Consider the following 72,089-nt stretch of genomic DNA (forward strand, 5'->3'; position numbering starts at 1 on the left):
TGGTCCAGAGCCTCATTGTTGCCATCAACCAGACCTTTAGCATCAAGGACACATCCAGAGCCCACAGATCAGGCGGTTTCATTCAGACGGTCCAAGCCATCTTCCAAGGTCTTTGCTCCTCAGACAGAATTCGCGTAGCAACTTGCCAGGGAAAGGGAGATTCCGACCAGACGCTTTCAGAGAGGGAAGCGCCTCAGCGTCCTATATCCCTTTTCTCCTGAGCTCACCGCCAACTGGACAGCTCCAACCGTGGACCCACCAGTTTCTAGACTGTCTACCAACATGGTCCTCCCGCTTACTAGTGGAGCTTCTCTTAAGGATTCTAATGACAGGATTATAGAATCCTTTGCAAAGTCTGCATTCGAAGCAGCCGCTTCTGCCTTTTGTCTGGCCTTTGCTTCCACTTGGGTTTCAAAGTCTGTAGCCAAATGGGCCAAACAACTCCATTTAGGCATTCTGGCTGGAGCTCAACCAGAGCAGTTGGCGGATCTCGCAGACCAGATTTCTCTTGCAGGGAAGTATTTGGTCTCCGTCTCCCTGGATGCCGCATCTTGCGCAGCTCAGGCGACCAGCAATGTCATGGCTATCCGACGGACTATCTGGCTTAAGGCCTGGCAGGCAGACTTTTCATCAAAGAAGTCCCTTACTAAGCCTGCCTTTTCACAGATCACGTCTTTTTTGGCTCCATGTTGGACCAAATTATTAAGGATGCCACAGGGGCACAAGTTCCCTTCTTCCCCAGGCCAAACCTCACCGGCCTCCTCCAAAGCAGCAGTTTCTGTTTTCTCATCCCTTTCGTCGTTTCGCAGCAACAGAGACATTTTCCCACCAACAGAGGCCGCAGGCTCGCCAGGATAGGAAGAAGGTTTCCTTTAAGCCCACCCCTTCCTGGCATTCCCACCACATCCAACGTAGATCCTCCAGCCCTAGACCTGGCAGGTCTTCCTCGGCATGAGTCTTTCTGAGACTCCGGCATATCTCCCAAGCTGGGCAGTTGTCTCCTTTTCTTCAGAGATGTTTGGTTCGACGCGGTGGAGGACGCTTGGGTCAGGGAGGTTGTATCCTCAGGATACAAAATAGAATTTGTTTTGCGGCCCCGAGATCGATTCTTCGAATCCCGCCCTCCAAGAGATCCTTCTCTGGTCACAGGATTCTTTCCATCCATTGCCTCTCTTCTCAGTTCAGGGGTAATCTGTCCCAGACTGAGAACAATTCACAGGTTTCTACTCAAACCTGTTTGTGATTCTGAAGAAAGACGGCACGGTTCGACCAATCCTGGATCTCAAGTTGCTTAACAAAAGGGTCTGCCTGCGACATTTCAGGATGGAGTTCCTTTGGGCAGTAGTCACTTCCATGGAGGCACAGGAATTCCTGTGTTCCATAGACATTCAAGACGCCTATCTTCATGTCCCTATTTTCCCAAGGCATCAGAGATTTCTAATTTTTGCGGTGCATCAGGACCATTTCCAGTTTGTTGCCCTGCCATTTGGCCTCGCAACTGCTCCCAGGGTTTTCACACAAATCATTGCAGCATTGATGGCTATTTTGAGGATCAGAGGTCTAGTGCTCATCCCGATCCTCGACGACATACTCATCAAAGCTCCATCCTTTTCTCAGGCCCAAGAAAGCCTGGCCATCGTTATCGACACCCTCTCCCGTTTCGAGTGACTTGTCAACAGGAAGAAGTCCTGCCTTGTTCCGACTCAGCGCCTCATTTTTCTAAACATGCTGTTCGACACCCGTCAGACAAGGGTTTTTCTCCCCAAAGAGAAAAAAAACAATCCTTCAGCGGGGAGTTCGTTTTCTGCAAGGCCCTTGGCTTCCGTCCTTTCGTTTAGCCATGTAGGTCCTAGGGAGGATGGTGGCAGCATCAGAGGCGATTCCTTTTGCCCAATTTCATTCAAGACAACTTCAACAGGCCATCCTCACAGTGGAACAGGTCTGTTCTCTCACTGGATCGTCTGTTTCGGCTCTCCTTCCGAGTCAAACGGTTCCTCAATTGGTGGTTGACATCCCCCTTCATTTTCCAGGGCCGGTCCTTCCTGCCCGTCCACTGGCATGTGGGAATGACGGATGCCAGGCTTCTCGGCTGGGGTGCGGTATTTTGCCATCTGACTGTCCAGGGACGTTGGTCGGCGCAGGAACCTTCACTGACGATCAACGTCTTTGAGATAAGGGCCATCCTTCTGTCCCCCCTTCACTGGGAGATGCTTCTCAGGGGTCTGCCAATCTGGGTTCAGAGGGACGCCGCCACGGCAGTGGCATATTTCAACCACCAGGGAGGGACTCTGAGTTCCTTGGTGATGGCCGAGGTATCCAAGATCCTGCTTTGGGCAGAGGTGACTGTTCCGGCAATATCCGCAGTCCATATTCCTGGCGTGGACTACTGGGCCGCTGATTTTCTCAGCCGCAAGGGTCTCGTGGCAGGAGAGTGGTCCCTACATCAGGAGGTCTTCCATCAGATTGGTCTTCGATGGGGGACTCTGGATGTGGACCTCATGGCGTCCCGCCTGCACAGGAAGGTTCATCTCCAAGTCCCATGATGCTTTCGCGGTGGGTGCCGATGCTCTGTCCATTCCTTGGTCACAGTTCGTGCTTCCCTATCTGTTCCCTCCCCTTCCTCTTAAGATCAAGATGGCGGGAGTGCTAGTCATTGTGATTGCACCAGATTGGCCCAGAAGGTCTTGGTTCATGGAGATCGTCAATCTTCTAGTGGACACTCCCAGACAGATCGGATCTGCTTTCTCAAGGTCTGATCTACCACCAGAATTCTCTTAACTAAGCCCCGAAAGTATTTTGCTGTGTTCCGGGGCCTAGTTAACCGGCGCATGCGCAGTAAGGCTTTTCGGCTTTGCCCGCAGTTGGGCAAAGCATGCTGCACGTGCACGAGCCAAGAATGCTTAGCGCACGCGCGAAAGATGGCGGACACCTACTCCTATTCATGAAAAAACTGCGGACGGCAGCCAAGATCCAAAACACCGCCCATCGGACCGGACAGACCTCATCTAAATAGCACGCCAAAAGTAGGTGACAGATTCCCTTTAAGCGATTTCTTGATTGAGAACAGGTGTGGCAGGAATCAGGCCTGCGTATGGCTAGCGTATTTGAACTCTGCTTCCCAAAGATGTGCTAAACAATCGATAATTTATTTTAAGAGGGAGTGGGTGTGCAATCACTTTTTCACACAGGGCCCTGTAGGTTTTGATTTCTTTTTCCCTTAATAAAGACCTTCATTTTAAAAACTGTATTTAGTGTTTACTTGTTATCTTTGTCAAATGTTTCAGATCAAAAAACATTTAAATATTAAAGTGTGACAAACATGCAAAAGAATAGGAAATCAGGAATGGGGCAAACACTATCACAACTATAGATTAGGAAATTTTCAAATTACGTGACATTTTACATCTAGGAATTGTGCTCGCCAAAGATTCTACACCAAACCGTGAACAAATTCACTTTTCAAAATGCTCTGTGGGGTTATTTCCTTCAGTTTTCTCAGGAATGCCCATCACCCTTATGTTGTTTCTCTTGACCCCATTCTCCAAATCATCCACTTTGGCCTATAAAGCTGATATTTGTTGAGCATGTCTGTGTGAGCCTTGTTCTATTTGGTGCATTTTATCATCCTTTAGGTAACTGATTCTTCTCTCCACTGCAGTAGTACATTCAGAAACTTTTTGCAGACCTTGCAGCATATAGGAAAATTCATCCTGCAGTAGACCCATCTCAATGTTATTTGAAGATATAAGAGCTGCAGCGTGTTACAGCGATGAATACATCTTGTAGGCTCAGTCACCTGCTGTTCTGGGCTGTTGTCAAACATCTCCTGCTTGAGCTTGTAAGGCTGGGTTCACACGTAGCGGAACTCTCGCGGAAATTACCGCAAGAATTCTGGAATTCCATTCCGCGGGAAAATCGCATTTTAAATTCCCGCGGAAAAACTAGCATTTTGCAAGCGTAATTAGCTTGCAGAATTGCTAGCGTTTTCCAAGCGATCTGGAACATCGCTTGGAGAACTGACAGGTTGGTCACACTCCTCAGTGTTTGACGAGTGTCACCAACTTTTTACTATTGAGGCCGCCTATGCGGCCTCAATAGTAAAAGATAGAATGTAAAAATAATAAAAAAAAAAAAAAATATTGTTATTCTCACCTTCCGACGTCCCACGCAGCCTTCCCGCCTCTCTCCACGCTCCCGGTCCCATCCTTTGCGACAATTACCGCGATGACGTCTCGTGGTCATTCGCGATGACGTCACGCAAATGACCGGGAGACTTCGCGATCCCGCGAGAATGGACGTCATCGCTCGCAAAGGCTTACTGGGACCGGGAGTGTGGAGAGAGGCGGGAAGACTGCGCGGGACGTCGGAAGGTGAGAATAACAATATTTTTTATTTTAAATTCTATTTTTTACAGGGATATGGTACCCAAAGCACGGAGGACAGTCGCCTCTCCTCCGGACCGTGAGTACCATCCGCAAATGTTCTGCTTACTTTTCGCATGGTGTGCACAGCCACATGCGGAAAGTAAGCAGAACAATGCATTCCTATGGGTGCGGGATGAGCATGCTGCGTTTTTTACTGCGAAGCAATTCCACCGCGGTAAAAACTGCAGCATTAGCACAGCATTGCGGAATCCCAAAGGAATGCATGGGATGCTTATTTTTCGCGGCAGAAACGCGAAAAAAAAAACGCCACGTGTGAACCCAGCCTAAGGCCGGGAGAACTTCTGGATCATGTTCATCAAACTTCCTTGATTCCCCTATGGGCATTGCAGGCTGTCCATTCTTCCCATCAAATGATTGTAAAAGCACTGTGGCCTTGCAGCACCAGAGTCCTGGGTTCAAATTAACGGCGGTATAAAAAAAAAAAAACAAGTGACATGAATAATCTGGACAGGTGTTTCATTAAAACAAGACATTTAGAGGTCATGTACCCTTTGCCAGCAGTTGCCCTAAAAACAGGGTTTTTCTTTGCTGGTTGTAGACACACAACTGGTGAAATATTATCCATGACAGCTACAGTGTCCTTCTTGAATCTGTGAGATTGATGGAAGATGTGACAAATTAATCAACATCTCAAATCTGTAAATTCAGCACCAAGGCTGTTTGCTAGTGGGTTAGTAAGGCTACTTGGGTCAAACCACTACAGGATGGCATTCTGTCTGTCTGTTACTTTACTTGAGGCTTTAGCAGACCTGTACATATGTGCAAGGTCACACTTGAGGTTTCCATGCTCATCATCCACTCCTAGGGTTTCTCTTAACAGCCATCTGCTGCACCTGATGGCTCGAAAAAAAGGCTGATGGCCCACCCCGTTTTGGTAAATGACTGAATGTAATTATCACAAAAGGCATACTTACTTTCACTGGAACAAGAACATTCATTTGGTTTTTAGAGGAGATCCAGAACCCATGTCCTTTGTTTACGCCTTCTCCAGCTTGTGTACTTATAAGAAACAGGGAGCCCAGGATCCTTTAGACCATCCACATCATAGCATCACTGTCAACAGACTGCAACACTCACCACTGCATGAAGCGAGGGCCAAAACTGACCAGTTCATCTGCAGTTAAATAAAATAGGGCTCTCTCATGTGAAAGCGGCATGGATATGCAAAGAAGTTTCAACAAGATACAAAAATTGAATTCTCTTCCATGTCACCAATTTTTTTTTTTATTTCCCCTCCATAATACTTCCAATCCAGACCCTGTCCAATTAAGGGGTGGTAGTGCCATGCCTCGGTCAGAACACTGTCACAGATTTTATTCAAATCTTTTCGTTGTTACCAAAAAAGATGGCTCCATACACCATGTAATAAATCTTACAAAATTCAACCAATATGTGAGGGGTTCAACAGATGAAATCTCTCAGGACAATGACATTGATGGAACAGGGAGAATGTATGAAACCTATAGACAGCAAGGATGCATAGCTTTACATCTTGATCGCACAGCTTTTTCTTTACTTCATAGTCAGAGGCCCTTGCTACCAATTGGCGAGCCTTGCCTTCAGTTTCCTGAAGTGTTTTGTAAATACAGAAAACTAAACTGTACCTAAGCAAATAATTCAACAGCCCAGAGACAAATCTTTTATTATGAGTCCTCCAGGAAGGGCAGTTTCATTTAAAAAGAAAGAAAAGTCCTGCTACAAAATCCCAAACACTACATAAAAAAGCATTGCTCTCAATATCAGTGTGATATGAGACAGTGCTAAGCTAAAAGGAATGATGTATGTAACCGATAACCAGCGGATCTATGTTACGTTCTCAGGGTCATTGCTCAAGTTTTCTGCCAGGTCAGTCAGCTGAGCTTGATTCAAAGCAGCTATCAGATTCTCAACTGTGGCATGGGCTCCCTCCCGATCCTGCCAAGCCACCAGCAGCAGCCTGGCCCTCATCTTCACATCCTCACTGTCAGATTCAATGTCCCAAATATCTGACTCTTTCATTTCTAAGTGAGGTGCCAACACCTTCCACTGATGTCTGAGCTTATTAGCAAGTGACTCGATGAGCTCGCCAGTGACTGCCTTCTGCAGCTGGACTTCTGGACCTGGAACAGCAATAAAAGGATTCATGATAAGTTTACTATAAATGTTAATATAAAATATCTGAAATGCAAGACATTATCTTGGCAATACTGTTAAAAACTGCTTGGATTTCTACAAGCGACTATCTATACCAGAGAATTAGTTTAAGAGGACCTGTCATGAACTCAAAAGTGCTTGGTTTTTGTATTCATTAAATTATCCAATTCCTCATTAACATTAAGTTTTTATTAAATCCAACCTAGAGTAGCAGAAATATTGTGCTTTTTATGTAGAGGGCTCTAAAAGCAAATTTTGCAATCTCTGCATTGGGACAGTTGAACTTTTCTGTAGGCGTCTCTTTAGACTGCCCTGTGACGCTGCATAATTATTCAACTCAGTCACAGTACGGTCTGGTGAGAACAGACAACTTATGTCCAGAAGATCACACTGCGCCGAGGGAAGCGTTGCATCACCGACACCTTCAGAGTCAAGCAGGAGAGGAGCTGCATTGAGTATACGAGTATGCCTAGTCCCATTCACAATGAGGTTGGGCAGGGTTTTTTTTTTTTTTTAAATCAGATAAATTTTTATTTAACCAAATTCAGGTACAAAACAATAGAACAAAAATCGCAATGAAAACATTAACAATGGTCATTAGTTTCAGAAATTCCCTCCCTCCCTTCCCCTCTCCCCATTACATACAAGAGCAGCAAATAATGCATGGTGTAACCTAAGTTCAGGGTCATCTTCTCTCCACCCAAGGTGTCCACAGTGTCTCAAATGTTCTTATGTTTTTCCTCTTAACGTAAATATCTTTTTCCATATTCACAATATAGTCAGACTGTCTGAAAAATTCCCTCAATGTCGGCGAATCTTCATTTATCCAGTATCTGGCGATCAGTTTTCGTGCAATATATACACTCACTGGCCACTTTATTAGGTACACCATGCTAGTAACGGGTTGGACCCCCTTTTGCCTTCAGAACTGCCTCAATTCTTCGTGGCAGAGATTCAACAAGGTGCTGGAAGCATTCCTCAGAGATTTTGGACCATATTGACATGATGGCATCACACAGTTGGCGCAGATTTGTCGGCTGCACATCCCTGATGCGAATCTCCCGTTCCACCACATCCCAAAGATGCTCTATTGGATTGAGATCTGGTGACTGAGGAGGCCATTTGAGTACAGTGAACTCATTGTCATGTTCAAGAAACCAATCTGAGATGATTCGAGCTTTATGACATGGCGCATTATCCTGCTGAAAGTAGCCATCAGATGCCTGTTCTTAGCTGAGAGGAGTGGTACCCAGTGTGGTCTTCTGCTGCTGTAGCCCATCTGCCTCAAAGTTCGACGCACTGTGCATTCAGAGATGCTCTTCTGCCTACCTTGGTTGTAACGGGTGGCAATTTGAGTCACTGTTGCCTTTCTATCAGCTCGAACCAGTATGCCCATTCTCCTCTGACCTCTGGCATCAACAAGGCATTTCCGACCACAGAACTGCCGCTCACTGGAGTTTTTTTCTTTTTCGGACCATTCTCTGTAAACCCTAGAGATGGTTGTGTGTGAAAATCCCAGTAGATCAGCAGTTTCTGAAATACTCAGACCAGCCCTTCTGGCACCAACAATCATGCCACGTTCAAAGGCACTCAAATCACCTTTCTTCCCCATACTGATGCTCGGTTTGAACTGCAGGAGATTGTCTTGACCATGTCTACATGCCTAAATGCACTGAGTTGCCGCCATGTGATTGGCTGATTAGAAATTAAGTCTTAACACACAGTTGGACAGGTGTACCTAATAAAGTGGCCAGTGAGTGTAATAATCTAGCTATATCCACTTTTTATTTATTATGCACCTGGAGCTCCTCCACATATCCCAGTATACACACACCACAGGGTCCCTCTCAATCCTACAACCATACGCGCCTCCTATGGCATTAAGCACCGCCGTCCAATATAGGTTCAGATTTGGACACTGCCATAACATATGGAGAATTCCAGCCCCCCTCCATTCAGCACCGAGGACACTCAGAAGTCTGTCTCAGACCCGCTCTATACAGTCGTTCAGGAGTCCTATAAACTCTATGGAGTACATATATCTGCAAGAGTCTGCCCGGTTCACTCAGCGATAATTGGGGTATATATTCCATAATCACTTCCCATTTATCTTGCTCTATCCTACCCAACTCCTCCTCCCATTTTCCCTGTGCTCTAATAGGGTAATTATTTAAAAAAGTATGCATTAGATCTTTATAAATGCTCGACACTACCCCTTTTGTTCCCCCCTCTGTACAGACATAATCAATATATCCTTGTGAATCTCCATATTCATTGTCCTACTCTGCGTAACATAAGCATGCCTAAACTGCCCATATTGAAATCTGCAGACCTCCGGTAGCCCATGAGGTGGGGCAGGGTTTATCTAACTTGCAAGCAAACATCCCCTGCAAACCCAGGGACTGTCAGTGTGACCGTCCGTCTGCTACATGTGTATGACCACCAGTCACTAATCCAACTCTCCTCCTTGTACGAGTACACCAATCAACTGTTACTGGCACACAGTCTAGGGCTAGCAGGCGATGTGTGCTTGACAAGTGACACGCTGCCAACGCTCGTTATGAAAGGGATCAAACATACTCGTGTAGCGATCCTGTGCTCCCCCCTCCTGCCCCAGTGATTGTCAGTGATGTGACATGCCCCTCACACAGCACTGTGACCGAGTGGAATAATCATGCAATGTCACAGAGCTGTCTAAGGAGACAAGCATAGAAAGTTGTGTGAACCTCATTGTTGGTAGAGTCGGCAACATTTTATTTTAGCGCCTGTAAACAATAATCACAATATCTCCACAACCATAAGTCTGATTTAAGAAAAACACAAAAATTGAAATGATCAGGGTTAAAGTGACAATTTAATACAAAAAGCAGGCACTTTAAGTTTTTACAATTTTGCCTAGTGTCAGTCTCCTAGCGACAGCAGCATACACCCATGATTACCTGTGTCCCCCAATGAAGAAAAAAAAAACTGCCATTTTGTCACTCAATATACAAAATGTCACGAGAGGAAAGAAAACCTTCTGAAATATCTGAACAGAGCTACACATTTATCACTAGAAAAAAACAGATAAATTTGCCCATATCAAGGCACCAGGCATGTAAGGGACACTTCCTGATAAATATCTCTATTATAGGTTCTGTGCAGATTAACCAAAATGTCTAGAGCCATTTAATCATTTTGGTGCCTGGCAATGGCTTGAGAACTGCGGCTCTTAGGCTAATTTCACACTAGCGTTCGGCAGAGCTGCGGAGGGCTGCGTAGTTCCTCCGAGAAGCTCCGCCCACTGCCGCACCTCCTCCGGTCAGCTCCGCCTACGTCTGCATGAGGCCTGCGTACCCATCTTTAACATTGGGTACGCAGGGCCGTGCGGATGTATGCGGATGCGTCCACATACATCGTTTTGACGATGCGGCGACCCAGGTCAAACGCAACGTGTTGCAATTTGTTGCGGTCGCCGCATCATCAAAACAACGCATGCGGACGCATCCGCATACATCCGCACGGCCTGCGTACCCAATGTTAAAGACAGGCCGCATGCAGACGTAGGCGAAGTTGACCGGAGGAGGTGCGGCAGTGGGCGGAGCTTCACGGAGGAACTACGCAGCCCTCCGCAGCTCTCCCGAATGTGAAACTAGCCTTAGAGACCAGCGCAAGCTCTCCATTATCTTATTACATTGCCGATTGCTTGGACATTCCTGGAGTGAATATTAAATACATAGCCAGGTCTACAAATACTTACTTTCATTGTTTTCCTTCAATAAGGATTCATTATCTTCATCATCCTCATCTTCTCCCGTTTTTATTTCCTCTGAAGGGGGCTAAGAATATTAGTGTTAGAATTTGTCAGCTGTTGACATGCATAAGTGACCATTAAGGAGTTTATTATCAACCCATTTGTGCTACTTTTGTGGTGTCAAGAAGTTCAACATTTTTTAAATGCCATAATTAAGAAATATCTTAAGTATCTTCATTAATCTCACCTGTTATGTACTTACCGGCAATTCTTTTGCTATCTTGATCACCATGTTCTCTAAATATTCAGGCAAACTCTTAAATTGTTGGTTAGTAGGTTGGAAAAAGTGTGGGCTTCTCCGGGCCAATAATCTTAGGGCTCTCCAGCCATAATTAGAGTTGTTTACTACTCTGTGTATAAGAAAATATACATATTCAGACCATGGTAATAGAGGTGCAGCCAGAACTAATTCTTCCTAATATTACAAGTTAGGTGAAAAAAAAAAAAAACAGACTTAACTGTAATGTCACTATTTTGTTAGTGTATAGAAAGATTTTCTCCACCTCACATCTCCATTACTTCCTAATGCTATTCACCTCTTCCATTAATGTGACATATTACATATGTCGTGTCCCGGTCTATGATGCAGGGACACTATACACATTATTGAATGGGACACTATAGAATATCTTGAAGACCACTATAGCAGCTGCTCTTTTCAGAGGCTCTTTATTCTGGTTAATGGAGTGAGGGATCCTTACAGAGACTATGGCCATGAGTTGGGCGATATGTACATTACATAAACATACTTGTATTCATCTTCCACCATGTTTTCTGGATCGGCTTGTTCCATTGCCTCTTCAAAGAACTGTTCCAGAGATGGCATATACTCCCTACATCATAAAAGAGAACAGAACATTTAGAAGTTGTGTTAGCACCAGCTTAACCCCTTAACGACCGCTGATACGCCTTCTAACGGTGGCAGTTAAAGGGAATCTGTCACCCCATTTTAGCCCTATCAGCTGCCAACACAGCCATCAGGGGCTTATCTACAGCATTCTGTAATGCTGTAGATAAGCCCCCGATGTAACCTGAAAGATAAGAAAAACAAGTTAGATTATACTCACCGGGGGGGTGGGGGGTGGTGAGGTGGGTGTTGCGGTCTGGTCCGGCGCCTCCCATCTTCATACGATGCTGTCCACCTTCTTACTTCTGCCGCGGCTCCTGCGCAGGTGCACTGTATCTGCCCTGTTGAGGGCAGAGTAAAGTACTGCAGTGCACAGGCGCCGGGAAAGGTCAGAGAGGTCCGGCGCCTGTGCACTGCAGTTTCTTACTCTGCCCTCAACAGGGCAGATAAAGTGCGCCTGCGCAGGAGCCGCGGCAGAAGAAGGAAGACGGCATCGTATGAAGATGGGAGGCGCCGGACCGCAACACCCAGCGGACCGGACGCCAGGGCGAGTATAATCTAACTCGTTTTTCTTATCATTCAGGTTACATTGGGGGCTTATCTACAGTATTACAGAATGCTGTAGATAAGCCCCTGATGGCGGTACCGGCAGCTGATAGGGCTAAAATAGGGTGACAGATTCCCTTTAAGGGTACTTATTCCTCAGCGCTGCTTTTTAACGGTGCTGAGGAATAAGTGGATAGCGCCCCCCCCCAAGAGTTGAAATTTCTCCGGGGACTCGGCTATAGACAGTGAGCTGCTTATCAGAGGAGACGGAGTTGGACTAGGTAGCACAAATTGCTGAAGCTGTCGTAGTCTACGCAAAGATCATCACCAGGTTATAAAACATAGATTTTTGTGATAAACTCACTGTAAAATCCTTTTCTCCGAGACGCTCATTGGGGGGACACAGGTACTGTGGGTGTATGCTACTGCCGCCTGGAGGCTGACACTAAGTGAAAAAAAGAGGATAGCTCTTCCTCCGCCGTATACACCCTCGCCCCGATTGCGGGCGGAATCAGTTTGGTGCAAAAGCAGTAGGAGATCAAACAAAAATCAGACAACATCAACCTTAATGCAGGTAACAACATGTCTAGAAAAAACACCACCCAAATATCATTCAAAAAGGTATATTAATTAAACAAAACAGAAGCAAACTTGGCTATCAGGGTGGGTGCTGTGTCCCCCAATGAGCATCTCGAGAAAAGGATTTTACGGTGAGTTTATCACAAAAATCCATGTTTTTCTCCTTCACCTCATTGGGGGACACAGGTACTGTGGGACGTCCTAAAGCAGTCCCTGGGTGGGATGTTGACACACCGATCCAAGCTACATGCACCTCCTGTGTAAAGGTGGGCCACCGCTGCTTGGAGAATCCTTCTACCCAGGCTCACATCCACTGAAGCCTGAGTATGGATATTGTAGTGCTTTGCGAATGTGTGCAAGCTGGACCAGGTTGCAGCCTTGCAAACCTGTTCCGCCGATGCCTGGTGCCGAAGCGCCCAAGAGGCGCCCACTGCCCAAGTAGAGTGTGCTCTGATCCGTGCTGGAACTGGTGTGCCTCTGATGCGGTAAGACTCCTGAATAGTCAAACGAATCCATTTGGCTAGGGTCGATTTTGAGGCAGCGAGTCCCTTCCTGCGTCCCACGGGAAGCACGAACAGCGTGTCCGTCTGACGAATGGGTGCCGTCCACGACACGTACCTCTTGAGAGCTCTCACCAGGTCTAACGTATGAAGAGTCTTTTCCACACGGTGTACCGGTGCTGGACAAAAAGAGGGCAAGACAATATCCTCATTAATGTGAAACGAAGAAACAACCTTCAGCAGAAAAGGAGGGGCTGGTCTGAGAACCACCTTATCTTTGTGGAAGACCAGAAACGGAGCTCGGCAGGATAGAGCTGCCAGCTCTGAGACCCGCCTGATTGACGTTATTGCCACAAGAAATACTACCTTCCAAGAAACGTAGGTTAAAGAGACCTCCTGTAATGGTTCAAATGGAGCCTCCTGTAGAACACTTAGGACCAGGTTAAGGTCCCAAGGGTCCAGGGGCACCCTATAAGGTGGTACTAAGTGGGAGACTCCCTAAATGAAAGTCTTCACCTGCAGATTGGTAGCAATCCTGCGCTGGAACAGAACGGATAAGGCCGATATTTGTCTCCTGAGGGAACTTGGGGCCAAGCCTGAGTCTAGGCCAGACTGGAGAAAAGCTAAGATGTTGGGAATAGAAAATCTCAGTGGAGAACAACCATGGTTCCGACACCATGTGAAGAAAACCTTCCAGGTGTGGTGATAAATACGTGCTGAGGCTGGCTTCCGGGCGCTAACCATTGTAGCGACCACATTGCGGCCGAACCCAGCCTGGGTTAGAATCCAGGATTCAACGGCCAAGCCGTCAAACACAGGGCCCGAGTTCGGGTGGTAGATTGGGCCCTGGGACAGTAGGTCTGGGCGCTCTGGCAGGCGCCAAGGAACGTCGGCGAGTAGCTGTACTAGGTCTGCGTACCATGCCCGACGGGGCCAATCTGGGGCCAGCAGAATCACTGGATCCCCTTCCGCCTTGATCTTCTTGATGACCCTCGGAAGTAGTGGCAACGGGGGAATAGGTATGGGAGGCAAAACTGGTTCCATGGCAGAACCAGCGCATCCACGGCAATTGCCTGCTGATGCCGGGATCGAGCGACAAACGCTGGTACCTTGGCGTTCACTCTGGAGGCCATTAGGTCCTCATCCGGCGTCCCCCATCATTGGCAAATCTGCTGGAAGATCTCGGGGTGAAGTGACCATTCCCCGGATGCGAGACCCTGCCCGCTGAGGAAGTCTGCCGCCCAGTTCTCCACGCCCGGGATGTGGACTGCCGATATCGCCGAGTGGTTTCTCTCGGCCCAATGAAGCACATGCCCTAACTCGAGCATGGCTGCCCTGCTGCGGGTGCCCCCCTGATGATTTATGTAAGCCACAGCCGTGGCGTTGTCTGACTGAATCCGAACGGGCCAGCCTGCTAGAAGGGGATGAAACTGTCGCAGAGCTAGCCGGATTGCCCGTATTTCCAACAAGTTGATTGGGAGGCGTGCCTCCTGCGACGACCACCGTCCCTGGGTCGTGTGGTGGCGAAAACACGCTCCCCAGCCGAGGAGGCTGGCGTTGGTTGTCACCACCAGCCAATGGTCTCGGGGAAAAGGCTTGCCCTGGAGAAGTGAGGCACTGTCTGTCCACCACCCGAGTGTCTGCGTGACCCGCGTGGGCAACCGGCACCGGCGATCGAGAGACAATAGGTTTTTTGTCCCAGCCTGATAAAAGGGTGTGCTGCAGGGGCGAAGATGGAGCTGGGCAAACGGAATTGCCTGCATTGCTGCCACCATCTTTCCTAGGATCCTCATGCAGAAGCGGATGGTATGAGGGACCGGTTGGCGCAGCTTCCGGACTCCCTGCCGGAGAGCTAAGGCCTTGTCCCGAGGGAGAATTACCAACCCTTGGGAAGTGTCGAAAGTCAATCCTAAGAAGGAGATCCTCTGACCTGGCACAGGGGATGACTTTTTCAGATTGACCAACCATCCTAAGCGGGAAAGAGTATCTAGCGTGATGCTGACACTCTCCTCGCATGCCCGAAAAGAAGGGCCCTTGATCAAGAGGTCGTCTAAATAAGGAAAGACAACTATGCCCCGGGAGTGCAGGGTGGCCATGACGACTGCCATGACTCTTGTGAATACCCTGGGAGCGGTGGCCAACCCGAAGGGCAGTGCTGCGAACTGAAAGTGTAGGCCGTTGATGGCGAAGCGCAGGAACCTTTGGTGCGGGGGGAAAAATGGGGATTTGTAAGTAGGCGTCTTAGATGTCAATAGAGGCCAAGTATTCTCCATGGCTGATATGAATAAATGGAGAGACTCCATCCGGAAATGTCTGATCCTGATAAACTTGTTCAGGAGCTTTAGGTCCAGAATGGGCCTGACGGCCCCATCCTTTGAGAGCACCGTGAACAGGTTGGAGTAGAACACCTGATATTTTTCGTTCTCCGGTACGGGAACACTGACTCCGTTGTGCTGGAGTAATTTTATGGCCTTGAGTAAAGCCCTTGCTCGGGCGATAACTTTTGGAGGACGGGAAAGAAAAAACCGTCTTGGGGGGTATTTGATGAATTCTATCTTGTACCCCGAGGACACCAGCTCTGTTACCCATGTGTCGTATGAGACGGAGAGCCAGGCGTGGCGAAACCAAAACAGGCCGCGGCCGCCTACCTTGCCGAAGTCGCCTTGAGATTGCTCCGAGTCATTTGGCTGCAGATCTCTAGGACCTAGGTCCTCTTCATCTGGGCTGGTGGGTACGCATTCTCCCCAACGGGTTGGATCTATATGAGACCTGTTCGATCCCGGTCCTGGCTGGGACGACCTGAATCGGCGGGATTGGTCGCTGCAGCTCACCTGGGGTTGCGAAAGGACCGAAACCGCATCTGAGGTTGGTGGCGAAACGACTGTTTAACCCTTTGTTGAGGGCGGAAACTGCTCTTTCCACCTGTGGAATCAGAGATGAGCTGATCCAACTTCACCCCGAACAGACGACCGCTCTGACAGGGCATGGAAGTCAGGCATTTCTTTGAAGTTGTGTCTGCCTGCCATGTCCTCAACCATAAAGCCCTCCTAATGGAGATTGTATTTGCCACAGCGAGAGCCGCGCAGTTAGCCGCATCCAAAGATGCATTAATTAGGTAGTCCCCAGCCAAAGTGATCTGATTTGCGATCTCTGATACCTCTGCTGGTAGGTTCATACCCTGCAGGGTTCTGTTCAATGATTCTGACCAAGCCATCATGGCCTTTGCTACCCAGGTTGCCGCAAATGAGGGGGAGTGCTGAACCTGATGCCTCAAAATACTGAGCGAGCTAGGCTCTCTATGAGACGGTCAGTGGGATCCTTGATAGAGGACCCACTAGATATGGATAACTGGGTCTTAGAGGCCAAGCGTGACACAGGTGGATCTACCGTTGGGGACTCTGCCCATTTCTTACAGAGATCAGGGGCGAACGGATACCTCGCCTCGAGTGCCTTTTGCCCTGAGAACCGTTTGTCGGGCCGCTCTCTGTGTTGTTGTACTATGTCTTCAAACTCTGGGTGAGAACTAAACACTCTATGCGGCCGCTTTGCTCGCTTAAATGAGACCTTGTGACCTGAGGCCAAGGTTGAATCATCTTCGATCCCAAGGGTCTGGTTGACGGCCTCAATGAGACTGTCAATTGTTTCCTGGTATTCTGGAGTACACGAATCAAGCGGCTCATCCGAGTCGTAATCTGAGTTCTCGTTAATGACCCTTGGTGAAGGTGAGCGAGAAGCCGAACTTATGGAAGCCGAAGCACCAGATGGACCGGGAGACGCTGTGTGGGTTCGTTTCCCCCGCGTCTGCCTGGAATGAGAGCGGCCCCTGCAGGCCGGAGGCTCCTGTGAGGTGGAGGACCCCTCCAACACAGGCGAGACGCTATCCCTGCCCCTATCTGGAGTCCGAAGGGACTCGATTGCTCTCGTAAGCGATGCCATGGACTGCGACAGAGACAGAGCCCATTCCGGGGGGCTCGGTACACTGGGGTCGGTCGCAGGGGAGGGCTCCTGGGCACGTTCGGAATTGCAGGCTTCGCAAATCTGCTTGGTCTGCGCCCGTGGGAAGGCGGACTGACAGGAGGTGCACGCAACATATAAGAAGGTGTGTGCCTTAGCTTTTCTGGACATGATGGCTGCTAAGTGATATACCAAGGACCAAAAACTGCTTAGCCTTTGGAAAACACACAGAGGGTGGCCTTCCTCCAGGGGTAGCACTTGCCCCAGTCGTGTGTCCCCCGTCCTGGACCTGTCAGACGTCCAGCCCGCCGAACAGCTGTTCATTCTTTAAAAAACAGCGCGCTCCGGCGTGTGAGCGGGCCTCCGGACGAAGAGGTGGCCCCGGGGTGTCATGGGGCGGAACTTCCGTCCGTGGCCTAGTCCCTGGCAGAAGCTGGGGACTAAATTTCTGCCGCGCGCCCGAGGCCCTGAGGGGCAGGTCCACCAGAAGTGGCCGCATCACAGGGGGCGGGACTTCCGCCAGCGGCCTAGCTCCGGGAAAAGACGGGGACTAAATTTCCGGTGTGCGTCCTGACTTGGGGGCGGAACCACCAGACACCGGGCCTGGCCCGAGGAAGCCTGCGCCGCCGGCTGCCACGCTATGTGGCGCACCCAGGGAGCCCGGGAATGCCCAAAAACGGCACCAGGATTGCAGACCACGGGGGTCCACAGGAGCCCTCCCAGCCCTCCTCCTTCCATACCTCACCCCTCGACATCCATGTTGATCCTCAGGTTGGGGGGGGAAGGTGGGCTGAAAAAAAAGTTTAAGGACGGTGCAGGCACCCTAACTCCATCTTCCCTATAGGGGATGAGGAGAGGGACCGTCCGCCACCTTCCATCACCGTTGTCTGGCATTGGTGATGCAGTGGGGGCCGCACGGACTGTTCGCTGGCCTCTGTACAGCCTAGGATTTCACTACCTTACGGTGGTCAGGGCTCAGTCCGGCATCATGTCCCACGTAGCGGGAAAGGATACGTGGAGGCGACACTCGCACGTGCTCGCCCGTTGTTGGTTTGGGGAAATCGGACCCTTTCAATAGGATCCGTTGCCCCTGTCTTATCGTCATGGAAAAAAAATGACAAGAGTCTGGAAAAAAAGACCAGATGTGTGCCTCCAATGGACACTAGGCAAAAACTGATTCCGCCCGCAATCGGGGCGAGGGTGTATACGGCGGCGGAGGAGCTAACCTCTTTTTTTCACTTAGTGTCAGCCTCCAGGCGCCAGTAGAATACACCCACAGTACCTGTGTCCCCCAATGAGGCGAAGGAGAAACCTTCATTGTAAGTAAACAATGGTACACAGCTCGACATGACAAATAGTTGCAATATGAGTTTTAACCATTAACTCATGCTGTCTTCAGATCACATAGCAAAAACCTGCTGACCAATTCCCTTTAAGAGGCTTGTGCCTCATAATGAATCGGGAGCATTGTAAAAATTTGTGAATTAAGATATGCCACAACTCGTCATGAATAAGACGAGTGGTCATCCATGCCCTGTTCTGACCACTTTGACAGAGCTGGCTAAAATGGACATAAAAACTCCAAAACCTTTGGAAGTCTTTTTCTGGGGGAAACACTCAGATACATATAGGTCCCAATTGATCAATCTGGCCAACAGCCTCCATACAATTCTCAAGTAACATCAGCAGGTCTGTGGATGACAGTCTATGTGCTACCTTACCTGGTCTCTGACTTGCAAGCTTCTATGTTGTCAGGACACAGATTCCAGAGCCTTGTTAACTCTTCGCTGAAAAGAAAGATTCTAGTTATAATGGCAAGCTAAAACCTCATTCACTTTGTCTACAGCATTTTAGCTCAAAAAATATTATTAGGAGAAAAGATAAGTCAAAAAGTCACTGAAAAGGATACCAAGTAATTTGTCTAAAAACAGACATCTTAAGAAGCAGAAATATGTAGAATCTTACTTTCCCATTAGGATTTTTTTGCTTGAACCTTTGCCTAGAAAGTCCTCAGGGGCCGGTCGTTTCCTTGCCATTTTTAATGGTTTACTGTCTTGTGGTCTGATTTAAAAGAGAACAAAAACATAAAACAAAATTGTTGAATTAAATGTTAAAGACTTTATGATACTGCGTTACCAAAAAATATAATGTAAAATTGCTTGTGATATGACATTACAAATTGCCATACCTTTCTTTCACAAAACTGGGGCATCCTTCATTCTTCCAAGAGTTCCAGTTTTCTTCTGTGTTGAGTATGTGCTAAAAATGAGATTGAAGTCATCAAGTTCCACAATGTGACTTGCCAGCTTGCATGGCTATTGTATTGGCTATAACTTACCTCCACCATTTTAGAAAATTTGTCTCCAGCAGGATGGATTTCACCAAGTAACTGTGATAAAGGAGGTGCAGGCCATTAGCTATGGTCTCAGAGTTTAGTCTAGCTAACTAGAATATAATAGACATCACAAACCTGGTGAACAAGTTTGGTAGTTTCTTCAATCCAGAGCGACTGCTCCTCCAGTAAAACGTAATTTGAGCTGGAAAATAAAGTTATTTTTGTTTAGGTTTACGGATGTTCATAATTGGATACTCTAGGTAGAGAATACGCAGTGTACAGCCGTAGCAGCATTGCAGAGTTTTCTTTCCAAATCTCATCCATTTAGATGGTCACCTGCAGCCGGTATATCCTAAAGCGGTCTGGTGAATTGCACAAAAGGTCCTGATCCATCAATACTGGTGATTTTCTCACCGGTCTTGAAGAGGGGGGGGAGTGTTGGAGTCAGATACTCCAGATTCATTAAGAGGTGCATTCCTCTTAATCAGTCAAGGGCGTCTGACAAGTAGAATGCACCTATGTGAGCCTCACCAGAAATTTTACTCCAGTCCCTGACTGGAGTAAGATTTATGACATAGGGAACTCCACCAGTTCATCCATTTTGGCAGAGCTGGAAGAAACTGGCTTGAAAATGACAAAGTAGCAAAATTTTTGCGCAACTCTAAGTTGCGACTTATCAAAACAATTTACACCAGAACTCTGCCAAAACTGCTGTAATGGATCAAGCACAACGTACTCAGCTCAATTTACAAGACACGGGATTTATTTGTGAACCGACACATACAAGCCTTTGCAAAGCACCGATACAAGGTTTTGTCGCAATAAGTGCAGTTTCAAACGACTGCTAATGTCCACGTTTTGCAGGTAAGGCCTCTTTCACACATCAGGTTTTCGCCGTCAGGCGCGATCCGGCGCTTTTGACAGAAACCGGATCCGGCGAAATGCAATGCCGGATCCGGTTTCCCCCCCATTGACTTGCATTTGCGCCGGATGGCCATGCGTTTCATCCGGTTTTCGCCGGATCCGGCAATGTGTCGTGATCCGGCGTCTGGAAAAAACGGCTACTGTAACGTTTTTTGTCTCCGGCGTAAAAGCCGGACACGCCGGATCCGGCGCGTCCGGCTTTTTCACACAATGAAAGCCTATGAGCGCCGCACTGCGCCGGATCCGGGTGGCCGGATCCGGTTTTTTGGGTCTGAGCATGCTCAGTAGCTCTGCCCACAAGACATATATAAAAGCAAGACAGTGGGACCCACAGCCACACCCAACATGCCACCCAAGAAAGCAACCAAGCGCAGCAGGAGAAGGCAGGAGACCACTGCAGCACCATCAGCACCACCACCACCCCAAATGGAGCAGCAAATGGAACATGCTGAGGAGGGGAGGCCAGCAGCAGATGAGAGATGGTAATTATCAAATCCCCCATTCCTCCAAACTAGGGCTATTGAATATCAAGATATTCATTGGCCCTTTGTTTCTCTTTATTCAACAGCCGCCCAATAGATGCAGCAGCAGCAGCAGCAATGGCAGCAGGTGGAACACCACCCACAGGCATGGAGTGTGGCCACCAGGAAGACAGCACATCATCTTCTGGGAGCCCTCCCTCGCATCTTCAGCGTTTGACGGTAAGTTTTTATTTCCAAAATCCATCATCTCTGTAATATATGTCTATTCATTGCCTTTTATTTCAAAACAGGATTCACAAGATGAAGAGGAGCTCCCAGAAGAAGAAGGAAGGGGTGGACAGACACTTGGAGTGGGCTCACAATTGGTAAGTTTTTTGCATCAAACGCAGAAACACAACATCACACTACACACAACACATAGAAAACAATGTTCTGCAGACCACACACAGCAAACAAATGCCTACATCCAAAGACATAACATTTTTTGTTTTCTTCTCTAGTCTTCCCAATCTGGTGCTCGGCCAAGAGGTCCTCGCAGTGCCTCCCAGGGTCGTCGGCGACAGCAACGCGGCGGTCACCAGCGTGTAAGTATAAATATTTTTGCTTTGCTTTTTTGCACTTTTTATTTCATTTCTTTTGTGGAGGCCAATTATGTTATTTTTGTCTTTTTCTTTAACAGCCTTCACAGCGTGCTCCCGACTCTGACGGTGAGGATGGAGGACTCGATGTGGACCACCTCATCGATCTCGTCAGAGAAAGGGAGCCGCTCTGGAATATGGCTGACCGCCGCCACGCTGACCTTATCGTTACCCGACGACTCTGGGAGGAAATCTGTTCGCTCCTTGTGGGCCGCTGGGAGGACCTCGATGTTCGGGCCCAGATTAAAGAGCGTAAGTATATACAGTACCGGTTGCTTGATGTAAACCAGTGTTTCCCGAACTCCAGTCCTCGTGGTCCCCACGGATCATGTGTTCAGGATTTCTATTTACTATGGAAATCCTGAAAACATGACCCCTGGGGACCATGAGGACTGGAGTTTGGGAAACACTGATGTTGTATACTAACCACTTTGTCCTTTCTCGTTTCAGGGAACAGAATTGTGAATCGGTGGCGGTCTGTGAGGGATCGTTTCAAGAAGGAGTTCAATAAAGAGATGCGGGCCCCGAGTGGATCTGGAGGACGCAGGAGCAAGTACAAGTACGCAGAAGCCCTGTCGTTCCTCCGGGAAACAATGGTCACTAGAAGGTAAATATTACACACCACATGTGAAAAAAAATGTTAGATGTAAATTTTTTTTTTCAGCCAGGGCCATACCATGTCAGTATTTTAATTGTTTTTTTTTCTCTTTATTCCACAGCACGGTGAGCAGCACTCGGGAGCCTGCACGATTGGACCCTTCTGAGGCGATCCCTGAGGAGACCGGCACCGAGGGACACTTCGACCGCCCCGGTACATCTGCACCTTCCCAGCCTTCCCACACATTCGACCCATCTGTCCCATCCACCAGCACAGGAGCATCGTGGCCGCCTACATTACATGAAGCTGCTGGTGAGGAGATCGCTTTCCCTTTACCCCACCCTTCTGCCCCTGCCACCTCTAGTACACCTGCGGGTACTGGGCGGCAGCGGCAGAGGGGTCAGGAAAAGACTTATGCGCCAGAGTTCTTGCATCTGAATGCATCTTTCCAGAACTGTCTAAAAGTCTTGTCAGAGCAAATCTCCGCAGGCTATCAGCAGATCAACTCCAGCATTCTGGAGGTGAAGACACTTCTGCAAACCATGCATTCAGAAGCAAGATCTTCGCCAAACCACACCTTTTTCAGGTCTGTTGTGGAGCGCATGGAAACGCTCTCTCCTGCCCAGCAGATGCATGTAATGCATTCATGCCACGCTGCTCTCCAGCAAGTTACCTCCCAACCTCCTCCTCCCACCACAGTAGTTCCTCCACCTGCACCCCCTCCAGCCACTTTCCATCCTCCCCCTCCTATTACATCTACACCCCCTCCAGCCACTTTCCATCCTCCCCCTCCTATTACATCTACACCCCCTCCAGCCACTTTCCACCCTCCCCCTCCTATTACATACCATCCACCTCCCCAGCACCATCCACCTCCCCAGCACCAGCAACCTCCCCAGTACCAGACATCTCCCCACTTCCAGCAACCTGCCCCGTACCAGACATCTCCCCACTTCCAGCAACCTGCCCCGTACCAGACATCTCCCCACTTCCAGCAACCTGCCCCGTACCAGACATCTCCCCACTTCCAGCAACCTGCCCCGTACCAGACATCTCCCCACTTCCAGCAACCTGCCCCGTACCAGACATCTCCCCACTTCCAGCAACCTGCCCCGTACCAGACATCTCCCCACTTCCAGCAACCTGCCCCGTACCAGACATCTCCCCACTTCCAGCAACCTGCCCCGTACCAAAATCCTTCCCCATACAACTTGCCATCAACATCATCTGCTCCTACAGTCCCTGCCCAACCCTCCACTCCACCACCCACCACCTCTTCTGCTTCCCACATGTCCACCCATTCTGTAGTTTTTTCCACACCTTCACCTCTAACTGTTCCTTCCCCACCACGATCCCAGTCCTCTCTCCACACTCCCAGTGTCGAAGTGTCCCGCAGCCCCTCCAGCAGTATTTCCACCACACACTACACAGATTTATAATGTGTGTATTTAAATAAAAATGACCAGTTTTATGGTTTCAAAACTTTATTAAAATTTTAAAAAAGTTTACTAAAAAAAACATTTTTCAATAAAAGTTAAATTATTTTACACTGGTTGTCTGTCATTTCTTTCTGCGGCGAAAAAGGTTAAATACAGGGTATTTAAAAGGTGAAATGGTATTCAAAACTAGGTATATAACTGTGGGTAAATTTTAGCTTTTTGCCACAGTTGTGTTCCTGGTTGTGTTTGAAGCAAAGTATTTCACCTAAAAAGTTGTGTTTATTGTTGGTGATTTCCTAACAATGTACACAACTTTTGTTAAAAGGTGAAATACTTTGCATAAAACACAACCAGGTACACACCTGTGGCCTAAAGCTAAAAATAGTAAGACCATGACAAGATAGCCAACTTTGGTTGGCAAAGGTATATACTGTTGGTCCAGAAGGTACACAAGTTTGGTTAGGGCACAAATCTTTCACACACTGTCATCCTGCCAGTGTACTCTGCCTTGAGGTGACATAAAGTACCGTATATTGCAAAATTGTCCCTCATTACTGAAACTGTCACAGAACTTCTAGTGGTAATGTCATGGTAATCTTGCAAGGTGGTTTCTTCAGAGGTGTCCTCAATGGAAATGGGTTCCTTGCAGATAACAAAATTGTGGAGTACCACGCACGCTTTGATCACCTCGTCCACAGTTTCTGTCTTGAGGTTGATCGCAGTCAATAGGACCCGCCATTTGGCTGTCAGAATACCAAAGGTACATTCAACCATTCTTCTTGCTCTTGTGAGGCGGTAATTAAAAATGCGTTTTGGTCTTGTCAATCCTCTGCTAGAGTACGGTTTCAAAAGGTGTTCTGACAGCGGGAAGGCTTCATCCCCTACACAGACAAATGGCATAGGTGGACCAGATGTTTGCGGCAGCGGTCTAGGTGGTGGGAACTGGAAGGTGTTTCCATACAGTTTACGCCCCATGGCAGACAGTTTGAAAACTTGAGAGTCATTGGAGCGGCCATAGGCCCCAATATCAACCGCAATAAATTTGTATTCCGCGTCAGCGATGGCCATGAGGACAATTGAAAAATATTTCTTGTAATTGAAATATTCCGATCCCGATCCAGCTGGCTTTACAATGCGGATATGTTTCCCGTCCACAGCGCCCAAGCAGTTTCGAAACTGACATATCTGTTGAAACTTGTCAGCAATTTCAATCCACCTCTCTGTTGTGGGCTCTGGTAAAAACTCTTCAGCTAAGGAGTCCCACAGTGCACGGCATGTGTACTTCACAATTCCAGATATGGTGGAAATCCCGAGTCTGTACTGGAAATGCAGTGACGAAAGGGATTCTCCAGTTGCAAGAAATCTGTGGGGAATTAAAAAACAATAAATTAGTTTTAAATCACAGCATTACATACCAAAACTGACCTATAACACTTGGAGATACAAACTACCACCAACAAGATTGCAGTGAAAGTGTGCTCTGATGCGAGCATATCCAATAAATGTGGCTTACCTTAAAGTCACCATCAGACGCTCTGCGGGTGAAACAGAGAAGCGGCAATAGGTGTCCGCTTTTCTTATGAGGTGTGCAATGCGCTCCACCAAGTAATCAAAATTCTCCATTTTCATCCTAACATATCCAAAAAATTTATCCGGGTTTCGTCGAAGGTCCATGCAGAGTGTAGAATAGACCCCACGCGTCATTCTCTTGGCTGTGATGGGGTGGATCCACAAACGTCGTCTACGATGCCTGATGCGCTGCTGTCTCGCTCTCTCCTTTTCCAGAACAATCACCCTCAAACGATTCGCCTCCGCTATAAAATCCGCCAAATTCTTCAAAATATTTCCAATGACAACATCCATCTTCGCCAGTAACTTGCTCTTCTCTCCAACCTGCACTTTCTCCTCTACAACCTGTCAAAGAAGGGCTGTAGGAACATGCTATATATAGTTTTCCAGTAGCCAATCCCGTTCGGAAGGCCACAAGGGTCAATTTTAAAAACCGGATCCGGCGTAATCCGTTGAAAAACGGATAGAAAAACGGATGAACCGGATGAGACGGATCCGGTTTTGTCTGTCAAGAAAAAGACGGATCCGGCAGAAAACCGGATCCGTCACATCCGGTTTTACGAAACATTTGCCGGATCCGGCGTTCCGGCACGACGCCGGATCGCGCCTGACGCCGAAAACCTGATGTGTGAAAGTAGCCTAAGCAGCAAATACATGAAAAAAGCATAAAAATACAAACTGTCACGATCCATTTTTGGATCTGTGTCAAGAGTCCGGATTCTCTGATATAAACGTTTTTCCTTTCAGGCCATTGGGAGTTAATATTAGTTTTTCCCTCCGGTGGCCGCTGGTGTTACTACAACTGTAGTGAGTCTGCTGCTGGGTTCCCCCCCGGTGGCCGCTCCCCCCGGTGGCCGCTGGTGTTACTACATGTTTAATTAGTCAGCAGGTGGTGACCATCCCCCTCCTTCCTATAAAAGGTCATCAGCTGCTGTAGCTCACTGTTGCTAATACTGGTCATTTACTAACCAATCTTGGTGAAGATTGGACCTACCTGGTGGAGAGGGGGTTCAGCTTATCTGGAGCAGTGGTGATGCTGCTGGATGCCAATCGGCTGCCTTACTCTGCTGCTGGGAGCATTGGCAGCAGATTAAGCTAAGTTTTGGTTTTTAGTTGCTTTAACCCCGTTGTCATGATCCAGGTTGGCTATGACAGAGATAAAGCACAAGTAACCTTTTTTTCCCTTTGGCTGTGTGTTTCAGTTCTAGTTTCCCCCCCGGTGGCCATTAGGATTTTTTCACTGTTGAGTCTTTTGTTCTAAATTTGCCCCCCCGGTGGTGGTGAGCGTCATTGCACTTGGTTACTTTAGTTTTGTGCACGTAATTATAAAACAGGTGTGATTGCTCTATAAAAGAGTGTCAGGTGTGGTAATCACTGTTGGTGATAAGTCCTCAGTTACAAGCAAGCCTGGGTGAAGGATGGAGCTGAAGGAGAGTCCCGGGCAGCTCAGTGAGAGTCCTGGAGTGGCAGCTATGGTGTCTGCGAGGAGGGCTGGCATGGCTTGGTGGAGTTGCAGCTATGGTGTCAGCAAGGAGTTCTTGCATGGCTTGGTGGAGTGGCAGCTATGGTGTAGAGCTGCACTCATGATGCTGGAAAGCTGGACTCAAAATGCTGAACTCATATGCTGGACTCTGTTTCTGGACAGCTGCACGCAGGTGGTGGACTCTGTTTGCTCCAAGGCTGCACTATGGTGTTGGATCCGGTCGGAGGAAAAGATGCACGCAGGTGGTAGGCTCTGTTGCTGGGAGCGTAAGCAACAAAGCAAAGCTAAGTGGTGTTTCCCTGTTTTGTCTCTTTTCCTTATGTGTGTTTTAGTGCAGTGGTGAGATTAGTTTCCGCACCGGCCATTACACTAGAAAGGGGTAGTGTAATGAATGGGTCACCGAGGAGGAAAAAACCTAAACAAGCTAAGCCCAGAAAAAACAGAGAGGTTGGTAACTGTGCAGATCCCTGATCCTAACCACACAACTAGCAGCAGCCGTGGAGCGTACCTACGATGAACCTAGACGCCTCGTCACGGCCGGAGGACTAAATAAGCCTAAAGCAAGAAAAGGGGAAAACTAACTGCCCCAGAGCAGACCCCAAAGGAATAGACAGCCCCCACACATGTATTGACGGTGAAACAAGATGAAAACACAAACACAGGCAGGAAAATAGGCTGACCAAACGATGGGGCCCAAACTAACTAGAAAGGAGAGGAAAGGAAAGACACTGTCTGCAATCTGCCCAAAACCCTACAAAATAATGTCCAACACTTCTGATAAAATTAACCCTGAAGTCACTAGACTTCTCCCACTATATCAGCACTCTGAAATATTCTGAGACAGAGCAAAAAGAGGCCAATCTAATAAGGGACAAAAAGCAAATTGGCAAATACAGATAAATAAGAGTGGAAATTCAGCACAGCCCCAGCCGGGGCTGGCTGACCACACAAAAAACGGAATAGAAAAACAAAATCAAGTGTGAACATTAGCAGAAAAACTTAGCTTGAGCTGACTGGAACAGAGCTGAGAACCAAGACCTGACAAGCAGAAGGAATCACCAGCACCAGAGTAGGGCGTCGACTGTCTTAAATCCAATCTGAGATTCCTGAGGTCCAATTGTCATCCTCATTATCAGGTGGCAGATCTCTACTGATTAAATCAGCCTCACTACCTCCTGTTACCACCAGAGGGAGTCTGGAAGGAGAACTCACAACTGGTTGACCAGAAAATGAACTCACAACAAGGTAGGTGGAGGGCGAGCTAGGGTTTAAAGGTATCCTGAGCGGCGCCCGATGCGGAACCGGCCTAGGAACGTTAGGAGTGTAGAGACCCTGACTCAGGGGAGTGCAGGAGGTCTCCACTTCCCCGTTCCCTATCGCAGGGCCACCATTGTTATTGTTACCCAGGTTCTCCCTTTTATTGTTTAAATTCGCCTTACTGGAGGCGGGGTTTCCAGACATACGTGTATTTCCGAAATTCGCCTGATGGATGCGGCGTATCCATCTGCACGTTTTATTATTTAAATTCGCCCAACTGGAGGCGGTGTATCCAGGGTCACGCATGTCATCTAAATCCGCCCTGCTGGAGGCGCTGTGTCCAGCCACGCGTGACCGTGACACCCATGGTGTCTGTTTTATATTTCCTTTTGTGTTATTGGTGCAGTTCACTTTATTCCCTGTCTCACCTCCTGGGGGGGGGGTTGAGTGTTTAGCTCAGTGCTAAACAGGAGATAGGGAGAGGTCGGGGACTTGGGCCTCACAACCATCAAGTGTACCCCCAAGTTAAGGAAGAGTCAGGGCATGCCCTTTAGCCTGAGGGGCAGTTCAGGGGCCCTGGTTCCATGTCTCCTGTTTCCCCGCAACTGCCCCGTGACACAAACCATCATTTAATAATCTATCAAGCTGTAGTAATATGACATGTTGCCATGTACCCATCTCTTGGCCTTGATCTTTATCAAACAAAGCAAGATAAACTTTTCATGGCCCAGATTCATGGTTAAAGCAGAATAGAATTCAAGAACACAAGTTCACAAGAAAAGAAACTCTACATATCTGGATTACCTTTTAAACTTTACTTGTCCCTTCAAGTACTGGAACAATATGAGATACTGAACCAAAATGTGTCGCCGAAAGTTGCCATCACTCAACTGTAAATCCATTAACTAAAATGGAAAACCTAAATGTTAGGTAGAAAACATATTTGTCACATTTAATTTTAAAAATGTTGTCGACCTTCGACTTATTACTGCTGTACGGATCCCCCGCTGGGATCTTGCCTACTTTTTCTGGCTAGTTTTGCACGTAACCATTGGAGTCTGAGCTTTCAGTAATCATACGTCCTTACAAACAAAATAGGATGTACACTGTCGGGCTCGGTAAGTCTTGTTTTGGGTGTTCAGAGATATGACTGTCCCCAGTGGTAAGCATGGAACCAACGATTACCTGCAGTGTTAGTGTGTAATACGAGCAGAAAGTACAATCTGGGACACCAGCGGGGAAGACCCATGCAAGAGTACAAGAGCAGAGGTGGAGGATTGGTAACCGAATAACCTTTTCTTACCCAACACCTATAATAATTACGATTTTTAAAAAATATTTCCATACTGCCCCCCAAAGTGAATTACTCAGTGTAAGATAAATCAGAAGTGAAATTTAAAAATAACATAGGACACAGACACCACGTAAAGCAACAGGAGATTGGCGTTACCTTCTCGCTTGTCAAGAACTTGGCAAAATAAACGTGTTCGCCTCCAGATTTCAACTCTTCAATTTTTTTGCGCGATGCTTGTGTATCATCCAGTTTGAAACTCTTAAACACTTGCAGAACCTCTTCTGAGAACTATGTCAAGAAGATGTGAAATTATGAGTTTGACGTGAACCTCAGCTCTAAATATAAGTCACGCTGCAGTAGACAGAGGATCACAAATACCAGCACTTTTCATTATGCACAAAAAAAACTTTTACCTTGAGAAACGTTTTCCAAGACGTTTTGTCATAGCACTGAATGGGGTTCCTGAAGAAGTCCTGTAGAGACCAGAATTTTCTATACAGATTGTAATCTATTGGAATAGAACTGGTGGAAAAAGAAAAAAAAAATGGCTGAAACAAAATAAAGTACGATACATTTTTAACATTGATGACTCCATGAACGTGCTGTAGGAGACAGTAATAACAGCACTGGGAAGTATACGCCCTGCCACTAGGTGAAAAGTGATGGCTCCAACTGGTGGGCCATACCCTGTCCTCATACACGGGCGAGCTCAGTTTTAGTCTAGTAGCCATTGGAGGCAGACATGTATCAGTTTGAGCCAAGACCAGGAGTGCATCCAAAATGAAAGATAGATATAGAAGAAAAAAGGATAATGCTTTACGACTATGTACCAAAATATATAATTGGAATTGTAGTTCCAGCCTAAAGGATATTTTTGGTACATTTTCTGGACTTTTAGATGTTAAAATCCCATTAATGCTGTTTTGGTCATACTTGTGGCCCCAATACAAATCGCTTTCACAAAAGCCACATATTAAACTGCAGCAAATCTCACATGTAATTTTTGCATTTGTTTTTCTGCAGTGTAGCGGTGCGGCTTTCGATTACCCCACTGCAGGCAGGTGTGACTCCCAAATCTCTAATGGGTAAATACTTACGAACTGTTAGGCGCCTCATCATCTCCCATTTCACCTTCCTCAATCTCCATTCCATCTTCTCTTTCTTCCACTTGCTGCAAATTATATAGAAGATTAAACACAAAAATGGCAACAAAGCTGAAAAGAAAACGGTCACAGACATAAACACTTACTTTTTGCCCCAGAGTGCTCTCCTGTTCATTGACATTAAAAACGGTGACATTCTCCAAGTTGAACTGACTTTGCAAATTCAAGCCTTAAAACAAAATATGGAAAACTAACATACACAGCATGAGATAGAAGAGATATTCATCTCCTAATAGTGATATAGGCTATTAAAGAAGATCTGTCAGAAATAGCTAACAGCAACCTGTTATGAGGTTTTTCCCATATAAAGTAGTAATGTGCATTCATGAGCAAAGGCCATGTGCACTACCACTACAATACTTTGCTCTGCCCTCGGCAGGAAAGGCAAGTGCGCCTGCGCAGGAGCACGATGCAGAGGACATTGTGTGGATGATGTAGACCGTGTCATCCACATGAAATAAAGAAGAGAGGAGGATCGGATCAAGACCAGCGATGCCCATCGGACCCCGTACAGTCCCGTGGGCAAGAAATTTTTTGTTTTATGGAGAGTGCATTGGGAACATATAGACAGCATTCTAGAATGCTGTAACAATGGGTCAGCATCTGTAAGCCCTACTTTGTATAGTAAAATATAGACCTAAATCAATATATCCAAACATTAGGCACCAAATAATTGGTAAAATAAATCACTTTATTGAACAGTAAGGAGGGGAGGGAAGGAGGTAACAATGGGAAAATAAAAGGTATATGTACAATAAAAAGGTGGGGAGGGTGATGATTTTCACCTAATCCAACATCATACATATAATCATGGCGTTAAACACTGACAGTGCAATATAAATGAATAACCCTTACAGAATGCATGTGCTTAATTTATAAACAAAATATTGCACGGTGGTGGAATAATGGCAATCACGTGATTGGGGACCAGAAAATCCCTGATGGTATTCTCCAAGGTCTCACGCGAAGATTTTCCAGCACTGGGAGGCCCTATACCCTTCTTCCAATCGCCACTTTAAATCGGAAATGAGGGAATAAGGCCCTTTAGCGGCCGCCATTTTAATGTGTATCGGCAGTTGTTAAGGGGTTAAGCAAGAAGCACCACTAACCAAACAATCACCATGAAGACCAAGATCTACAAAACAAGTCAGGAACAAAGTTGTTGAGAAGTACAGGACAGGGATGGGTTATAATATATATATATATATATATATATATATATATATATATATATATATATATATATATATATATATATATATAAAAAAAAAAAATCCCAATCTCTGATTATCCCCAGAGCACAATCAAATCCATTATCATCAAATGGAAAGAACATGGTACCACAACAAGCCTGCCAAAAGAGGGCCGCCCACCAAAACTCAGCCAGGGCAAGGAGGGCATTAATCAAGGAGGCAGCACAGAGACCAAAGGAAACCCTGAAGGAGCTGCATAGTTCCCAAACAGATACTAGAGTAGCTGTCCTTACAATCAAAACAAGCCATAAACTAAATAGAAGTGGTCTTTATGAAAGAACAAACAGACAACTCAACTGAAACAATAACACACAGAAGAAAGAACAGGAGTCGTAAAAAAACAAGGGAGGGTGCTGTGTCTCCCAATGCAGGCTCTGAGAAACAGATTTTACGGTAAGCAACCAAAAATTCTGTTTTCTCTGTCGCTTCATTGGGGGACACAGGAACCATGGGACGTCCCAAAACAATCCCTGGGGAGGGAAACAGCAAAAAACTCCATTCAGGTCAGAGAACTCACCACTGCCGCCTGCAAGATCCTTCTGCCTAGGTTGGCGTCCGCCAAAGCAAAGGTATGGGCCTTGTAAAATTTGGCAAACGTGTGGATGGAAGACCAGGGTGCCACTTTACAAAGTTGTAGGGCGGATGCCCCATGGTGTACCGCACAGGAGGCGCCCAGTGCCCGGGTAGAGTGAGCCTTAATCCCAAGGGGGGGGGGCACTCTGTTCTTAACCCTGAAAGCCTCCAAAATTACAGTTCTGATCCAGCAAGCAATTGTAGTAGGAGGACGGCAGGCCTTTTCACGCACCATCTGGAATGACGAATAGGAAATCCGTCTTCCTAAAGGTAGAGGTCCTGGCCAGATAGATCCTCACTGCCCTGACCAGGTCTAGCCTGTTCAATGAGCGCTCCAGAGTATGAGTTGGAGCAGGTCAGAAGGAAGGGAGGACAATGTCCTCATTCAAGTGAAAAGTGGATAGCACTTTGGGAAGGAAATAAGGCGGAGGCCGCAACATCACCTTATCCTGGTGAAGAACCAAGAAGGGGGGGGGGGGGCGACAGGAAAGAGCCGCCAACTCTGAGACGCGTCTAATGGAGGTGATAGCCACAAGAAACGCCACCTTCCAGGACAGAATGGACAGGGAGACCTCTCTGACAGGTTCAAAGGGAGCACTCTTCATGACCTCCAGAACAAGATTGAGGTCCCAGGGGTCCACGGGATTCCGGAACGGGGGAGCCGCATGCGCCACTCCTTGAAGGAAAGTTTTAACTTGAGAACGGGGGGCTAAGGACTATTGAGAGAGGATGGAGAGGGCTGATACCTGCCCCTTTAGAGAACTAAGGGCAAGGCCAGCATCAAGTCCTGCCTTGAGAAAAGCCAAAATGGAAGGAAGTGACAAAGTCATTGGCGGAATGCCACTGGACTCACACCAGCGGAATAGGCTTTCCAGGTCCGATAATAGACCCTAGAAGATAACTGCTTCCTAGCCTGCATCATGGTGCGTAACACCCGATCAGAGAAATCGGACGCTCTCAGAACCATGGTTTGAACAGTCACGCCGTCAAATTGAGCGACCGAGAATTCTGGTGGAACAGTCCTTGTGACAGATGATCTGGCCTGTCTGGGAACCTCCAAGGGGGAATACGCCATAAGATTGACGATCTCTGCGAACCAAGACCTTCTGGGTCAATCCGATGCGATCAGAAAAACCGACACGCCTTCCGCTTTGATCTTCTTTAACAGCCGGAGAAGGGGAGGAAACAGGTAGGAAAGCGCGAGTTGCGACCAGGGAAGGGCCAGAGCATCGGCACCCACCTTGAGAGGGTCGCGGGACCTAGAACCTTCCTGTTCAGCCGGGACGCCATGAGGTCCACATCCGGAATTCCCCGTTGAAGACAAATCTGATGGAAGACCTCCTGATGCAGGGACCACTCTGCTGCCTCGAGACCCTTGCGACTGAGGAAATCAGTGGCCCAGTTGTACACGTCAGAAATATGCACTGCGGATAATGCCAGAACCGCCGCATCCGCCCAGGAGGAGGATCCTGGATAGCTCGGCCATCGCCAGGGGACTCCGGCTCCCTCCCTGGTGATTGACATATGCCACTGCTGTGGCATTGTACGTCTGAATTCTGACTGGCAGACCCCTGAGAAGCTTTTCCCAGTGACGGAGGGACAGAAGGATGGCCCTTATCTTGGGGATGTTGATCGGTAGAGAGGACTCCTGCGCCGACTAACGCCCCTGAACCGTCAGATGGTGAAAAGCCTCCCCCAGCCGAGAAGGCTGGCGTCCGTCGTCACCACCTGCCAATGGATGGGAAGGAAGGGACCGGCCTTGGAGGATGAGAGGGGATGACAACCACCAGTCGAGAGACTGCTTGACTCGGGAAGAAAGACGAAGCGGATGATCCAGCAACAGGACAGACCTGTCCCACTGCAAAAGGATGGCCTGCTGAAGTGGTCTTGAGTGGTACTGCGCAAAGGGGATTGCTTCCGACGCGGCCACCATACTGCCTTCATTGCTGAATGGAAGGAAGGAAGCCGAAGGCCTTGCAGAGAGCGAACAGCTTGCTGGAGGGTTGCTCTCTTCTCTTCAGGGAGAAAAACCCTAACTTGTCGGGTGTCGAACAGCATGCCTAGGAAGACAAGGTGCTGAGACGGAACAAGGCAGGACTTTTTCCTGTTGACTAGCCAACCGAACCAGGCTAGGGAGTCGAGGATGATGGACAGGGAATAAGCATTAGGCCCCGATCCTCAAAATGGCCATCAATGCTGCCATGACCTTTGTGAAGACCCTGGGGGCAATTGCAAGACCGAACGGCAGGGCGACAAACTGGAAATGGTTCCGCTGCACCGCGAAATGCAGGGACTTCTGGTGATCTGGAAAAATTGGAACGTGGAGGTAGGCGTCTTGGATGTCTATGGAGCACAGGAATTCCTGCACCTCCATGGAAGCAATTACTGAGCGGAGGGACCGCATCCTGAAATTGCGCAGGTGGATTCTCCTATTCAGTAACTTCAGATCCAGAATTGGCCGAACTGCGCCACCCTTCTTTGGCACTACATACAGGTTTGAATAGAAACCTGTGAAGAGGTCTTGTTCTGGGACAGGGACGATAACTCCTGAACTAGGAAGGGAGGTGATGGAAGCAAAGAAGCCCGCAACCACAGCAGGATCTTTTGGAGGACGGGATTCAAAGAATTGATCTCGGGGACACAAAGTGAACTCTATTTTGTATCCTGAGGATACCATCTCCCTGACCCATGCGTCCTCCACCAAGGTGAGTCAAACGAACGTCCCTGAAAAACAGGAGACTACCGCCTAGCCTAGGAAATACGCTGGGATCTGGACACAAGTTATGCTGAGGAAGATCTGCCAGATCTGGGCCTGGTGGCCCTACCATGGGAGCTTTAAGGACGCCACAAAGGACTGGGCTTGAAGAAAGCTTTGTTCCTGACTTGGCGGGTCTGTGGCCTGCGCTGACCGGAAGAATCCAGCGTTGCCGCGAAACGGGCGGAATTGCTGCTTCCGGTAAGGTTGGTGAGTTCTGGACTGGGGAAGAAGAGAGCTTGTGCCTCCCTTGGCCTCTTTAATAATCTGGTTCAACATGGGGCCAAACAGGCGGTCCCCCTGGAAGGGGAGGCTGGTAAGCGACTTTTTTGACGATAGGTCCGTTTGCCATGCTTTGAGCCAAATATTCATCCGGATGGCCACCATATCGCTGGACGCCTTAGCAGCACAGGACGTGGCATCCAGGGAGGCAGATATCATATTTCCCTGCATAGGAAATCTGGTCTGCAATGTCGGCTAGCTCCCTCGGAAGAACTCCGGCAAGGATGCCTTTACGAAGGTGTTTGGCCCATCTGGCCATGGCCGTTGAGACCCAGGTAGAGGCAAAAGCAGGGCATAATGCCGAAGCAGCTGCTTCAAAGCCTGACTTTGTCAGAGATTCTATAATCCTATCGTTGGGAGTCCTCGAGGGATGCTGCGTTGGAAAGCGGGAGGACCGTGCTGGTTGACAGTCTGGAACCTGGTGGGTCCACAGCCGGGGAAGTCGTCCAGTTAGCGGTAAGCTCAGGGGAGAAGGGGTATAGGATACCGAGGCACTTCCCTCTTTGAAAGCGTCTGGTAGGGTTCTCCCGTTCTCTCTTGAGTACCTCCACAAACTCACTGTGTGGGGCAAAGACCTTGGAAGGTGGTTTTGACCATCTAAACCAGAGGTCTCAAACTACATTCCTCAAGGTCCGCAAACAGATCATGTTTTCAGGATTTCCTTGCATTGCACAGATGATAATTTAATCACCTGCACTGATAATTATTCCAGCACCTTGCGCAATGCAAGGAAATCCTGAAAACATGACCTGTTTGCGGCCCTTGAGGAATGCAGTTTGAGACCTCTGGTCTAAACGAAACCGCCTCATCTGCGGGTTCCATAGAGGTATCCTTGATGCCGAAGGTCTGGGTGACCGCGACAATCAGGCTCTGAACCATATCTCTCATGTTAGAGGCCTGTTCTGAATCTAGGTCCGAATCATCCTCTGAAGGTGCGTCTGAAGATGCTTCGCCTGACTCAGGAGAGGAGGATCTGGAAGAGGGATCTCGCTGCGAAAGACCGGATGGTGAGATGGAGCGGGAAGAGGACCTAGAATGGTGTTCCTGTCTGGGTCTTTTGCATCCAGTGATGGAAAGACCAGACGGACGGAGAATCCTGCGACCCACTGGCAACTGCAGGAGCCAAAAGGGGCAATTTGTCGAGCACGGACACCAGGGTCTGCGACACCCTAGTGAGGTCCGCCACAGACTGCGACAGAGAAGAAGCCCACCCTGGGATAGGATTCTCGGTCTCGCCTGGGGTGGGAAGGGCCTCCTGGGCGGTGGGCACAGTGGGGTTGCTGCAGTCCTGACAGAGAGGAGAGGACTGACCTGATGGGAGTTTGGTTTTGCACGAAGAGCATGTGATGTGTCTGACCAGAGTAGAGGAGGAAGAGGAAGCAGAGGGACGAGAAAGTTCTCATTTATGCTTAGGCATGATGAGCAGACCCAATAACTGATGCCAGAAGGTTAGGGGACTGGAAAGATGCAGAGGAGAGTGTCAGTCTGCAGAGAAGAGCTAATCACAGTAAGAGCAGTTGTCCTGTAGTCTGCTTCCAGGCTGTAGAGGCTGCTGTGCGAGCTAGAGAAGAGCAGGTCCTGCAGGGAGAAGTCACAGTCCGGATCCACACGCCAGAAAATGGAACCACAACAAGGTTGCAGGGGATCCGTCTGCAAAAATCGCATGCTGCAGAAGAGTAGGCGTACTGAGAAAGAGCCTGCTCTCTGATATACAGGAAGAGGGGGAGGAGCTAACCGCCAGATCAGGGGGAGAAAGATGGTGATGAACGCAGCCTGTCTGATGAGGCCGGGAGGAGTGGGTGGAGCTAGGCACCGGGTGCAGGAAGTGAAGGAGCGACGGGCGGGAGAAAAGCCGGCCCGAAGACCTGAGGAGACTAGGCCCGAATGGAAGCCAGGGCCTAGATTAAACCTGGTGGCTGCCGGAGCAGGGTGGAGCGGCGCAGAGGCCCTAAAAACACTCAATAAAGGTAGTGCAATGTTAAACGGGGGATGGAGCCAATGCAGAGACATGGCCCGTATGAAAGCCATGGCCTAGATTAAGCCTGGTAACCGCCGGAGCTTGTTTGCGCAGCTGCGGCCAGAACACTGAGCCAGGTATGTGGAGTGTCCTGTGACTAATGGCTGCTGCTGCACCAGCGGGATCTCATACAACGATCCAGCATTGAGACAGGAAAAGAGGGATTAAAGGGAAAAACCCTAAATGAAATAAAGGCAAGGGCATCTTTTTTTTTTTTTTTTTTAATAATCTCCCTGAGCTCCTAAGTTTTTCTTTACTCTGGGTCCTGGAGGGGAGGGGGGAAAGAGAGAGAAATTATCTCTGCTCCGTGAAGATCGGACGTCCGAAGATCTGGCGGTGTGGGACGTCTGCATCTCCTCAAACCGACAGGCTCTGGTGGACGAATGGGTAGGGGGACAGAGGCAGGACCTCGTCCGGATCACCTGATCACGCTTCTGTGTTAGGGGCTGTGGTCCTACCAGCCAGACATATGAGGATACGAGGTGGCAGTACACGCTGTACTCATAGTCTCTTTGTGGAAGTACAGTAGTGACTGATCACACTGTATCCCTCCGGGTAGATATGGGTCTAATTAAAGACCCGTATCTACCTCCTACGGACACTAAGCCAAAACTGATTAGCTTGATGCCAGTCGGTGGTGTGTATACTGCAGAGGAGGAGCTAACTTTTTTTTTATGTGCATAGTGTCAGCCTTCTAGTGGCAGCAGCATACACTCGTGGTTCCTCTGTGCCCCAATGAAGCGATAGAGAAACTTGGTGTACCTGCAAGAGAATTTGACACGTTGCGGATGTAAAGCATGCACTGCAGATCAGTTTATGCTGAATTTAAAAAAAAAACAACACACAACACAGTGGGAATGAGAATTTTATAAACCCCATCTACTTTACTGGAACTGTAATGTGCTGTTTTTTTTTTTTTTTACTCAATGAAAACACATACCATCAAAAACTCATCTTGGGTACCTAACCTTGTTCTGTGCTCTGTTCTGATCGACGTGAGAACACCCTGACCAAGGCTTTTATAAATAGTGAAGACATTGAGAAGAGCAAGTAACACCGTGCCTGGCAGCAGATTCACGTCACATCCTGGACATGGTCTTTCTGCTCAGGGACGACAGATCACTTCCAGGTTTTGTAGTCATAAAACGCTTTTTTTATGTGTATAGTAAAATAATAAAAAAGAAAAAAAGGTTATTTTTTGTGATAAGTACTCTGAGATTTATAAGACAGTATTATATTTCTTAACTAATAATTCTAATGGTGTAGTTCTTTAATTCTAAGTTTTTTTATTTTTTTTTATATATATATATTCTGAATCTCACCAGATTTTTCTGAGAGGGGAAACAGGCGTGCGAGGAATAGCTGAATTCTTCCACAGAATACAGTATTTTGAGATTTAGAAAGTCTTCTTAAGAGATCTGAAAGAGAGGACTCGATGAATCCACAAAAGTTTATTACAATTCAGCACGCATCATCGAGCCTTCCGCAACTATATATAGGGTCTTACCATTACACATCCTGAGCAAGTAGTTCTTTCCAGCTGAATAAAACATATTCTAGAACAAAGAGAAAGTATGATCTAATATAATAGAGATGATCAAATATAACAGCATTGGATTTACACAAATGTACACGAGGACACAATCACTGATGTACACCAGGACACAATCACTGATGTACACCAAGGGATATTTCTGCCCTATAGTGTAAATGATAAATACCGTAATTAAATCAATAACTGATAAGGGCGCTATGCTCTGACACGGTCTGTCTGTAGGGAATATCCCTGATCAACGTAAATGGTATAAAAAAATGTCAATTTCTTCATATATTTCCAGGAGGAGCACCAGGTGAAGGGCACAACACACACTACCAAGAAAAGATGCTCTAGGACAGTTGCAAACTACAAGCATTTTCTTGGACAAGCTTATCAGGAGAGAAACAGCATGGGATGATTTCTAGAGTTACATTTAAAGAGAGTGTCCACTACATTAAGCAATGCCCCACCAATTTAAACCTTGTAAAGAAGTATTTTTGTAAATATTTCTCTGCCACCTGTGCCTGTGAGCGGTGATCCCTGACCGCTCACTTGGCATCAGCTGCCGCTGACATCCGCTGATGTCACGTCAAGGTCCAGACCCCCTTGCATCACCTGGACGTGACCCGGTCATGCGCACCCCTATTGATTGACTAAGCTGTGGGCGGAGTTTCACTGCATGTCACAGCCCAGTATCCAGTGCACTTGCTGTTAATGAAAGCAGAGGAGAGAGGGAAAGACTTTATGTCATCCCCTGAAGAAGAAGTGGTTCACACTTTGAAACGCGTTGGGAATTAAATGGTCAAATTTCTCATATTGTGGTGATTTTATTCTGGTCAAGCAGCGCACAGTAAGCCCGAGAATAACATTATATCCATAAGGATCCGTATTGGAGGTCACGCAGTGGACCTTCGGGCGTGCAGCAGGCTGACGGCGGGTTTCTATGCTTATACCTCTCCTGGAAAGGGTGAGTAGACTTTTGTCATATCTATTCAATCAATCACCAGATAAGAACCTATTGCGCTTTTCTGTTTCCTAGTTTCATTATACTGACCGCTCACTTGGCATCAGCTGCCGCTGACATCCGCTGATGTCACGTCAAGGTCCAGACCCCCTTGCATCACCTGGACGTGACCCGGTCATGCGCACCCCTATTGATTGACTAAGCTGTGGGCGGAGTTTCACTGCATGTCACAGCCCAGTATCCAGTGCACTTGCTGTTAATGAAAGCAGAGAGAGGGAAAGCGCGCGATGGATGCTGGTCTGTGAGGGGCAGTGAAGTTTTACACACAGCCCAGTCAATCAGGAGGGGTGCGCGCAACTGGGTCACGCCCGGGGGAATGCACGAGATCCGCATCTTGACATCAGTGGCGGCTACAGCCGGGGTCATGTGATGCCACGTTAGCGGTCAGCGATGGCGCCACTCACAGGCACAGATGGCAACAAGAGGAGTTTACAAAAATACTTCTTCACAAGGTTTAAATCGTTGGGGGCATTATACAGTGTAGTGAACCATCTCTTTAATGAACTTCTGTTTATAGTGTTAAAGGGGGATCTGCAGCAACAGAGAAAAAAAACTAAAAGGCAATGTTATGTTATTATAAACAAATTCCTATATACCTATAATAAGTAAATGCGAGTTGTTTTGCTTAAATAGGCAATCACCATAGAATTTAAATGGCCACCACATTGTTACACTGACAGAAACCTGCACTAGAATGTTAAAAGGAGCTATGCCTGCGAGTATGTGCAGTAGGAAGTGCCCCTCTCTCCCAGGTGTCCTGATATAGGATGAAACTGCTCACAGTGCTGTCAACCCTATCAGGCTATTCTAATACTGGAAATACCAGGAGTCCTGAGAGAAGTCCGGTCACACTCTTGTCCACCTTGTCTATCTGATCTAATACTGGAGATACCAGGGGTGCCGAGCTAAGATGAGGCTGCTAACACTGCTGTCCACCATGTCTATCTGATCTAATACAGGAGATACTAGGAGTACTGAGGTAAGAAGATGCTGCTCACACTGCCGTCCACCCTGTCTATCTGATCTAATACTGGAGATACTGGGGGTAACGAGCTAAGATGAGGCTGCTAACACTGTTGTCCACCTTGTCTATCTGATCTAATACTGGAGATACTGGGGGTAACGAGCTAAGATGAGGCTGCTAACACTGTTGTTAACCCTGTCTATCTGATCTAACACTGGAGATACTGGGGGTAACGAGCTAAGATGAGGCTGCTAACACTGCTGTCCACCCTGTCTATCTGATCTAACACTGGAGATACTGGGGGTAACAAGCTAAGATGAGGCTGCTAACACTGCTGTCCACCCTGTCTATCTGATCTAATACTGGAGATATCGGGCAAGACGAGATAAGATGAGGCTGCTAACACTGCTGTCCACCCTGTCTATCTGATCTAACACTGGAGATAATGGGGGTAACGAGCTAAGATGAAGCTGCTAACACTGCTGTCCACCCTGTCTATCTGATCTAATACTGGAGATACCGGGGGTGACGAACTAAGATGAGGCTGCTAACACTGCTCTCCACCCTGTCTATCTGATCTAATACTGGAGATACCGGGGGTGAGGAGCTAAGATGAGGCTGCTAACACTGTTATCCACCATGTCTATCTGATCTAATACTGGACATACTAGAAGTACTGAGGTAAGAAGATGCTGCTTAAACTGCTGTCCACCCTATCTGAACTAATACTGGAGATACTGGGGGTAACAAGCTAAGATGAGGCTGCTAACACTGCTGTCCACCCTGTCTATCTGATCTAACATTGGAGATAATTGGGGTAACGAGCTAAGATGAAGCTGCTAACACTGCTGTCCACCCTGTCTATCTGATCTAACACTGGAGATAATGGGGGTAACGAGCTAAGATGAAGCTGCTAACACTGCTGTCCACCCTGTCTATCTGATCTAACACTGGAGATAATGGGGGTAACGAGCTAAGATGAAGCTGCTAACACTGCTGTCCACCCTGTCTATCTGATCTAACACTGGAGATAATGGGGGTAACGAGCTAAGATGAGGCTGCTAACACTGCTGTCCACCATGTCTATCTGATCTAATACTGGAGATACTGGGCGTAACAAGCTAAGATGAGGCTGCTAACACTGCTGTCCACCATGTCTATCTGATCTAATACTGGACATACTAGAAGTACTGAGATAAGAAGATGCTGCTTAAACTGCTGCCCAGCCTGTCTATCTGAACTAATACTGGAGATACTGGGGGTAACGAGCTAAGATGAGGCTGCTAACACTGCTGTCCAGCCTGTCTATCTGATCTAATACTGGAGATATCGGGGGTGACGAGAAAAGATGAGGCTGCTAACACTGCTGTCCACCCTATCTGATCTAATATTGGAGATACCGGGGGTGAAGAGCTAAGATGAGGCTGCTAACACTACTGTCCACCCTGTCTATCTGATCTAATACTGGTTATACTGGGGGTGACGAGCTAAAATGAGGCTAACACTCCTGTCCACCCTATCTGATCTAATACTGGCTATACTGGGGGTGACAAGCTAAGAGGAGGCTAACACTGCTGTCCACCCTATCTGATCCAATACTGGAGATACTAGGGGTGCCAAGGTAAGAGGAGGCTGCTTACACTGCTGTCCCCACCCTGTCTATCTGATCTAATACTGGAGATACTAGGGGTGCAGAGCTACTGAGCAGCTGCTGTGAGCTGACAGTATGTGGTATAGATAATCTCCATCTCACAGCAGAAGATCTTATGACTACAAGTGCCCTGTCCTATTGACATTATAGACAAAACCAGAATGATATGCTAATTAAAAGGTATTTATGAATTTACTTAGAATGGCATTTCTTAATTTTTTTTTTATGTTCCAAGAGAACCCTTTTAAAAATTGGTGTAGAATTTGCATTTGTATAAGCAATCAAAGAACTCTTTAGGACAAAGTTTTGTGCACTCATTGAGTAAAATTTCTGCATCTCTTGGCAGGAAAAACGCAGCTGCAAAAACAAGTGTTTTTGACTGATTCAAGTGAAGGCAATGGTGAAAAACGCACAGAGAATGGACATGCAGCAGATTATTTTCTGCACCAAATCGGCAAGTCACAAATAAGCAACATGTGCATGATACTTGAGGTTTCTCATACATTTTGCTGGCATCAGGATTGCTTCAGGTTTATCTAGAAAATCAGCAAGGAAAAAAATGCAGCAGAGATGCACCAAATTTGCAACGTATGCACAAAACCTTACTGGCAGATTTACTTGTGTAATAAAGTATATGGAGAACAGACTTACAGATTTCCAGGTTCCAACATTTTTCTCCACAAATGTGAAGATTTTATCACAAAGATCCAGAGGAAGGCAATCGAGGACATCTCCCAGTAGAACAAATGGAGTGGTAGCTGTGCAGATGCCTAATGTACAGAAATAAATTAAAACATATTCAAACATACAAAATTCTAGCACCCTCAGTCAGCCGCCTCACCATGCGGGTCGAGGAGGCATTTCTCCATACATAGGATACTGGACAGTAGGTCTGGATGACCTTCATCAGATATACAATAGTAACATATAATTTCACAAATGTCTGAATATTATATTCTGGCTGATTACATTTAAAATAGCAGCCCCTGTGCTTAGAAACCAAGAATGCCTGATGCGACGTCCATTGCAATGGTTGTCTGCCTTTGAAATTTAAACAACAGGAGTCTAATCTTCAGAGATTTATTAAATTATATGCTACTAGTGTGTATCTGATGAAGGTCAACTAGACCAAAACATTATATATTGGTACACTATTTCTGTGCACCTCCTTTTCGTCTAAGGAGTGCCAATCTTTTTTCTAATAGCGGAACATTTCTGATAGAGGCGCATGGCAGTTGCATGATACAACTAAGTCATTAAGTGAAACCTTCTCAGTTAGATATAAACAAAAATAAAGTGCAAATTGATAAAGACTTAAAAAAGTTTTTATTTAATTACGCAATAAAAGGAAAACCAAACAAATTGGACATAATACAATACCATAAAATGTCATAGTATAAGGAGATAGTTACATAGTAAACACATGGGCCATGAATAAATATAGTGATCATAAAAAATCCATCAGCAATCTAAAGTGCATATAGTAAGCAGACACAGGGTCTAAAAGCTCAAATAAAGTGCATAGGAAATGTAATAAGATCATAGATACCCGTGATCAGTGGCTCCCTCCAATGTACGTTTCGCCTACCGAGGCTTTCTCAAGGAGTCCTTGATTTTTTATGATCACTATATTTATTCATGGCCCATGTGTTTACTATGTAACTATCTCCTTATACTATGACATTTTATGGTATTGTATTATGTCCAATTTATTTGGTTTTCCTTTTATTGCGTAATTAAATAAAAACTTTTTTCAGTCTTTATCAATTTGGACTTTATTTTTGTTTATTCATATTTGAGAAGGTTTCTATTGTCTTTTATGAATATTCATATATGCTATCTGTGTATATAGTGAGTGATTCTCACTGACTGTTGGCTTAAGTCATTAAGTGGCTTGTACCTCATAATACATTTTGGGCACATCTCATTCCAATGGTGCCATCACAAAGACCGGAGTGTGCAATGCGTCACTGCGTTGGATTATATAACAAGAATACAAAAAGTAAAAGAATACTGTATAAAAGATTGCTAAATCCAATGAAACTATATATAATGAAAACGTTAATCACAAATATGCAGACAAATTATGGACTATGACAGAATTTCAAACCAAATAAAACAAACATAAACGTAGAGAAACCATTTGGTGTCTGACCACAGTGGTTCTAGACCACACAAGGACACCCAACTAATCAATGTCTGCAGGACTATATACAGGAGTGCAAAATACATCCACCACAAGCAAGCAAAATAATCAAGGTATAAATTCTCTGAATAATATAACTGAAAACACCTCTTTTATTGAGGTACAAAAATAATAGAAGCTAATAAACACAATATCATAGCATCTAAGGAAAAAGTATGTATATTAAGAGGGTTTGTCCCAGGAACAAAATATATTTTGATTAACCGATCCTGGAATAATAAGAAGTTCCAATTTTGGACGTGTTAAAAAAAAAAAAAAAAAAAAAAAAAAATGTTCCTGTGCTGAGATAATCTTATAAATTTGCCCCTGCTGTGTACTGTGTGATGGCTCTGTCCTAACATGCAGAGCTGCTTTAGTTCATGAAAGGCACATACAGCTTCTGACCGAAGGTGGAAGCACAAGTAACATTTGACAAGTGAATATACAGATGAAACAGCAGGAGCTCACAATTGCTATTTTCTGAGGTAACACATTTCTCTACCTGCATTAAAACAGGAGTGAATGTGTCTATTGTATTTCAGATCCTGTGAGCTCATCATAAATCGAGTCAGTGACTGTTAATATGGAACCGCTGTAACACCTACCTCACTGACTTGATTTATGATGAGCTCAGAGATTAACTCACTTTTGAGATAAAACAGGCAGTGTTACCCCAGAAAATAGCAGCTGAGAGCCCCTGCTGTTTCGTCTGTATACTCACTTATCATAAAAGGGACTTTTGCTTCCTCCCCTGGCCAGGAGCTGTGGTATGATCAGACCATGTCCCTGTACGGTCACACACAGCCATTACACAGTACACAGCTGGGGCACATTTATAAGATTATCTCAGCACAGGAACATTTTTTTTTAATACATTCAATTATGGAACTTATTATTATTACCAAATCCTATTAATTAAAATGTTATTTGTTTATATGACTAATGATTCAAGGCAAAGTAGAAAAAGGGAGGTATAAATAAAATGCTGGAAAGTTGTATAATAAATACCACCTATGGGGAAACAAAAAGGGATGTCCCAGTGTGGAAAACAGTTCCCAAGAGTATCGCCAGTATAAGGCTTCTTCAAGGGGTCAATGGAATTGAATTGTCACAGTCTTGCTACAGCAACATTTTTGGAAGGCGACAAATTAAATTTTAGGTAAATCAAAACCATAAATACAACAATGAAATCTGAATATGAAAATGAGCTGGGAACTATAACCCTGTACTATATATGAGTTAAACTATTATGTTGCATTCTTAATAATTACCCTATTTTTTTTTTTTTTTTTTTTACAAATAATGAGTTTTGTATTTTTTAAGTGCAGTTTGTGACCATCTTATAATTTGAAATCTCCAAAATAAAGTAAGAAATGTGTATATAGATAAAGAATATTTATTTTCTAAGGCATATCGATCTGTATTTACAATGCCACGCAAACTTTTGTTTTGTTTTATTAGTTAGGCTGTGTTATGGAGATTTACTTTACCTAAATAAAAATATAAATCAGCTCAGTCTGATCCTCCCTAATGCAGAACCGAATCCAATCTTAACACAACAATATCTCAGCTACACATTACTTGACATTTTCCTATAATGCTTTGTTGCTATTCGTTTTACCTTCTGTAACTCCATTGATGGCAAGTGAAATAATAGCAAGGCAGTTGTCACATGAAGCTTGATTTATCTGCATTTAAATAAAAGAGAGTACCAGTTACATAAATGCACAGAAGAAACAGGGAAACATGAAAGTTGGCCTATTAGATCCTTGTAATATCCCAAAGTCTGATGATGGAAAAATGATATAACGTCCACCACGACGTCACAGCACAGGGACGCAACGTCCACCACGACGTCACAGCACAGGGACGCAACGTCCACCACGACGTCACAGCACAGGGACGCAACGTCCACCACGACGTCACAGCACAGGGACGCAACGTCCACCACGACGTCACAGCACAGGGACGCAACGTCCACCACGACGTCACAGCACAGGGACGCAACGTCCACCACGACGTCACAGCACAGGGACGCAACGTCCACCACGACGTCACAGCACAGGGACGCAACATTGACCATGTCGTCACAGCACAGATATACAGGGATAATACACACCATGATATCTCACCACAGCAGAGACATGATGCACACGTATACTGAACACGATGGAGAATGCAGTGATATCACAGGTATCACACAACATCCACAGTGATTCTCCTCTGCACCTTCGCTGCCCCAGGAGTTACAGCCATGATTCAAATGCTAAAAACTCAAATCAGACCTGGAAGTTCACACATAAAAATAACACAATTGTATCCAGTATAGAAAATCTTCTGAAAGGTACACTCTGGGGTACAATATTTTGCCTATATCAGCAACAGATTGTTTAGACTGGATATTACTGTAGCAAATGCTCAACAATGCAAACGATTAGCCCTGTATGTAACGAAGAATATTACCAGAACTGGCAGCAAGCACAGACCTTACAAGGTTCAAGGAACTGAAAAAATCCATTAGAAAGTTGCAGAACTTATCACTGGCATTACTGATTACCGGCTCCGGCAGATCACTTACTATTTCCTCTTCTAAGACGACTCTGAAGACTTGGTCCAGGGTCGGCTTCTTCTCATTTTCACTGTAAAACATCACATTGGTACATTACATGCAAATATATATATATATATATATCTATTCACGTATACACACATTCAGGACATAGATCTATAAACATTACATACAAACATATGCTACAATATACACACATTATATACTGCAGATATACAGAAACACAGTCATTGCAAACAGCTATAGAAACATCTGTCACATATACACACATCTATACACACCCATTACCTGTTCCCACATGCTCTCTCACACACTCACCTCCCCGGCACCTGGCTGCACACGGTCACTAGGTGCTTGATGTTCTTGGCGCACACGGCTTCTCTGGTCGCGCTCTGGTAACACAGAAGGACACATGGCAGCGGTTACTCTGTGCACGTCTGGGGCAGTCCGGACACAACCAGGCGGCGGCTCAATCACCGTGAGACCTTACCGTGAGCCTACTCCGCGCCTCTGGGAGGCTGAACAGCGGCGGCGACATGTTGCACCGAGTATTCTCAGAAGCTACGGCGCATCCAGATGACGTAACACCGGCTGTTCACAGAACTGAGCCGAAGAAGAACTTCCGGTGAGAAAGCGCCTTCATCACGTGACGCCATGCCCCGCGTGCTGCTCTGCTGTCCCTCCGCTTGCTGCACATAGATATGGCACGGTGTCCTCACAGGAGCACGAGTGGGCTGCAGCCCCCTTACTGTAGATCTGGGGGTCCAGCATCATGTCGCTCCTTGCTCTGTTCCATCTTTCCTCTGGACATTGCTGCCCAGTCTGTAATATGGAGCCATGTCAGTGTGTCATGTAGTATTTAGTGTCCATTGTTCTGCAGTTTTCTCCCCACGTCCTCCTTCTAGAGGGGCCATAGCAGAACCTGCCGACCCCACAGAACTATTCCAGAGGGGCTCACGTCTCCAGTAGGATAAGTGCTGCCCAATAATAGGAATCCCGCCACATGCCAACGCGTTCCCACAACCATGGCTTCCTCAGGGGTGTCTGTAATCACCTGAGGGGTACATGGCTCGCCGCGTCAGCAGTGACCTCCAAACTTTATAGTATTGCGGTTATGGAGTCAAAATCCCCAGATTAGAAGGGACAAAAACCCGAGACGCGTTTCTGGCAGTAATTGGACATTAGTCAGAGAGAACAGTATGAAACTGGTTACATGGTCCTCACATAACCCTCCGCCAATCACTAGGAAACACTGAACATCACACAAACGTGTGCTAAGGATCGACGGGTATCGTCAGTACAAACGTACCAACAAGCGAAAGGGAAGAAATGCACACAACCAATAATGAATAAGAAAACGCCATTCCTACCGTTCATTCCAATTCAGTTATCGAGAATGATTCTCATGAAAAGCTTTCTCCCAATTACCACCTCTGTGTGGCAATTTAACATGTTCAATGCCAAATTATTAATTTGCAGCTTCTGAGTATGTATTGGATTTTTTATTATATATATATATATATATATATATATATATCCATGCAAAGAGAAAAGGTCGCACTCATCGAGATGAAAGTTTCACTGATTTATTGACATATCATAAACATGTCAAGTCGGGGGAGTGACATAAGGAGTGCAAGAAAGGCTGACAACGGCCGCTTCGCGCTGCTCGAGCGCTTCAACGGGTTGAAGCGCTCGAGCAGCGCGAAACGGCCGTTGTCAGCCTTTCTTGCACTCCTTATGTCACTCCCCCGACTTGACATGTTTATAATATGTGTTGAAGCGCAGCGGCCGTTGTCAGCCTTTCTTGCACTCCTTATGTCACTCCCCCGACTTGACATGTTTATGATATGTCAATAAATCAGTGAAACTTTCATCTCGATGAGTGCGACCTTTTCTCTTTGCATGGATTCCCAGGATTGACTGTTTCCAGGTCTGGCACCCGAGATTCCCAGCTGCTGGGCTTCTGTATGCCGCACATCATAGAATCATAGAATCGTAGAGTTGGAAGGGACCTCCTGGGCCATCTGGTCCAACCCCCTGCTCAAAGCAGGATTCGCTAAATCATCCCAGTTAGATGTCTGTCCAGCCTCTGTTTGAAGACTTCCATTGAAGGAGAACTCACCACTTCTCGTGGCAGCCTGTTCCACTCATTGATCACTCTAACTGTCAAAAAGTTTTTTCTAATATCTAATCTGTGTCTCCTCCCATTCAGCTTCATCCCATTGCTTCTAGTCTTTCCTTGTGCAAATGAGAATAAAGTTGATCCTTCTACAATGTGACAGCCCTTTAGATATTTGTAGACAGCTATTAAGTCTCCTCTCAGTCTTCTCTTTTGCAAACTAAACATTCCCAAATCCTGCAACCTTTCCTCATAAGACAGGGTTTGCAGACCGGTCACCATTCTGGTCGCTCTTTTCTGAACTTGCTCCAGTTTGTTGATGTCTTTTTTAAAATGTGGTGCCCAAAATTGGACACAATATTCCAGATGAGGTCTGACCAAAGAGGAGTAGAGGGAAATAATTACTTCACGTGATCTAGACTGTATGCTTCTGTTAATACATCCTAGAATTGCATTTGCCTTTTTTGCTGCTGCATCACACTGTTGACTCATATTCAGTCTGTGATCTATTAGTATACCCAAGTCTTTTTCACATGTGCTGTCACTTAGCCCTATTCCTCCCATTCTATATATGCTTTTTTCATTTTTATTGCCCAGATGTAGTACTTTGCATTTCTCCCTGTTAAAAACCATTCTGTTAGTTGCTGCCCACTGCTCCAGTTTATTTAAATCTTTTTGAATCCTCTCTCTCTCTTCTCTAGTATTAGCTATCCCTCCTAGCTCATCATTTGAAGTCACACGGTAACAGCGGTGCCGTCCGCTTTTTATCTTGAGTTTTGTGATATATATATATATATATATATATACAGCTCTGTCAAAAATTAAGAGACCACCACATCAAATCCCTGTCATGGCCAGCCCATTCTCCAGACCTGAACCCCATTGAAAACCTCTGGAATGTAATCAAGAGGAAAATGGATAGTCACAGGCCATCAAAGAAGAACTGCTCACATTTTTGTACCAGGAGTGGCATAAGGTCACCCAGAAGCAGTGTGAAAGACTGGTGGAAAGCATGCCAAGACGCATGAAAGCTGTGATTAAAAATCATGGTTATTCCACAAAATATTGATTTCAGAACTCTTCCTGAGTTAAAACATTAGTATTGTTGTTTCTAAATGATTATGAACTTGTTTTCGTTACATTATTTGAGGTCTGAAAGCACTGGGTTTGTTTTTGAATTTTGACCATTTTTCTTTGTCAGAAAAAAATACAAAATTTATTGCTTGGAAATTCGGAGACATGTCAGAAGCTTATAGACTAAAAGAACAATTTACATTTTACTCAAAAATATACCTATAAAGAGAAAAATCAGACAAGCTGAACATCTGGAAGTGGTCTCTCAATTTTTGCCAGAGCTGTATATACAGTATATATATATATATATATATATATAAATTCTGCTAACCTTTTTTCATTCTTCGTGTCTTGTGCAGCCAATATAGTTTATATCACAAATATGACATTCAATAAAATGTATAACGAGATGTATCACAATCAATAAAAAATTTAAAAGGAAACGAATACTTTGTTATTTTTTTTGTATATCGGCATGCATTATATTTATGCCTAGGACATTTGTAAAAACCTTGAGTAGAAAGCCATGTTTTGTTATCCATGTGTTTAAAATACATGCTAGGTGACACCATACTGTATTGTCCAAGGAGCGCCCTCTCCTTGTTAATGTTCTGAAACCTTTTTGGGGGTTTTTATTAAGTATTTCATCCTGATATAAAATCGGAAAGTATCTAGTAATTATAGTGTTTACTTTTTTTTAGTTGTTTATTTAACAATTTTTCTGTCATGGTCCAGTCCAGAGTTTATTTTCTGCTGTCCTCTTTCTGGACTGGTCATGTGGGGGTTAATCTCCTCAGCCTCGATCTGGAGCTAGCTGGGCTATTTGAGTCCATCACAGCCTGCTGACCAGTGTTAGTGCTAGCTCTAGCTTCCAGTTTAGAGCCGCTGAGCCTTGTACCTTGGTGCTCCTCCTGCCTTTGACTTGTATCCACGTGTACGACCTGGACTGATCTCTGACCCCGTCTTTTGGTATTCGTCTCTGCTGCTACGTTCACTGTCTGGCTTTTGATTCCCCGGCTTCTATCCCGACCACGTCTTCCGTCTCAGGTTTTTGGACCCTGTGCTCATGTTTGGCTTTTTGACCCTCGGCTTGGTATTTTGACTACGTGTATTGCTGCTATTTCTGGTACGTCTGCTCCTGATAGTTTCTGACTTGGTTCGTCTGACTATTCTATCATTACCTGTGACACCTGTACGGTTGCTTAGTGTTGCTACGCTTAGTGTGTAACCTCTCTTCCCTCACCAGCTCCCCCTGGTGGAGGTTTGACTACATTATCACTAACCTATACATTTAAACGGGATTTTGCACTTTTTTTTCTCTGGTCATGGATCCGCTGCATAACTTGGCGGATCAAGTGTCTAGTTTGATGCAGATGGTGCAGGATTTTTCTGTGGAGCATCTGTTCCTTGTCATGTCTCATACCCACTTACAGAAAGAACTGACTTGAGACTATCAAGACCATTTAGGGAAACACCTCATATTGTTCGTCTACCTGGTGACTGTAGATGTTTTTTGCATTCTCCTGAACCCTCGGTTAAACTTCCTAACATGTTTTCTGGCAAAAAAGATAAATTTCGCATATTCAGGGAGAGTTGTAAATTATGATTTTCTCTTAGACCTCGATCACCTGGGGATGAGACTCAGCGGGTAGGGATTATTATCTCCTTACTTAGGGAGGGTACCCAATCTTGGGCTTTCTTGCTGCCCCCTACTGCCCCTGAACGGATGTCTGTAGATAAGTTCTTTGAGGCCCTAGGAATTATCTATGACGAACTGGACCGTGTTAGCATGGCAGAGGACACTATTATGGGTCTAGTTCAGGGGAAACACTCAGCCGAATGGTACAGCTCCAAGTTCTGTTGATGGTCCACTGAGGTGTCCTGGGATGACTCCGCACTGAGAGGTCTGTTTAGGAAGGGACTGTCGGATTGCTTCAAGGAAGCTCTGGCTCTCCATCCACCTCCCAGCTCATTGGAGGAGGCTATGGCTCAGGCTATCCGTATGGATCGGAGGCTGTGGGAGAGAGTTATTACACAGCGAGGGATTCCGTTGTTCCCTGCTAACCCTGATGTTTTGCTTCCGTCTCAACCTAAGGAGGTGGAAACCACAGACCTCCAGGAGAAAGAGGAAACGGCGACGTGATGGAAAGCTGTGTTTTTTACTGCGGAGATCCCGGACATTGGAAAAAGGACTGTCCCTCCTGTCCACTGACTAACAAGCGGCTGAGTCTGGGTGATCATTGTGGAGGTAACACAAAGATCTCAAGGGTCTTCAGCGATTTCTGGGTTTCGCCAATTACTATAGGAAATTCATCAAGGGGTTTTCTCAGGTGGTCAAACCCCTCACTGATCTCATTCGAAAGAGGGCTGATCTCAAAAACTGGTCAGCTCTAGCTGTGGTGGCGTTTTCTTCATTAAAAAAAGTACTGGCAAAGCGAATTTAAAAAAAAAAAAAACTGGTTCAACCTGATTTGTCCAAACCATTTATCATAGAGGTGGACGCCTCTGAGGTGGGAGTGAGGGCTGTGTTGTCCCAGGGGCCCATGACATTAATTAACTTAAGACCCTGTGCCTTCTTTTCAAAAAATTTTTCCTCTGAGAGGAATTATGATGTGGGTAACCGGCAGTTGTTGGCCATTAAACTGGCGGCGTTTGAAGAATGGAGGCATTTTTTGGAGGGGGCGGTTCATGGTATCACTGTCATTACAGATCACAAGAGCCGTGTCTTACATCAAGTCCGCCAAACATTTAACTCCGAGACAAGCAAGGTGGTCACATTTCCCCCCCCCCCCATTTCAGTTTTCCATCACTTTCAGACCAGGGTCCAAGAATGTGAAGGCTACCTTGTCTCACAGCCTAGATCCAGTATCACCTCCTTCCTCCATTCTTCAGCGCAGGGTCATGGTGATTGTGGTGTCCCCGAGATTGGAACAGGAGATTCGTGAGGCCCAATCTCTTGCTCCGTCGTCCATACCTGAAAATAAGCTGTTTGTGCCTGTATCGGTTAAGGGTGCTTCGGGAGTTCCATGACTCGGCTCTGAGTGGGCATCCTGGAATCTCGGCCACTCGTAAAGCCATCACTCAGTTGTTCTGGTGGCCCTCGTTGACTTCTGATGTCACTGGGTTTGTGTCCTCCTGTGAAACTTGTGCCCATGCAAAAACCTCCCACAACCAGCCGGGGAATTGGTGGCACTGCCAATTCCAGATAGACCATGGACTCATTTGTCCATGAATTTTATCACCGATCTTCCCCCTTCTAATGGCCAAACCATGATCTGGGTAGTTGTTGATAGGTTCAGTAAACAGGCACATTTTGTACCATTAACGGGCCTTCCTAATACTGAGACTCTGTCTAAACTATTCATTGAGCATGTGATCCGGTTGCATGGTGTGCCTGTCAGTGTGGTGTCTGATAGAGGGGTGCAATTCGTGGCAAAATTCTGGAGGGCTTTTTGTAAAAGGCTGGGTATCAGTCTGACCTTCTCATCGGCCTATCATCCCGAGACTAAAGGCCCTTTTACATTTAGCGATGCACCAGCGATCCAACCAGCGATCCGACCCGGTCAGGATCGCTGGTGCATCGCTAAATGATCGCTAGTGAGCTTTCATACAGAAAGATCTCACAGCGACGCAGCGCACGATACTCACCTTTCACACACAGCGATCCTGCGTCCTCCCGCCCGCCTCCACGCGTCGCTGGACGTCACAGCAGGAAGTCTCAGCAGGAAGCGCCCGACGAGAAATGGAGCCGGACATTCTCGCGCGATCAGCGATGAGCAGCGGGGGAGCCGGTCGCTGGTAAGTATCACACATAGCGATATCGCTAGCAATATCGCTATAACGTCACAAAACCAGTGACGTTTTAGCGATATTGCTAGCGATATTGCTTAGTGTAAAACCCCCTTTACGGTCAGACTGAAAGACCAATCAGTCTTTGGAGCAGATTTTATGGTATCTTGTCACGTCTAGACAGGATGATTGGTGCTCTGCGATACCTATAGCGGAATTCGTTATCAATAATCGTGTCAATCAGTCCACTGGTACTTCTCCATTCTTCTGCAACTATGGGTTTCACCCTCATTTTGATAAGTTTTCCCGGCTGGATTCGGGGTGTCCAGGGGCTGATTCGGCCTTTCTGCGGTTGGCAGAGGTCTGGAGGGAGATTCAGAGAAACATTGGGGAGGCTCAGGGCAAATATAAATTTTTTGCGGATAAACTACATTCTGTGGGGCCGGATTATCAGGTAGGGGATAAGGTATGGTTATCCACCAAAAATATAAGGCTGAGAATTCCCTCTGCTAAGTTGGGTCCCAAGTTTATTGGTCTGTATGAAATTTTAGAGGTGAGTAATCATGTAGCCTTTCGCCTGAAGTTTGTCTCCGTCGTTGCGGATCCCCAATGTGTTCCATAAGGCGCTTCTGAAGCAATCGGTGCCTTCCTCTGGTGAGACTCCCTCATACCTGCTGCCTGTTGTGGTAGATGGCAAGACCGAGTATGAGGTGGAATGGGTGGTGGATTCTCGTATGCTCCCCTGTTCACTTCAGTACTTGGTCCATTGGAAAGGGTACGGTCCTGAGGACCGGTCACGGGTGCCGGCATGTTCGGTCCATGCAGATCGGCTGGTCCAGGCCTTTCATGCTTGTCATCCAGGGAAGCCTGGGGGTCCTGTGGCTTCCCCATTGAGAGGGGGGTATTGTCATGGTCCAGTCCAGAGTTTATTTTCTGCTGTCCTCTTTCTGGACTGGTCATCTGGGGGTTAATCGATCGCCTCATCCTGGAGCTAGCTGGGCTATTTCAGTCTGTCACAGCCTGCTGACCAGTGTTAGTGATAGCTCTAGCTTTCAGTTTAGAGCCTCTGACCCTTGAACCTTGGTGCTCCTCGTGTCTTTGACTTGTATGCACGTGTATGACCTGGACTGATCTCTGACCCCGTCTCTTGTTGTTCGTCTCTGCTGCTACGTTCTCTGTCTGTTCCAGAGTTATTAACTCATAAAGTTATACTGGTCAGAATTGAAAAAATTGGCCTGGTTTTGAAGGTGAGAACAGGCTTTGGGGTGAAGAGGTTAAGCTACGTTTATATTTTCTCAAACAACTTTTTATTGTGAAACATGGAATTTTGGGGAGGGTGTTTTTACGTTTTTTTTTAAACACTTAAAGGAAATCTGTAACCATGTTTTTGCTACCTCATCTGAGAGCAGCATAATATAGGAACAGAGAACCTGATTACAACACTACATCACTTAGTTTACTGAGTGCAGCCGTTGTGACACAATCACAGTTCTTAAAAGTAGCATGAAACAGAATTCTGAAAGTTAACCCCACCCACACCACAGTTCTCTGTGTACATTGTCTATTGACAGTGAGCTGATTATCAGAGGAGAGGGTGTGGTCGGACCATTACTCCCATGCACTGTGGTTCACGTAGTGTAATCTGCTGATAAAACCTTCACAGTGTGGAAACAATAGCCCAAAGCTTTCTCTCAGCTTCTACATCATGCTGCCCTCAGATTACATATAGGAAAAACCTTCTGGCAATTTCCCTTTAAAAGATTTTTGTTTAACACTTTTATTATTATTATTATTGTTATTATTTATTTATATAGCGCCTTTAATTCCATGGTGCTTTACATGAGAAGGGGGGTTACATATAAAGTTATAGATATCGTTAACAGTAAACAAGTTTCCACAACAAATTTACAATGACAGTCTGGTACAGAGGGGAGAGGACCCTGTCCTTGCGGACTTACATTTTACGGGATTAGCGGGGAAGAGACAGAAGGTCGGGGGTGCAGCAGCTCTGGTGGTGATGAAGCGGCAGCTCAGGCGGTGGTGAGGCGGCAGAATGGTTATTGCAGGCTGTAAGCTTTCCTGAAAAGATGGGTTTTCAGGTTCCGTTTGAAGGATCAGAGGGTGGTGGATAATTGGACGTGTTGAGCCATGGCATTCCAGAGGATAGGGGATATTCGGGAGAAATCTAATCTTGGAGGCGGTTGTGTGAGGAACGAATAAGTGTGGAGGAGAGTAGGAGGATCGAAGAGTACGTGAGGGAAGATATTGGGAGATTAGTTCGGAGATATAGGGAGGGGAAAGGTTGTGGATGGCTTTGTAGGTCAGTGTTAGTAGTTTGAACTGGATTCGTTGGGGAATTGGGAGCCAATGGAGGGATTTGCAGAGGGGAGAAACAGGGGAGGAGAGAGGTGGATTAGTCGGGCAGCAGAATTGAGGACAGACTGGAGTGGCGCAAGAGAGTTAGCAGGGAGGCCACAGAGGAGGGTGTTGCTGTAGTCAAGGCGGTAGTTGATGATGGCGTGTACAAGAGTTTTAGTAGATTGAGGAAGGGACGGATTCTGGAAATATTTTTGAGTTGGAGGTGGCAAGAGATTGGACGTGCGGTTTGAAGGACAGGGCAGAGTCGAGAGTTACTCCAAAGCAGTGGATGTGGATTTCAGGTGCGGGAGAGAGCATGATGACATTTACCATAATAGATAGATCGGGTAGGGAAGATACGTGAGATGGAGGAAAGATAATGAGTTCAGTTTTGTCTACGTTGAGTTTTAGGAAGCGAGAGGTGAAAAAGGAGGATATGGCTGAGAGACACTCTGGGATTCTGGACAGCAGAGAGGTGACATCTGGGCCAGAGAGGTAGATCTGAGTGTCATCTGCATACAGGTGGTACTGGAAGCCATGGGACTTTATGAGTTGTCCTAGGCCAAGAGTATAGATGGAAAAAATTAGGGGCCCCAGGACAGAGCCTTGGGGGACTCCAACAGAGAGGGGGCGGGATGACGAGGTAGTGTGGGAGTGGGAAACGCTGAATGTGCGGTCAGAAAGGTATGAGGAAATCCAGGACAGGGCGAGGTCTTTTATGAAAAAGGAAGAAAGAATCTGTAGCAGTAGGCAGTGGTCAACTGTGTCAAAGGCAGAGGACAGGTCAAGAAGGAGGAGGATGGAGAACTGTCTGTTAGCTTTGGCTGTGAGTAAGTCATTAGTAATTTTGGTCAGGGCAGTTTCAGTGGAGTGGTGGGGGCGGAAGCCAGATTGGAGGGAGTTAGATGAGAAGTGGGAGAAAAGTTGAGCATGGACATGCTGTTCAAGGAGTTTGGAAGCAAACGGGAGCAGTGATATGGAGCGATAGCTGGGCAGAGCAGTTGGGTCAAGGTTTGATTTTTTGAGGATGGGTGTTATGGTGGCATGTTTGAAGGCAGAGGGGAAGGTACCAGAAGTTAGGGATAAGTTGAAGAGATGGGTTAGGGCTGGAATGATCATGTTAGTGAGGTTGGGAGCAGGTGGGAAGGGATGGGGTCAAGTGCACAGGTGGTGAGGCGTGATTTGGAAAGGAGATGAGTAAGCTCTCCTTCAGTGATGTTGGAGAGGGAGGTTATTACGGAAGGGCAGAGGTCTGGTATGTGGAGCGGTTGGGGTGGTGGAACTGTAAAGGTTTGCCTTGTTTGGTCAATCTTGTTTTTGAAGTAGGTGGCAAAGTCCTCAGCAGAGATGAGGGAATTTGGAGGTGGCAGTGGTGGGCGGAGGAGAGAGTTGAATGTGCTGAACAGTTGTTGCGGGATAGTGAAGAGACAAGGTTTGTGAAATAGGGCTGTTTAGCAGAGGTGAGGGCTGATTTAAAGGCAAGTGTAGCTTGTTTGAAAGCAGTGAAGTCGTCTGGCAGGCGTGTTTTCTTCCAACGCTGCTCCGCGACCCTGGATGCTTGTCGAAGTTTTTTGGTGAGGTTATTGTGCCAGGGTTGCCTATTGGTTTGTCGCACTTTGCCATGCATGAGAGGGGCGACTGAGTCTATGGCTGATGTGAGGGTGGCGTTGTAGAAAGCGGTGGAACTGTCCGTGTTGTGGAGTGAAGATATGGAGGACAGAGGTAGAAGAGAGTCTGAGAGTCTGTGAATGCCTAGGTGTGCGAGGTTTCTGCGAGGATGTGCTAGTGGCTGGACATGGGGGGCAGGTGAGAAGGACAAGGATGAGAAGGTGAGTAGATGGTGGTCAGATAGGGGTAAGGGAGAGGTTGTGCGATTAGATAGGGAACAGAGGCGGGTGAAGATGAGGTCTAATGTATGTCCATCTGCGTGGGTGGCTGTGGAGGACCACTGAGTAAGTCCAAAGGATGAGGTAAGTGACAGGAGTTTGGAGGCTGCTGGCTGGTGGGTGTCAATGGGGATGTTGAAGTCCCCCATGATGAAGGGATGTCAGCAGAGAGAAAGTTGAGGAGCCAGGTGGAAGATTGGTCAATGAAGGTAGTGGCTGAGCCCGGTGGTCGGTATATGACAGTCATTTGGAGATTAGACAGAGAGTAGATACGGACAGAGTGAACCTCGAAAGAAGGGATGATAAGGAAGGGTGGGGGTTGGATAGGGTTGAAGGAGCAGTTTTTAGAAAGGAGGAAACCCACTCCTCCACCATGTTTGTTGCCAGGGCGAGGAGTGTGGGTAAAGTGGAGGCCGCCATAACTCAGTGCGGCCGGGGAAGCCGTGTTAGCCAGGTCTCAGTGAGGGCCAGGAAGGGAAAGTTGCGGGAGGTAAAGAGGTCGTGGATCACGTAGAGCTTGTTGCAGATGGAGCGAGCATTCCAAAGTGCTCCAGAAAGAGGGTGCAGGAGGGAGGGGGTAAGTGGCACAGGTTTTAAGTGTGAGAGATTGCGGTAGTTTCTCTTAGTGTGAGAAAGATAGGGGTGAGGATTAGTGGGATGTATGAGGCAGGGGGGGCCAGGATTGGGGGATATGTCACCAGCAGTGAGAAGAAGCAGAGAAAGGGAAAGCCGGTGGGTGAAGGAGAGTGATCGTCTTTTGTATTGTATGTTAGTAGGAGAGGTCTGAGGTTAAGGAGTATGTCTGCAGATAAAGCGAGGTGGGGGGGTAAGAAAGAGGGGGAGATCATTATTTGGTTTGAGGGTGAAGGGGTTTGAGGATAGCGAAGGAGAGTGAAGATTAGTGGAGCAAAAACGGTGATGGCAAATGTGAGCATGGTTAAAGAGGAGGGTAAAAAAAATTTTTTTTACAATACTTTTAAATCTTCCAAGGGTACTTGAAAATGTGATCCTATGATGGCATTAGTAATATGCACCACTATTTGGGTAACCTTTCCTGTCAATGCTTGATGGCCCCTAAGAGGTCCCACTTCTGATGGGGATCTGCCTATAGTTAATAGCAGACTCGAAAGACTTTTGTCAGACCTTTGGTTGCCATAGCAACATATCGCATCGTGGGATTGCCGATGGGCTGACGGAGAGAGTGCGCTCTTTTGGTCAATCTCCTCATGCTCCGCTGTCACTACTGACCACAGGATGTGAGAGGTAAAACTATCGGGATTGTCGAACGCCGAACCTAGCAGTTACAGATGGCCCTCGGCTGCATGTATCAGTCGGGCTCCGGTAGCTGATTGTATCAGTAAAGAAGCACCCTGTATGATCAACATGACATATCCGTCATGGCAGGGATGGACATACCCAGTCTGTGCAGCACACAGGGGCCCAAGAGATAAGGGGCCACATCCAGCTGCAAAGCAGGTTGAGTTGTCCCTTTTGATGAGCTATCGGACTGCAAAGGGCCCATGTAATATTCTGCACAGCAGAAGTCTTCTGTCTGTGTTCGCTCCTGCGTCATGAAGCAGAAAGTGACGTACGCTCATGATGGATATGTACAGTATGTTATATAGTATTAAGGGGTTAAAGAGAAACATTGTAAATTATGGATGTTCTCCAGGTCTCTTCTATAGAAAGTGGATGTAATACTGTTCTCTTCCCCTGGTTCATGGTAAGCCAACTATACTATTACTTTATTGGATACTTTGCTGCTGTGTGTATCAGTTTCAGGAAAACCTGGCTGCTAAAATGCATCTACTGTATGTGTCTTGTGGGATCTGTGATTAAAGCTATCCTCTAATGACTAGAATCAGAGTAATTATATGCTAGTGTAGGGGGGGAGTTTCCGCTGTGTAGCCAGGCCAGAACCAAGGGGATTTGTCACCAAGGTTCCTAGGAGAACTGTTTCCGGGAGACACAATTAGAGGACGGACTAGAGACAATTCTGGAAGGAGTGGAGGCAGATGTAAAAAGAACGCAGAACGCCAGCAGGGGGCACTCAACAGAGCAGGAGAGAAGGAGCAGGAGACCTAGGTGGCGCCAGAGAGCCGGAAGGAGTCAGCACCTACCAGGGAGATTGAACGGGGACTCACCGGTATCAGGGAGAGGACAGCATCGAGCAGCACAGCAGGGGAACGCCGACTGGATGACCGCGGTCACACTCCAGACACGGAGACCCATGTCCGCCGCGACCCTGACTGCGGCCTGCCCGCTGCCACCTGCGGCCACCATTGCCCGACTCCAGCCCACGGCTGCGGCCTGTCAGCTGCCCGACTCCAGCTTGCGGCCGCGGCCTGCCTACGGCCCCCACTGCCCGACTTCAGCCTGCGACTGCGGCCTGTGTGCTGCCATCCGCGGCCGCCTCTGCCCCGGTCTGCACTCCGGCTGCAGCCCGGACGCTGCACCCCGCGACGGCCACTGCACCGTTCCAGTCCGTGGCTGCGGCCTATACGTTCAGGCCCAAGGATGCCACCATCTCGCCTCCACCAGGGGGCCCAACACTGAGAGACTCTGTTAGGAGTCAGGTTTCTGCGATCGCTATGCAGGAATCCAGACCCTCACATTCTGCAGTCTCCTGCTGTTTATCTACTGCAGAGGAGATTGCAGAGGAGATTGCATTGCAGCAAATCTCTCCAAAGTTCTTCCATCCACCTTCTGAGCATGCTCATGAGACGATCTCCCATTGGAGATCGGGAGTCATGTGCACAGGACCCGCTCCAAATCTCATTTGTCCATCTCAGAGATCTGGAGGCGTGCGGAAGGTCCCGGCTGCTATAAAAGGCGCGCATGGCTGTTCCGCCATGCACTAGTATAGACCATACTTGCTGCTGTGTGAATGACGATGAATGCATGATTCTGGTGAATGACTCATTTGAAACCCCTATCCTTTGATATTACGCTTGTGTGAGGGATTGAGTTCAGTACCAGCGCCAGCGTGCCTCTGCTTCATTGTCCACAGCTGCTAGCATCCGACATTGCGCTTGCGTCTAGCATTGTCGTTTAGCGGCAGTGTCCTATGCAGCGCTGCAGTGGCAGCCCACTTAAGCGTTCGCGGCTGCGATGCTACACACGGTAGGTCTAGAAGGACTTAGTATCGCCATCTTTGGCTATTCCTGTGACCTTATACCGTGTGTGTAACTACTCTGAGTACTTGTGACCTTAACAGGCTCAGCTCTTTTGTTTATGTTCATAGGCATCTCTGTGATTTAACAGAGATTGCTCTGTGCGCTTGATTGACGGTTAACCCTGTGCACAATACCGCCATATTGCTTCTGCCACCACTTAGCAGCGGTTATATCACCTATTGCACGGTAGACCCCGAGCGGCGAACGCACTTTATTAGTATTTTATTTAGTGCGTTCCGCCTTTCCTAACACTCTCCTGGGGCCTGTTGTGCCCTCGCTCCACCTGGGCGTAGGAACGCCAGAAGCTTGCATCAACTCCTCGTCGGCTGGGCCCAGCGGCTGAGACGCCGAACGGACACCTCCCGTACAACCAATCTGCAGGACGTCAGAGAAGGATAAGTGACACTTCGTCGTTAGCCAATTATAGTTCCTGGACTCATAGTTGGCCATACCGCGGCCATATAGTTACCGGCCCCGACCGGGTAGTTAATATCGTGTTATCTGTTTGTATTGTTGTTTGAATCCCTGTGAGGACAACTATTGTAAGCTTGCCAGTTACTCAAATAATCCATATATAAAAGTTGAATTTAAGCTTTCTCCGTCTCACCACGTCACTGCATGCTGCTTAGAATCATAGAATCGTAGAGTTGGAAGGGACCTCCTGGGCCATCTGGTCCAACCCCCTGGTCAAAGCAGGATTCGCTAAATGATCCCAGACAGATATCTGTCCAGCCTCTGTTTGAAGACTTCTATTGAAGTAGAACTCACCACCTCTCGTGGCAGCATGTTCCACTCATTGATCACTCTAACTGTCAAAAAGTTTTTTCTGATATTGTCGAGGTAGCTATTTAGGGAGGTCTAAATTAACCCTTCACGGTTGAGCCAGTGATTTCCAAATTAATCCACAGAGTGTTGCTAGCAACTCAAATGACCACACTGAGACGGAGGTCTCTGTACGGGAGGATCGAGACAGATCACTAGTCCCCTTTATTTTAGTCACTTCTTTTATAATCTTTTGCTTAATTATGCAAAGTTCTCAACTGCCAATAACATAATTTCACTTTATAAACCAATAATATTGCAAGAAAACCGGAAACTACATATACGTCCGTATCCAAATAGAAAGTAGTATAATGGCATATTCTTCAGAGTTTTACACCCCCGCCTCCCTATCTTGCACCTGATGGGAACAGTCTGGTTTCATGACAGCCAATCCCAATTACAAAAATTTATCTCACAGCAACAAAAATGAAGAAACGAAACCTTCAGGAAAAATGGATAAGTCAAACTTCAGCTCTGATTTTAGTATTAACCCTTCACAATATCTAATCTGTGTCTCCTTCCATTCAGTTTCATCCCATTGCTTCTAGTCTTTCTTTGTGCAAATGAGAATAAAGATGATCCTTCTGCAATGTGACAGACCTTGAGATATTTGTAGACAGTTATTAAGTCTCTTCTCAGTCTTCTCTTATGCAGGCGAAACATTCCCAAATCCTGCAACCTGCAAGCTATGAGTAAGGACCCTCCAGTCCGAAACGCGTAAGCGTCTGTCACAATGGTGAACCATATGTTTTTTATGCTTCTATTCTGTTTTTAATCATTTTTTTTGGAATAAAGTCTTTTGATTTTAACCATCCTTTGGTCGAAGTTGCTGGAACACCTCCTGAGTATTGTGCCTACAAGATTTTCCGGAATCCAAGTTCCCTGCACCGCCCAGGATTGATTGCATTCCTCCAGACTCCGCATTTGCTACGGTTTGGTGAGCTGACAAAATTTTTTCCTTCTCTAAGTCTCTTCTCAGTCTTCTCTTTTGCAGGCTAAACATTCCCAAATCCTGCAACCTTTCCTCATAAGACAGGGTTTGTAGACCGGTCACCATTCTGGTCGCTCTTTTGTGAACTTGCTCCAGTTTGTTGATGTTTTTTTTTTGAAATGTGGCGCCCAAAACTGGACACAGTATTCCAGATGAGGTCTGACCAATGAGGAGTAGAGGGCAATAATGACTTCACGTGATCTAGACTGAATGCTTCTGTTAATACATCCTAGAATTGCATTTGCCTTTTTTGCTGCTGCATCACACTGTTGACTCATATTCAGTCTGTGATCTATTAGTATACCCAAGTCTTTTTCACATATGCTGTTGCTTAGCCCTATTCCTCCCATTCTGTATATGCTTTTTTCATTTTTATTGCCCAGATGTAGTACTTTGCATTTTTCCCTGTTAAAAACCATTCTGTTAGTTGCTGCCCACTGCTCCAGTTTATTTATATCTTTTTGAATCTTCTCTCTCTCTTCTCTAGTATTAGCTATCCCTCCTAGCTTTGTGTGATCAGCAAATTTAATCAGTTTACCCTCAATTCCTTCATCTAAATCGTTGATAAAGATGTTGAACAATACAGGGCCCAGGACAGAACCCTGTGGTACCCCACTTGAGACATTCTTCCAACTCTTTGGGTCCGATCACTAAGCCAGTTATGAATCCACCTAACAGTTGCCTTGTCCATTCCATACTTAGTCATTTTTTCAATAAGGATTGTATGAGATACTTTGTCAAATACTTTGCTGAAGTCAAGATATACTATATCTACAGCATTTCCCTGATCCACCTGTGAACACCACACTAAGATGTTAATAATATTATGATAGGATGAACATTCCCCAGTCGCATGACATTACTGTCATAAATATGAGGAAAACCAACTACCAGTAATTAGTAAATTTATCATAGGCATGTACAGTGTCGGACTGGGGTGACAAGGGCCCACCAGTAACATTGACTTTGGGGGCCCACTTTTCACTTGCATACAAATATTACACTACCCTTATTCACAAATTTACCTATATCTCTATATAATAAACTAGGTACTTTGGTTAATGAATGATGAGATGCTATTTTTTTCTGTACAGAGTAAAACATGTGAATTATGCCACGTTCTGCCATTACAGTGGGGTTGGGGGCCCTTGTCTGCACAGGGGCCCACCGGGGGATTCCCCTGTTCCCCTATGGGCCAGTCCGAGCCTGTGCATGTACGAGATATTAGATTAAAAAAAAGTCCAACCTTCTCCAACCCTCAATAGTCGGCCATCTCTCACCTGGTTATTTTCTCTTTGCCCAAGACGGCACCAAAAGCTGGAGCTGCCATGAGCAGGAACTAATCCTATTACCAGTCAGTGTAAAATGTTAGGCACATGTGTATTTTTGGAATACAGGTCTCATATTAGTGCTTTTACTTACCACCAGCTTCTAGGTGGATCTGCTGGCTCCTCTATATTCCAGGTCTTCATGGCCACCTTCAATCCTGAGGATTTTCTTGTAGAGTTAGATAAAATAGAATATTTAAATGTAAAACCCTCTAATTCAAATGTTCTTGGAAGACAATGCATTACTATGGGAGAATTGTTTGCCCCAAAGTGCTGGTGTGTTAGCTGGAAGCCCGGGACATTGCATGACTGACTCATGTGCCTGTGTGAGTGCTGGACACCTGGGACATTGCATGACTGACGCCTGTGCCGGTGTATGAGAGTTGGACACCAGAGAAATTGCAAGACTGACTCGTGTGCCCTGTGTGAGACCTGGACGCCTGGGACATTGCATGACTGACACACGTGCCGGTGTGAGAGCTGGATGCCTGAGACATTGCATGAGTGACACGTGATGGTGTGACAGCTGGATGCCCAGGACATTGCATGACTGACACATGCGCTGATGTGAGAGCTGGACGCCCGGGATATTGCACAACTGACACATGCGATAGTGTGAAAGCTGGATGCCCGGGACACTTCATAACTGACACATGCACCGGTGTGAGAGCCGGACGCCCGGGACATTGCACGACTGACACATGTGCTTGTGTGAGAGCTGCATACCCAGGACATTGCATGAGTGGCACATGTGATGGTGTGACAGCTGGATGCCCGGGACATTGCATAACTGACACATATGCCGGTGTGAGAGCTGGACTCCCGGGGCATTGCACGACTGAGGGGCATTGCATGACTGACACATGTGCCGGTGTGAGAGATGGACCCCTGGGGGCATTGAAGGACTGACACATGTGCCGGTGTGAGATATGGACGCCCTGGACACTGCACAACTGACACATCATGTGTCGGTGTGAGAGCTGGACGCCCTGGACATTGCATGACTGACACATGTGATGGTGTGACAGCTGGATGCCCGAGACATTGCAAGACTGACACGTGTGAGAGCTGGATGCCTGGGACATTGCAAGACTGACATGTGCCGGTGTGAGAGCTAATGCCCGTGACATTACATGACTGACACAAGTGCCGGTGTGAGAGCTGGATGCCTGGGAAATTACATGCTCAGTCATATGTTGTCTAATCTAAATACACCAGATTTATATCTGTATTGTATATAAAGAAGGATTACTGTCATTTCTGTGTCCCTGTGTATTATGTGACCCCATGTAGATGAAGTACTTTAGTTGTTAATAATATATTAACTTTTAATTAATTGGGGTTGTAATGTCACTGATTATTTTTATACTTTGCTCTGCACCATGACTTCTTGCTTGAAACAGTCTCATGGGACTGGGACGATTAGCAATGGATAATTGGAAGACGATTAACGTCTACTGGAGCTAATATGAGAGGTGTGACTTTTCTTGCACATTGCTGTGGACTCCTGACCTGCTGTCTGATGCTGCGTGCAGGTGGGAACATGAATTTTATACATACGGATGATCCGATGTACTGCAGATTTCTGTGTTAGTAAAGCAGTGCCATAAATTAAGGAAATGACTAATTAAGAATTATTGTAGGCATATGGTAAGATGTTGGTAACAATACAACCTACATCTGAATACAAACTATTCATGAAAATCACTCTCAAAATCTAAAATTTAAAGTTGTTTTATTAAACAAAAAATATTTAAAGACATGAACCACACAATAAATGATGCATGTATGAGGATTCAGAAAAGAAGATAGATCAAGTGTAGATAAAGGAGGTGGTAAATCAGGTTTGGTCATGGGTATACTAATAGTTGTTTTGTAATGCCAAACAGATAATACTGACCAGGCTCCCAATAAATATATAATCCAGATAGATCTCATTAAAACTTGCTAGACTGTTTAGGCAAAATTAAATTGATTGCTTACTCATGAAAAGATCAGCAGACCGTAAGTGTTTGCCACAACCGCCTCAAAGAGCGTTTTGCACTATTGCTTTCTCAAGGGGAGTGTGTCAAATTCTCTCATCACCCTTTAACCCCTTTACCCCCAAGGATGGTTTGCATGTTAATGACCAGGCCAACTTTTACAATTCTAACCACTGTCCCTTTATGAGGTAATAACTGGCTAGTTGTTCCCCCAGGAGTCTCTGAGACATCTGAGTCAGGTGCTTTACCTGCTCAGAAAGAACGTGCATAGGATCCATCACACACACAGGAGAAGGGGAGCAGAGAAAAAAAATGGTAACGGTCAGTTATAATGTCAGGATCCTGTCAGCATCGGCAACTGCCACGGCTGAGCAGGGTGACTTACCCACACTGTGGGAGAGCACGGGGCCCAATACGGTAGTGAAGGTTTAAGCAGACAGGACCTGAGGCACGGAAAATAGTAAGGAGTACCAGGACCTACGATCATGTGACTGCAGGGGGCAGGGCTTAGTGTCCTACTACTGCAGATGATGCAATGTACCTACTGCAGGAATATTGTAGTTGAGGAGAGGAAAACGCAGGTCAGACAAGCAGAGGTCATACACGAGAGGGCGGTGCAGTACAAAAGGGATGCGCAGAGAATAGTCAAGTCACAAGCAGAGAGTCATACACGAGAGGGCAGTGCGGTACAAAAGGGACAGGCAGAACTCGTAACAGGGACAGAACCGGATCAAAACCAAACAAGCAACAAGTTATCAGGCACAAGGCACATGTACACAAGAGGTCAACTAACTCAGCCGAGGGCAGGAGTATAACTAACACCGGACCTAGGTCCAGTGAGCATTAAATAGCCACCCTCTGCCAGAGAGAGGCAGAAACAATTAACCCCCTGTCTGACCAGGACGGGCCAAAGCGAAACCCCGTCCTGGATCATGACAACAAGGAGTTCAGTCTTTGACAGGTTCAGTTTCAGATATAGTGAGGACATGATGTTAGACACAGCATTTAGACAATCACCGGTGTTTTCTAGAAAGGCTGGTGTGATGTCAGGAGAAGAAGCGTATAATTGGGTGTCATCAGCATAGAGATGGTACTGGAAACCAAATCTACTGATTGTTTGACCAATAGGGGCAGTGTACAAGTAGAAGAGGAGGGGACCTAGAACCGATCCTTGAGGAACCCCAACAGTAAGGGGAAGGTGAGAGGAGGAGGAACCGGCAAAGATACAGTAAAGGAGCGGTCAGAGAGATAGGAGGAGAACCAGGAGAGAACGGTGTCCTTGAGGCCAATGGAACGGAGCATAGTGAGGAGGAGCTGATGATCCACAGTGTTGAATGCTGCAGAGAGATCCAAGAGAATTAGCATGGAGTAATGACCATTTGATTTAGCTGTTAGTAGATCATTAGAGACTTTAGTGAGGGCAGTTTCAGTAGAGTGTAAAGAGCGGAAACCGGATTGGTAATGTTCTGTTCAGTGCGCGAGACATCTAGAGTACCATCACAAATAACAGAAAAATAAATAGCTTCTTTCCTTTCTGAAAGTACATCCAGGGCATATTTTCCACAAATTTTTATAAATAAATTTTGTGTTGCCCAAGATGGAAAAAAAATTCCAACTCATTATCTATGTTCTTGCCTAAACGTAACTTTTCTAGATGCTCTTTTAGCACACTGTCATATCGTGATAAGATTTTCAAGGTTCCGAGACAATTTCCATTATGTAAGTCTTCAATTCTCTGCAATGTTCCCCTTTAAGCGATGCTGCATGAAGCTAAATGCAATGTCACATCCAAAAGTCTTCCTAGAAGAGCCACAAGCTTCTCTGCTTCCTTCACTAAACTTCTTTGCATCTCAAAGTCAACACTATGGCCACCTAGGGCCTTTTGTAATGTTCTCCAACTAGAGTAGTGCTTCCTGTGCTGTGCACGATGTTCATGCTCTGATTTCTTGAGTTACAGATGATACCATTTGGAAATGAAAGGAATAAAACCATCTTTCCGGCATAGGATGCTCCCAGTCTTGATTCTCTGATCAGCAAAAATTGCCATGCAGGTTACGCAATACATTGCCTTCCTATTGGGCTCCATGTTAGCTAATGTATTAAAAAATTTTCAAATCCATTAGGTGACTTGGCATATAGTAGAAAGTCACTAAAGGAATGGTCATCAACATCCTTAGGCAGATATTGTACCATCTGTTTAAATTCTTCTTCATTAGAAAGCCTTTAAAGAATAATCTTTTGGACATCTGACCACATTCCTGGGTCTTTCCAGTCGATTTCTTCTTGTAATGTTATGAGTGCACTCCTTTGGAGAAAGACTCTGGATGCAAGATGGTTTTCTATACACATGATCTAAAATGGAACTTGAACATGAAAGCATTAGCTCTTCCATCTCTATACTGTAAAAACAGTAGGAAGTAGCATTTTGTGACAAGGACTCTTTGGTGACATGGTACCGGATTGTGTTTCCACAGACTGTTCTATTACCACACCAGTTGGCATAGTTGGAGCCTCTTCATCCATTACTGAAGAAACGCTTGAAGGGTCAGCCACCTCACTGGATTAAGCAGTATGCTCAAGCATTTGATGATAAAATTGCTTCTGATTTGGTTCACAAGTGTCAACATCACCTCACTTGGTGCTTTGTGGTTCTTGAAATGGAACGTTTTTCCTTTTAAGCCTTTCCTCTTCTTCATCACACTCACTTTTATGCTTTTGTTTTTGAGAGCCAGATTTCTGATGGGTCCAGGGCCGGTTTTAGGCAAAGTGGGGCCCTAGGCAAAGTTTAAAATGGGGCCCCAAATGCTAACACATTGCACATCACACAGAAACATTTCGATTGTAGTTACATGCGCTGAGTTCAGGCCGCTAAATGATCGACAAAATTGAAGAAGTCGTTCAACTCTTGTTTCCCGGCCTCTTTCCACCGTCAGAGAAAGAATGATGGGAACAGAACGATCACTAATGGATCACTAAGGGTGTGTGCACACGTTGCGGTTTTTGCTGCGAATCCGCAGCGGATTTGGTCCTGCGGATCCGCAGCAGTTTCCATGCGGTTTACAGTACTAAGTAATCCTATGGAAAACCAAATCCGTCGTGCACATGCTGCGGAAAATTCCGCGCAGATTTGCTGTGGTTTATTTTCTGCAGCGTGTTACTTCTTTTTTGCGGAACCGCAGCTGCAGTGTACGTTCCTGGACATACAAATCAATCAATCTCTCATCCGCACTGCCAAACCTCACTAGAGCCTGCATCAAATCCGCTGTACACATGCTAGGAATCCGCAGGAAAAATGCATGTGCTTTACCCTGCGGTTTCTGCCAAGAGATATGGATTCTCTGCAGAAAAAGCCGCAGACTAATCCTCAACGTGTGCACATACCTACAGATCACCATACAGTATCATGTTATCAGCAGCACATCTACAGTTTACACCCCATAGTCATCCATATAATATAATCTGCCCCATAGTCCTCCATATAGTATAATACACTCCTCAGTCCTCCATGTAGTATAATACACTCCTTATAGCCCTCCATATAATAAAATACACTGCTCAGTCCTCCATATAGTATAATATACTCCCCATAGTCCTCCATATAGTATAATACACTCCTCAGTCCTCCATGTAGTATAATACACTCCTTATAGCCCTCCATATAATAAAATACACTGCTCAGTCCTCCATATAGTATAATACACTCCCCATAGTCCTCCATATAGTATAATACACTCCTCAGTCCTCCATATAGTATAATACACTCCTCATAGCCCTCCATATATAAAAATACACTGCTCAGTCCTCCATATAGTATAATACACTCCTCACAGTTCTCCATATAGTATAATGCACCGCCATAGTCAGCCATATAGTACAATTCACTTCCCATAGCATAATGCACCCCATAGTTCTTCATATAATCTATTCCCCATAGTCCTCGATACAGTATAATGCAGCCCACATATAGTATAATGCAGCCACCCAATAGAGCATAATGCAGCCACCCCACAGAGTATAATGAGCCCCACCATACAATATAATGTAACCCCCATAGAATATAATGCAGCCCCCCTCTTATAGTATAATGCAGCCACCCCTTAGAGAATAATGCAGCTACCCCAGAGTATAATGCAGCCACTCCACAGAATATAATGTATCCCCCCATAGAATATAATGCAGCCCCACCCCCCATATAGTATAATGCAGCCCCTCCATAGAATATATGGCAACCCCCTCATAGGATATAATGCAGCCCCTTATAAAACATAATGTAGCTCCACCATAGAATACAATGCAGCCCTCCTCATATAGTATAATGCAGCCCCCATCGAATATAATAATTATAATACAGCCCCCCATAGAATATAATGTAGCCCCAAATAGAATATAATACAGCCCACCTCCCTATAGAATATAATGTAGCCCCCCATATTATATAACACAGCCTCCCCCTATAGAATATAATGTAAAATGTACCCCCATGGTATATAACACAGCTGCATAGTATATAGCCCAGCACCACATGGTATATAGCCCAGCACCACATGGTATACAGCCCAGCCCACCATGGGATACAGCACAGCATGGTATATCGCCCACCATGGTATAATATAGCCCACCATGGTATAATACAGCCCAGCATGTTATACAGGCTGTATACCATGCTGGGCTGTATACCATGGTGGGCTGTATAATACAGCCCAGTATGGTATACAGCCCACCATGGTATAATACAGCCCAGCATGGTATATAGCCCCCCCAGAACGGTATAATACAGCCCAGCATGGTATAATGCAGCCCAGTATGGTATCTAGCCCCCCAGAATGGAATAATACAGCCCAGTATGGTATAATACAGCCCAGCATGGTATATAGCCCCCCAGAATGGTATAATACAGCCTAGCATGGTATAATACAGCCCAGCATGGTATATAGCCCCCCCAGAATAGTGTAATACATCCCAGCATGGTATATAGCCCCCCAGCATGGTATAATACAGCCGAGCATGGTATATAGCCCCCCCAGCATGGTATGATACAGCCCAGCATAGTATATAGCCCCCCAGCATGGTATGATACAGCCCAGCATGGTATATAGCCCCCTAGTATGGCATGATACAGCCCAGCATGGTATATAGCCCCCCAGAATGGTATAATACAGTCCAGCATGGTATAATGCAGCCCAGTATGGTATGTAGCCCCCCAGAATGAAATAATGCAGCCCAGTATGGTATAATACAGCCCAGCATGGTATATAGCCTCCCCAGAATGGTATAATACAGCCTAGCATGGTATAATACAGCCCAGCATGGTATATAGCCCCCCCAGCATGGTATAATACAGCCGAGCATGGTATATAGCCCCCCAGCATGGTATGATACAGCCCAGCATAGAATATAGCCCCCCCCAGCATGGTATGATACAGCCCAGCATGGTATATAGCCCCCCCAGCATGGTATGATACAGCCCAGCATTGTATATAGCCCCCCCCAGCATGGTATGATACAGCCCAGCATGGTATTTAGCCCCCCCAGCATGGTATATACTACCCCAGCATGGTATATAGCCCCCCAGCATGATATAATACAGCCGAGCATGGTATATAGCCCCCCCAGCATGGTATGATACAGCCCAGAATGGTATATAGCCCCCCCAGTATGGCATGATACAGCCCAGCATGGTATATAGCCCCCCCAGCATGGTATGATACAGCCCAGCATGGTATATAGCCCCCCCAGCATGGTATGATACGTCCCAGCATGGTATATAGCCCC

At 46.4% G+C, this 72,089-nt stretch overlaps 1 protein-coding gene across 1 annotated transcript; it reads right to left on the reverse strand.

Moving 5' to 3' along the window:
- Positions 1-6,070: 6,070 nt before the first annotated feature.
- On the reverse strand, positions 6,071-47,437 carry THOC1 (THO complex subunit 1). The gene is made up of 21 exons (XM_073550866.1): positions 47,280-47,437; positions 47,108-47,181; positions 46,799-46,859; positions 45,842-45,908; positions 42,687-42,805; positions 38,367-38,415; positions 38,182-38,277; positions 30,066-30,148; positions 29,914-29,987; positions 29,230-29,338; positions 28,973-29,104; positions 28,327-28,427; positions 19,268-19,334; positions 19,136-19,186; positions 18,986-19,056; positions 18,763-18,858; positions 18,519-18,584; positions 11,121-11,204; positions 10,574-10,721; positions 10,318-10,396; positions 6,071-6,544 (listed from the first exon to the last, which is right to left on the reverse strand). The coding sequence occupies exons 1-21, from the start codon at positions 47,325-47,327 to the stop codon at positions 6,249-6,251; spliced, it is 1,971 nt and encodes a 656-aa protein (XP_073406967.1). The 5' UTR covers positions 47,328-47,437; the 3' UTR covers positions 6,071-6,248.
- Between the last annotated feature and the right edge of the window lie 24,652 nt (positions 47,438-72,089).

This window comes from Dendrobates tinctorius, unplaced genomic scaffold (genome assembly GCF_039654945.1).
Source record: "Dendrobates tinctorius isolate UK_male_01 unplaced genomic scaffold, ASM3965494v1 ptg000171l, whole genome shotgun sequence".
Classification (NCBI taxonomy): Eukaryota; Metazoa; Chordata; class Amphibia; order Anura; family Dendrobatidae; genus Dendrobates; species Dendrobates tinctorius.

What these genes read in the sequence shown, in the direction of transcription:
- THOC1 (XM_073550866.1), bottom strand. Translation starts at nt 47,327, where the DNA reads ATGTCGCCGCCGCTGTTCAGCCTCCCAGAGGCGCGGAGTAGGCTCACG. An exon ending in AGGCGCGGAGTAGGCTCACG is followed by an intron (nt 47,182 to 47,279) that starts GTAAGGTCTCAC and finishes CTGTGTTACCAG; the next exon opens with AGCGCGACCAGAGAAGCCGT. An exon ending in CTACCAAACTTGTTCACCAG is followed by an intron (nt 19,187 to 19,267) that starts GTTTGTGATGTC and finishes CCTTTATCACAG; the next exon opens with TTACTTGGTGAAATCCATCC.